Here is a 72,089-nt window from a genome sequence, read left to right as displayed (position 1 = left end):
CTTTTTTTTAAATGGTTAGTTAAACACTATGCTATCAATATCGGTGCTATAGCGGTTATCGGCCCTTCAGTAAAATAGCGGTCAAAATAGCGGTTCTGATATTTGCGGCGATATTTACCGCTATTTGACTACCGATATATCGGATTTATTTGCGAGTTTATCAGTAAAATATTTTTGACCTAAATTTGTTAAAACTTTTTGGTCCAAACTCTTACATTTTTTGGCCCATAGCCCAATTCCATTTAATTTAACCCTAAGCCTGAAATCTTACTAGGAGCAAAAGATCACGCTATAGATGATGGTGATGCTACAGTTGAAGTGGACGATCTTGAACAACAATTGGAGGATTTGGTTGATGTGGACTCGGAAGATGATTTCATGGCTTTCGATTAATTGATTAAATCATGTCTTAAATTAAAAATATTATTATTTTGTGTTTTGAACTGTTTGACTTTTATGATTTTGGTATTAAGACTTAAGTATCAATATTAGATAACTTTTGGTGTTATACACACACACACACCGCTATCCCACCGCAATAACTGTCATTGACCGATATCCGTTATTTTTTGTCATTAACTGCATAGGTTAAACATACCCATCCACCATGTAAACTATCTCAAGAAAACAATCTACAAATAAATTAACACATTTATAAAAAAAGAACATTTTTTTAAAGTAAGAAAAAAAATGCTTTTAAATAAAAACAATATATGTTTTTAATACAAAAAAGACGTGCTTGGTTATTTAAAAAAGTAAAAACATTTTATAATGAGTATAAACAGAAAATTAGTAAAACGGCTTTCTAAAATAAATAGACAAAAGATGTTGAAAATAATAATGATAATAAATGATAACATAATGGAGAAGAAAAAGAAAATAAAAATGTATGAATTGTATTAATATAAAAGTTGAAGGACGAGGCAAGTTTAGTAAATTTTAAAGGGAATGGGTACATTTAGCGACACCCTTTTTAAGAACTATAAAATCACTCATTTTAATTAGTTTTAAAAAATTATAAATGTGAATTTTTTTTAACCTAAATGAACATTGATCATCATTTAATTATTTAATAATTATTTTCTAAATTTAATCTAAGTATAAGATCAGTGAAGATACTAAATAATGACTTAGTTTTATAATTGTGTCATTGAAATCAACTTAAAAAGTAGTACTTAGCAAACTATAACCTGTAAACGAACTGATCGAACATGAACAAGGCCTTGTTCATGTTCGTTCGTTAAGGAAATAATATGTTATGAACGGTTCACGAACACTTATCGAACGAGATTTTATGTTCGTGTTCGTTCATTAAGGAAATGAATGTGTTCACGAACACAAGTGAACATAAAAAAACAATAAAGTCTAGACGAATCGAATAGGCATGTTCGATTTTATGTTGTTTTTTATCAATGTGAATGACGAAAGCCTGTAAACGAATCGAATAAACACAAACAAAGGCATGTTCGTTTCGCTCATTTAACTTTAAACGAATACGAGCACTTAGTCGAACAACATTTATGTTCATTTTCATTTATTTAAAGAATGAACATTTGTGTTTGTTTATGTTTGTTTGTTTATAATCTAAACGAACAACTAGACAAAGATAAATGAACATAGATGAACAAATGTAAATAAACAAAAACAAACATAAATGAAAACATTTAAATGAAAACAATTAAAAAATATAAAACTTTTAATTAAATGACTCATCTAGATAATAATTTTTTCTATTAATACATAAATAAACGAACATGAACGAACGTACATGAACATAAATGAACGAACGGAACGTGTGTTCATGTTCGTTTGTTTAATTAAACGAACACAATTTTTTGTTCGTGTTCGTTCGTTTATTAAATAAACGAACATAAACGAAATTCCTGCCGAGCGGTTCACGAACATTTCACCGAACGTTCGGTTCGTTTACAGGCCTAACTATAACTGACCTTTTTTTAAAGCTAGATTAATATATACAATTACCTCTTGAGGGGTTCAAACATGAGACCTCGTGATTCTCCTTAAACCATCTTTGTTACCACATCAAATGATGTGCGGTAACAATAACTGACTTATTTATTTAAAAAAATGAATATTTATAAAATACAAAACAATAAAATAATAATAAAACTTTGAGTTGTTTTATTTGCCAATCATCTTTTGGTTAAAAAGCTAACTAGACTACAAATAAAATGCATTTAACTTTATACGTTAAATTCCTAATGTAGTTACTTTTATATTAATAATATTAATTGTTATTATTAAAAAAGTCAAATCTAAACATTGTTTCATCGACATGGATCCATCTTCATCTTCTAGATATGGGTCCCGCATAAGTGGTAAGCTTGGTATTTAAAACACCGCGTGTTAAGATAAAAGATCTTAATACATATAAAGGTCTAAGTTTATATCATAATAAAAGTTAAGATATATAACAAGGAAAATGATTGGAAATTAAATCTGAACTTGCCCCAACAAAGTCGGTCATAGATAAAGACCTAATTGATCGATTACATAGAATCAATTAAAACATATATGATCACAACAGTATTAATGTTGGACTGTTAACAAACTGGTAAACTATAGAAACAATACTTCATAAGTTTAGAGACTTGATAACTGACAAAAAACAAGGGGCCTCATCCGCCGATATACATTGGAAAGACGGTATACTATATGTATAAACATGCTACAACTTCTTCAAATAACCTATGTATTCTGTTATCGTTTCAAATTGGACAATCCACTAATTCAATTGGTAGAGGATTATAAGTGGATCACATATGTGTTTGCAAACGAGATAATTGTCTTTGAACATAGCCGCATCATTTTCGAAAGACCGTTGAGTGCCCCAATTTTTTTAAGCCGACTCAAGTCCAATCCATTTAGAGCCGTATGAGATGAAAGTTTCATGCATGGTTTTGAAGGACTTGGGGTTCTTATAGATCTAACTCATTGAAACTCCATCCAATAAAACGGAAAAATCATAATCTCTAAAACAATATACAAAAATACTGTAAATAAAGTCATTGTGACGCCTGTCGTTCCTTTTGGTGCCCCCCCCCCCCCGGTTTCAATAATTGGGACCTCACAATCACTATATTATCTGATTAACTTATTCGTTCTTGGTTCGATAGTTTGGTGTCCTAGGTGTAGAGGAACGACACCAATCTATCGTTGACAAGTAATCCTATTTGGTCATAGAGATGTAGAAATGGTAATTTAAGATTCATAATGTGCTCAAATGATGGATAAGCAAGCAAGATAATTTATATGAAGTTCTATGTCTCCATAAATATGGCATGACCCATAATAACAAGGTATTTGCATCATACAATCGTGCATTGGATCGAATAGAAATGTTCATTATGTATCCCAATAGTGAAAAACGATAGGTTTCATAAAGGTGCATTTGAAATTGGTCATGACATGAATCCATTAAACTTTAAATTTTCAAATTGCATTCTTTTGTAACCTTTACCCATAGCTTTGGCTTATTCAGATAAAAAATCGACGAATGGGATTGTGGCACTCCACTCATAATATATATACTTTATATATAAGAATAACACGTTTTGCGTAGATGTTATCACCATATTCACTCTCATAATATTTTGCTTAGCTTTCATCACCGCATTTACTCTCGTGATCTTTTGTTTATATGTAATCACCACATTCACTCTTAGAAACTTTTAACTAGTTTATAATAGGATAAAGTTAAATTACAAAACGCTACAAAAATATGAAGGCGAGAACAAATTTAATTTATTGATCTTAGTTTGAATGATACCGATTAATTTAAAAGAAAAAAATGACACGAATGACATAAATTTAAACACACATTTGTTAACTTTCTATCTCCACATGCAAGATACATGTCAATTACCTCGTCTTTTAAAATGTACATAACTTTTTCATACGACATTTAAAAAAAATCACTATAATTACAAATGATTTTTTATCTTTAATATGAGTATAATATTATTATATAAAAACTAAAAAAAATTACTAGTTCTACCTAATCCGACGAATTGATATAACTGAACACGGTCTACCTAATTACCAGTTCAATAATATAAAACCTACCATATATTAGTGATTCATGGTTAATGGTTCAATAACGATAAGAACTCAATCCTAAATGTTGATGAACAAAAACTAAGTTATTTATGATAAATGTAAATCCCAAAGAAACAACTACTAAATCAAATCAAATAAAAATAAAGGTTCAATTAACCAAATGATTAATCAAAACTCAATCCAATCATAGATAGAAATCACAAAACCATCAGTTTACACAAAAACCCTACACTTAAAGTGGTCACGAGTGGTTTAGCTTTGCATTTGCATCTCGACTACCTCGATTGTTGGTTGGAATCTTGAAAACATTAACGATCCGAGAAGGTGTTGTTTTGGTATGGCATTGCATGCAAATTCATCCACGGTGGCTAGGTGGTGAACGATATTCGATATAATGTGAAAATAGGCCTCAAATACCTCTTAAAATAAGCAAAATCTGACTATGCGCGTCCAAGTGGACGTAAGTTACGATCCCACTATAAGTTATGGTATCCAGAAATGCATTACAGCGTTAAAACTCTGCCTTACGACCTTCCATTACGTCTAGTCAGGGCCGTAACGACAATCGTTGCACTACAATTTTTTTTATTCATTTTCTTGACGCACAAGATCATTTCTAAGCCTCCGCTTGCATTCTTTCATCTATAGTTTTACTCTTTATCATCTTTAATACTCCATATTAGTTCATTTAAGCTCCAAACACCTACACAAACAAAAAATCGCAAAGTAATCGTGTTTGATATATAAAAACGACTAATACACACAATATTAAATATTACAAATGTATCATTTTCACCCACTCATCAGCAACCAAAATAAAACTCAACACATTAGTTTTAATAATTCAATCTTTATAGCCACCAGTCCCCTTATACTCAGTTGACTCAGTTCTCGGCTTTGGCAACCAGATCGCAGGAAACTAACCAACCGATGACTGCAAGGAAGCAAATCGATGACCAGAACTTCTTCATTTGAGGCATTTGTTATCAATTATTTAACTTTCGAATTAGGGATTTGGATTTTGAGGTTTTTTTTGGATAGACGGTGGTCGCTGGATGATGGTGGTGGTAGAGGTGGAGATTTGGTTAACTTATTTCATATTTTTTTAAGTGTGATATAGAAAAGGTCGAGGTTTCATGTGGACAATTAGATAGTGTCAGGATCGCTATACAGCACGCGTTTGGCGAGAACAAACGGAAATATAATAGACTTGAATAACACACAATTAATGATGGCGGAATCAACAGTATTGGTATGGTTGCTAAAATAAAAAAAACTGATTACACATAAACTCAAAATATTTCCATTATTATATATCTCATTAACTGCTTAGTATACTGAAATTTAGGGTTTGAAGGAATGTTGGCTGCTAAGGTAAGTCAGACAGTAGGTCAGGTGTGTAAGAAGCCATTAGAGGTGTCCCGTTAATGTTAACAATATCAATATACAGGGACCTTGACATTCATTCTAGAAACACCAATCATTAATAAAACAATAAAATATACAAGTGTAAAAGGTGATCGAGCAAGCTTAGTGTTTGTCGAGCACGACTCCTGACCTTGTAATCTTCAAACATGTCTTGAACTTCTACGAGCAAACAAATACTTAAATTTATTTGCATTGGACAAACCTTCCTCTCAAGCAAGCTTCATCTTCACAATCAAAGCCAAACTTTACTCGACAATGCTACCATGAGTAAGAGAATCTTTTCTCGGATCACTTCAACCTTTAACTAAGATTTTATTTAGAACAACCAAGTATGCTCGGATACTATAGGGGTGCTTGAGGCTGAACGCATCTAGGATTATCATTTAGAAGAATTTCATAATCTCCCTACCAACATGCTTGTGATGTTTTATTCAAATAACAACTTGCTCAACCCACTAAGTTGCTTCGGAACTTAGTTTATGCATTTTCTCATCAACAAGTTTGCTCGGTAGCAAAAATTGTATGCTCAAGGACATCCTTTGCTCGAGGAAGTGTTAGTCTACTCTGACTAAATACTTAGAAGATTCTGAAGACATGTCTTGCTTGGTAGCAAATATTTTACTCGAGGAAGTAAGTTCCTTTCTCAGAGTTTATACTTAGCGTTTTCCGGGGAGGTTGGGAATATGTCAATCATTTATTTGACCCAATGATCTCCCCTTGATTGAATCAAACTCAGATGCACTAAAAACACATTTGTCAAGATTACATACACTTGCCAAAATACACATCAAATCCTTAAAAGCAATAAATTACATTACTTAAAAAGAAATGATTACAAATATTAAATTTTGCCATTTAGGCATTACATATCAAATACATAAAGCAAATTATATATAAAGAAACAAAATACAAAAGACAAATCTAAATTATCCATTATTGTGCTGGTCTATCGTATTGTCTCTTGATTCTTCTTTATCTTTTATATCGTTTCCGTTCAAGTAACAATGCCACCTTTTTTTAGGCATGTTGAGTTCAACATAGAAGCCATGAGTTATAGGTAATTCTAGCTCAAAAATGTCATGCAAATCATCTTCGTGCATGTACTTGATATCATTGTCATTCTCAAATATGCTAAGCGACTTTCTCTTACCAAGTAGAATGTAGCTTTCAAAACTTGGATCAAATTTGATTCCACAAATTTTTCCATGAGGTGTTACTTCAGAATTTGATCTTCTCATGTACCTCCTTAGTTTCATTGCTTCTCGAATTGTTCAATCATGAGGAGCATATCTTGATTGTTTATGTTCAAGCTCTTGAGTCTTCATTTCCTTTATTTGATCAAGAGTTAGATAAGGTTCCAATTCAAGCTTGTAGTTCACGTTCCTTTTAAACATTGGGAACCCTTCTATTGATTGGTTTCTCAAATAAGTTGCAAGCTTATTTTGTTGAGCTCTTGAAAGTTTCCATTAGCTATTATAGTCAGATAGAGGGAATTTTGAAATCTTGTTCAACTGCTCAACTCGGAATCTTCTAAATTGCTTAAATATATCTATCAAAATCTCTCTTCCGCTTCATCATTATAACAATTACTCCTCTTCTTCTATCCCATAACCAACTCTTTGAAGATTCATCTTCTATTACATTCTCTGGTTCAGGACTAGGCTCTCTTTTAATTGAGTCTCGAGTACATGTACTATTACATGTGAAGTTGATTGTCTTGATGAAGATGAAAGGTGATCATGTCTGCTTATGAATATTCTTTTAGATTGAGGACGCTTTACAACACACTTCATTGTACAGCTTCACCAGTTCATCCTTTGATAGCTTGACTATGTCTATAATTCTATGCCCTCAAACTACCAAATGATATCTCATATCTATACTTCTTTTGAGTATAGGATATTTCTTCATATCATCTTTCTTCTTCTTCTTCTTCTTCTTCTTCTTCTTCTTCTTCATTCTCATCCCCTTTTCTCTTCTTAGTTTATGATTTCTTTGGTTTGGATGTAGATGGCTCTTATGAGGATTTCTTAGGGATATCAGCCTTTACATTAATCTTTTTTTTACTTCAAGATTAAATAGATCTTTCAATTGAGCTCTTGTTAATTTTTCTACTTCAAATTCATTCCAACCTTGTCTTGCAAGAAGCCTTTTGGTCTCTTAGCCATATTGTCTGTACACTCAGGCTCATTCTCTTCTTTCTTCTTCTCTTTCTTTTTATCTTTTTTTTCTTTTTATCTTCTTTTCTTTTGATTTTCTTGTCTAGATATTCTTTTTTTTCTATCATCTTTGTGTGTTGTTTAGACATAAACGTCCTCTCACTCTTGGTTTTGATAACTACTCTTATAAAGTGTTTTTCAATTTCTTCTCTTGACATATTTTCAATATGTGTTGATTTTGTTAACCACAGCTGATTATCTACAAATTTTGGTCTATTGCCCTTTCGCGTAGAGCGAAGGAGCATTCTCAAACCCGTCGCGCAGCGCGATGGGGCTTCTTGATAGGAAGTTCTCGCATTTAACTCGTTTATGCCTTGGAATGTGTGCTGGTCACTTCTACTCATCCCGAACGTCAATCGAAGCTCATATATAGACTTGATAAGCCTATATAGCATTCAACAACCTAAAATACAAAAGCACGCTTGAAGTACCATAGTTCACACTGTAAAATCAATAAAACTAAACATTTAATACATTAACTTACAAAAATATACCCAACCATCACATCCTCACACTTATCATTTGCTTCCCTCAAGTAAACTATCATGCAACACATACACTTCGATCATTGGTTCGTCAATTATTATCATAAATACTTGTAAGATATAAGGTCATACACAATTCCCAAGACTTATATTGTTAAGATTGACAACCCAACAAACAAATTTGATGATACATTTTTAAAACAACGGAACCGCCCAAACAATTGTACTTTGTTTCCGGTTAAGGTGCCCATCATCACACCCCTCACAAATATATCGCTCCTCTCGGTTTAATACCAGGACCAACATAAAGTGTGCTAGTATCTCTCTGCCCTCAAGACCAAGTAAGAATCAAAGTAATAAGCTTGCAAGCCAGTCATATCTCCACCCATTAACCATTGGTTGCATAAAGACTAGGACTAAAGAGATTTGTTGTGGCTAGGGCTCGGGTATGGAATAAGAATTATTTAGTGACTAGGGTAGATGAACCCCAATTTATTAACACTAAACAAACAGTCAAAACTAATAAACTGACTATTACTTACAACCAAGACTTACTTTAACTATTGTCTCTTTTTGGGTTTTTCTAATTTTTCAACTTTCTTCTTTTTTCATAGTTTTTTTTATTTTTTATTTTTTAGATTATAAAGTAAGACATAACTACATTGTGTATTTTACTCAATAAACTGACTATATATAATTCTAACAAACCAAACTTCATAACACAAGGTTAAAATAAAAGACTAAGGCTGAAAAGGCTTGTAATGTTGTGTAAAATCAAAAGACAAGGGAAACAACTCAAAGTTGGCTTCTAGGGGACCATGTAGGGTAAGGTGTATTATTTATTTAAAGGTCAACATGGGTTTCTACAGTCCTAATTCTTCATACAGGTGGTGGTATTAAGATCTCGATATACATATGACAAAACAAGTTCTAGATATCGTGATACATGCTAGTTACACTCAAACACTCATATAACATGTGTGTGTGTGTGTGTATTAATATGTGTATTAAATATACGGCTAACTCAGAGACGCACATGAGGAAATGGGTTGCCATTGTAAAATATGTGTACCCGTCCCCTTGACATGTTATCCCTAACTAAAAAATCCAATTTTTATTTTCCCTTTGAAAAACATTCGTTATGAAAACTTTCTAAAAGCTCAAATACTGATCATGCCCAAGGACCTCTAACCATGACCAAAAACTAGCATTAATAACAACAATTAACAATTTACAACTTCGGTTTTTGCGCACATGCAAGCTACTCTAAGGCAATAAAAATTTTTAATTTCCCACATCCCCACACTTGAGGTTAACATTGTCCTCAATGTTAAAGATTTTAACCTTTTAAAGAACATTAAAGAAGACGGGGTTAAAATCTACAACTTAGTAATTTTAAAAACAGGGCATAATATGATGGTTATAACAAGCAATACAATTAGACTCTCAACAAATTAACTAGAATAACAAAGTAAATTATCAAAATGAAATCACCTGATATAGGTAACACGCGTGTACTCGTGATAGCTAGAAAAAAAAAATTAGGTCTTTTCCAAAGAATCAATTATGTCTACAAACTCTTAAAAAGTGTAAAAGTAAGCTACACACAACTATTAGATTAGGTCTTTTAAAAGGTTTGGAAAACTTTTATATTGAACTACCAAGCCGGATTAATAAATTTCATCATTAAATTTGTTAAACGAGTAAAAATGTTAAAAGACCTAACGCACTTTCGTAGGAATCACGGTTGAATTTATCATATGCAACAATCTCTTTAAACCACGCGGTAGCTCGGGTGGACGAGTAAGGTCTCGCGAAGATTTATAGTGAACCACACCCACAAAGTTCAGAAAAAACAAAATACACAATTTTCAAACAGTAGCCAAAAATAACAGTCGTATATATTACCTAGCCGATTAACCCATACATTTTGCCCAAATATTATATTATTTAAATGCATGCTGATAAGATGAAAAAAACAAAAATAAGGAGAAAAAGAAAAAAGTAAACCAAAAAATAATTAGCCAGCAGCTAGTGCTACCATCCTCCGACTCCTCATCATTACTACCAGCATCACCAGAACCACCAGCCTTGTCATCAGTTGTATCAAGAGATCTCAAAGTCTCGTAGAGTTGTACCTTCAAATGAGTAAAAAACGTACAAAAATACCCCCACATCTCCTACTTCGTCACCACCTATTTCTCATATAAAGTCTCCAATGAGAATGGCTATGGCGGCTGGTGCGGTGGATGCGGTTGTTGTGCCCGATCAACTTGTTAAGGAATCCGATGGAGCTGTGGTGGTAATCCCATCTGTAAAACCCATCCGCAGGTGCCCCGGCTAGTGGTTTGGCCAACGGGCCCTTACGCACCTCCTCCCAACAAGGTGGGTCCCCATAAATACACATCTCGGCCTTACAGGAATCATCTACATTGACCACCCCATTGGTTGGTCCCTCTGTCAAATACTCTGTAGGATACCGCTGGAACCCCTAAATACTCTGCAATCCTCGTTATAGTCGGATCCAATGACAACTGAGTCGCTGCCCACTTTGCACGTCGGCCTCGTTCCATCAAAGATAATAAAATTGTGGCCAAGTTGGCCTTGTGATGGCCGATCTTGACCCGACTAACTGCCAATTAGAGTGGAAGCAACGAAGCAGTGCAAATACCTGTAAACGAGGTCCCAAATTAACGACTCCTACACATTGCTAGAATGTGGTCCATCAACTATATTGCCCCAAAACTCGGCAAGTGACCCGCTTGACAACCAAAATCGACGATTTCTCGTCGTAAATCCTCTAATGCTTTCCCAAAATGCTCGTGTCTGAACCTCTGCCTTGGTTTACATACCTATGGCCACTACAAAACGAGGAACTGACATCTCATGAACCCTGAGACCGAGCGAAAGAGATAATGTATGTGACTAATTAAAGTCCCTGGTCTTGTGCCGAAATGTAGCAAAAAACTTGTGGGTCAACTCTACTACATACCGCGGTCCGTCGAATGCCAAAGAAGTGGCCCATCTGGGCCCAACAACCCCCTAACTTGATCAAACTGCCACAATGTCTCTATCATATCCCAATCAATCATCCTTTGCCTTAAGAATTGTGTATCCTCAATATGCTCAAAGCTCATCCTCTCCTCAAAACCCAACCGAAAACGTAGAAGAATGTGGGGTGTGTCATCATCCCCCATTATATCATCTCGCTCAACCCCCATTATAATCGGTATCTCCTCCACGTTATATCTAATAACTCTCGTGATGAGATAAGGTGGATCCAGAGCGCCCCGTTGCAGAGTTAGTGCGCCCGATTACCCTAACCTGGCTCACAAGCTCTCTAGCGCCCGAAGGCGCCAGAAGACTCTCTTGTATGTGACATATATGCAAAATAAACCATGGTGTTAGATATATCAACGTTAAATCATGGCGACGGCCATATAGAATTTCGGTCGCGATCGTCTCCACTTCAAAAAATAATATTAAAAAACTAAAAATAAATAATAAAATAAAAAATGAAAAATTTCGGGGCTGCATGTTCTATATTTTAATATAACCTGGTCGTCCCGCTAGAATGGAGATTCAGTACGGGTGGGTCAACCCATTTTTGTTAACACAAAAACTTATAATTAAACCCCGAAGACTCAATCTACAACACTAGATAAAATTTTGACACGACAACTCAACCAATTCACCTCAAATAACCCGTTAAATCTCAACAACAATATCCATATCATATGTTTACAACCTGAGCTCATTCGTTTAAAACTTTTATTATTTGATTAGGTTTGACAAAATCGTTTAATAACCTACTTTTCCACTTATTATAATAATAATATAATAAGAATGAACGATAAACCCGAACCCGGGTCATTAAACCGAAACTTATCAATCTGACACTAGAATCAACCCATCGCATGTTTTGTTTAACCATCACAATTCCCCAAACCCACATAATTGAACCAACCAAACCCGTTTAAACTCATAAAACATAGTTCAATCAATATTAACGAGTTAAACCTCAATCACAACTACTAACTAACAAAACCCACAAACGTGAAACTGAACACGAACATGTACCCCTAGTCAATTAGAAAACGAAAATAAGAAAAGTTCTAAACCACTTCGATCCGAGACCCGAATGATTAATGCAAATATGATAGATATTATTATGATGGCGGTGACTGTGGTAAACAGATGTGGTGATGATATGGGTTCGTTTGATAATGGTGGATGTGGAAACGGACGGTGGTGTGATGTTGGTGAACGGTGTTGATGGTGGTTGTGTGATTATGATAAGTGACGGTGGATGATTATGGTTATGGTAATGGTAATGGATGGTGGTTGTTGTGTGATTATAGAAAGAGAGAGAGAGAGAAAGAAATCAAGAGAGATAAAGCGAGAGAGAGAGAGAGAGAGAGAGAGAGAGAGAAAGAGAGATAATGAGAGGATTAAGATGGTGGTTGTAATAAAAACGGTGATGGCAGTGGATTTTAGTATTTTATTTTTTTGAGTTTTTAAATCGGTCGCGTAGCGCAAAGGCTCAAGTTGAAGATCTATGCATAGAGCAAATTAAACAACTAAAATTAGGTTTCAATTTGGCTCGCGCGTAGCTAAGTGACCATTTTTCCTTCTCATAGCGCAAACGACAGAAGGTTATGGTGTTCGCATAGCTCGAATAACGTTTTCACGGGAAGTTTTGGGGATTTTTGGGGTTGAAAAGTTTTCCAACTTGCATATTTGTAACTCCCCTACACTCCCCGAACACGCTTCAACACTTAGTATGGATAAAACATACTCGGAACTACGCTCACATGATGTTTCACTTACCGGAATCCATGACTTCCAACACACGTCGTGATATCCCACGCTTAACTTATGCTAGGGTTACACATTTGAGGCAAACAATTAGTAAAATAGACTCAAATTACAAAAATACACACTTACGAACCTTGGTTGCCTCCTAGTCAGCGCTGAATTGAATGTCTAAGCTTAACATGGCTTAGTCGTTTTAGTTAACTAAATAGGTCAGTTCGCTTGCTATGAAGCATATCTCTGACTCGTGTGCAACCTTGTTCAAATTCGCATCCTCCAAATATGGGTTTAATCGACGTTCGTGCCTCAAATGACCTTCAAAATCTTCAATCTCTACTTCACCAAACTTCCCGAACCGTATAATTTTAAACGGTCCCATCCACTTACTCTTCAACTTACCCGGGAAGAGCTTCACTCTTGAGTTGTGCAACCACACTGTTTGACTGACTTCAAACATCTTCCTTTTCAGCTTGGCATCGTGGACCCATTTTTGTTTTTCTAAGCGGACGGGCATTCATACGCTTCATCCTGAAGCACCTCAAACTCACATAGGTGCAACTTTCTTGTTTTACTAGCACATATTAATCCAAGTTAATATTTTTAACAACCCATAACACACGATCGACAGGTAAATGCAGCATTTCCCATAAACCAACTGATAGTGGGTTGTTCCAATGGATGTTTTGAAAGTAGTATGGTAAACCCATAAAGCATCGTTTAACTTTGTCGACCAATCTTTACGATCGGGTCTTAACGTCTTTCGTAAAATATTTGATTTGCCTATTTGAAACCTCCACATGTCCATTCATTTGAGGTTGATACGTTGTGGCTATTCGGTGGTTCACGCCATACCATTTAAGCAATTTTCCGAAATTAAAGTTTTTAAAATGTGAACCCAGTCACTAATTATAATACGAGGAACACCAAACCTTAAAAAAATATTAGATTTGACAAATTCTTAAACAACGACATGAGAATTTGTTTTGGTGGCGATTGCTTCTACCAATTTAGAAACGTATTCAACTGCTACCAAACTATAATAATTCTCGAAGGAATTTGGGAGCGGGCCCATGAAATCAATCCCCCGAGCATCAAAGATGTCAATAACGAGGACTGGTTGCATGGGCATCTCATCACTTTTAAAAATGTTGTCCAATTGTTGGCACCAAACACAATTATTAGCAAACTCATAAGCATCCTTACAAATGGTGGGCCAATAAAACCTGCAAGCTCGCACTTTATGATCCGTATTCTGACTGCTGAAATATCCACCACACGAATAAGAATTCGCGTGTGACAACACACTCCTAATCTACTCATCAGGTATCTCAGCATCACCTGGTCCGAGCTAACCTTAAACAGGTTCGAGTCTTCCTACATGCACTATTACACATGCACTAAGAACTATGCTTCTTCTTCTTTAGCCAAAATTCCAGAATGGCATCTACAAAAAAATATTATTAGCATAACATGATAAGGCTGAAACAAAAAAATAATTGCTCATCCATAAACAACTCGTTTATGGTGAGAGAATCTTCTTCCACTTGACTTGGCTATATGTATAAGTGACATGCGACCACATTCTCGCTTCCCTTCTTGTCACGGATCTCCATATCAAACTCTTGGAGCAACAAAATCCATCTAATCAAGCGCGGCTTCACATCCTTCTTCTCCATCAAGTATTTAACTACACTATGATATGAATACACAACAACTTTGTTCCCCCAAATGTAAGATCTAAACTAATCCAAAGCATATATTACTACAACCAACCCCTTTTCCATGGTTATATAATTTTACTTGAAGATCGAAAAGGTTTTTGCTCGATTAGTATATGGCAACAGGTTTCTTATCCACCCGTTGATCCAAAACAGCCCCAACCACGTAGTCACTCGCGTTGCACATAATTTCAAAAGGAAGTGACCAATTGAGTGACATTAAGATTAAGGCCAACACTAGTTTGCTTTTAAGCACATTAAAATCATTTAAACAACCTTCATTTAAAACAAATGGTGCATCTTTAGTAACAAATCACATAACGGTGTGTAATGACACTAAAATTCTTTATGAATCGTTTATAAAATCCGGCATATCACAAAAATGACTGGATGACCTTAACATTCGTAGGGGGGGTAAAATTAGAAATAACATTAACTTTTGCCCGGTCAACCTCAACCCCCTACTTGAGATGGCATATCCTAAGATTGGTCTCTCTTGAACTATAAAATATCTCTTTTCCCAACTTAAAACCAAAATTTGTTTCAACACATCTTTTTAAAACTTTAGTTAATTCATTTAGCACTTTTGGAATATTGAACCAAACATTGAAAAATCAACCATGAAAAATTCAAGTAAATCCCAACCATATCTGAAAAGATACTTATCATACATTTTTGAAAGGTGGTAATGGCATTACACAACCCAAATGGCATTCGTCTAAAACTGGCCTTATTTTGGTCATCGGGGTGAGTAGCAATTTGATTATACCCTGAGTAACCATCTAGAAAGCAATAAAATTCATGAGATAATGTCTTGATGATTTGATCGATGAAGGGACTGGGAATGGTCCTTGGGATTTGCATCATTTAACTTCCAAAGTTAACACAAATTCCCCACTCGGTTACCAGGCGAGTGGCGATCTCTTCACCTGACTCATACAGGTTATCTAAATACCCACCTTCTTTAGAATTAAAAGTTCCCGAATGCCATGTCGAGTGCCTCGGTTCCGCAATTTATTAAAGCATTTACAGTTACCAAAAAGGGCCTATCGAGAATCACGTTTGATTGCCATTGGCTCAACTGTCATATAATCTAGAACCAGAAAGTCGACCGAGTGATAAAAATCCTCAATCATTACAATCACATCAGTCACAATTCCTCCTAGGAAGCTTAAGGGGAAAATTGTCTAACACCATAGTGGTGTCGGCTTTTCTAAGGAAACCAAAATCTTATGTGTCACATAAGCTTCCCGAAACAGTACTCACCCATACACCAAGACCTAACAATGCCCTTGTCATTTTAAGATCACTCACTTGAATGGTTATTATTGGCATTCCCGGATCTTGGAGTTTAAGTGGGAGGATACCCATCAAAAGCGAACTTACATTAGCAGCAAAATCAACATGTTTAGGTAGTCTGTGAGTTTTTTTACTGCACAAGTCCTTCAAATATTTGGCATATGAAGAGACTTGTTTAATGGTATCAAATAGAGGTAAATTGATTTTCACTTGTTTGAAAGTTTCCCACATTTCCTCCTGTCGTGGGCCCCTTTTCTTAACCGATGAGGATGCTTTCAAGACTTACCAATGCCAGAGGAAACGGAACGGGTTTATTCACTACACCCATTCCTTGGTGGTTAGAGTTTTCTTTCAATAACCAATTTTTTTAAATTCTGAAAAGTTACTTTTTTTTTGTTTTTAAATGTTTTTATATATACTTCCACATCGGTTTCCCTATTTTCACCCAAGCCTTCCACCACTCCTTCAACGAAGGATGGTGGATAATTCACCCCGCTAATATAAACTTCACCGCTCTTAAGGGTACTTACCTGGTTGATGTTTGCATTTTCCCACTTGACGAACTGCTACTATGATGGCTTGGGTTCTTCAAAGTATCACTTGGTAGTTTTGATGGATTTCTTTTTAAACTCGCCACCTCTACAGCGAGATAGCTCACATGATTCTTCCTTGAAGCATTGGCTTTCTCCTAGAGCTCTAACCTTTGATTAACACTTTTATTTTGATCTTTCTGATTTACCATCATTTGTTTCAAGAAATTTGTGGCATCCTTGATTGACTATTATTTATTACCCCAAGAATTCCCTTGGCCTTGTTGATAACTCTTTTGGTGGCCTTTGTTGTAACCCCCCCCCCCCCCCTAAATCTCTCGGATTGTACCCATCTTGAGCATTACCTCAATTGTTTCCATACTACCTTTGATTTGACTTATATCTTTTTTTTTTTTCTAAAAACTGACGTGAAAGTTTGGGTTCTGTTGAGTATTGGCATTCCCATAGCTGAAGTTAGGGTGGTTTCGGAGGCCCGGGTGATAAGTATTTGAGTTCATGTTATTATTATATCTCCTCTCACCATGAACATAGTTTACCTCATCTTCATCTTCTTCATCAAATACGGCCTAAAACTCAACGCATCATGCCCCAGTTCCCCACACTATTCACAAACCAAATATGTTTTTCCCGATCGAGGCTTCCCTTTTCTACCCACTACCATCAATTGTTCAAGTTTCTTTTCCATTTTAGTCATTCGGTCCTCAAACACATTACTCACTACTACTTTAACAACCGACCTCTTTACTATCCGCTTCGACTGAGCTTGCCACTTGGAATTTATGGCGTGTCTTTCTAAGTGCATCCGGCCTACATTTTTCGTCTTTAGTAAGAAAGGATCCATTTGTGGTAGACTTAAGATCTCAAACATCATCACTCGACATGTTGTCATGAAACTCCTTATTCAACTCCCACCGGACAATTCCATGATGAGGGCGGGTCCTTATATTGGTACTGCTAATGATTCTGATTCTGTTGAGGCACTTGATTATTCTGCGGGTATTGATTCTGATTTTGCTGATAATACTGATCCTCTTGACCATCCTTAAAATCTTCTTCATCTTCATTATACCCATCCCAATCATCCTCTTCATTCCAATTCTCAACCCTTGCATTACCTTGATTAACCCAGTTTCCATCATCTCGCACTCTAACGCCTCTTGACGGTTCTGTGGGGCTTATCTGACTGAATAGTTATCACCCCTTTTACCTGGTTAGTTGTTCCTAGTTTGTCCTTGATAAGGTACTTGGCCTTTGTAAGTTTGAGGCTCAAAATTTTGATAGGCTAAATGATCATTGTTGAGGTTGATGGGATGCCTCTGGTTCTAGTTACCACCTCGGTTAAGTCTGTTTCGGTTTGGTTTTGGTTTTGATTCTGACCAGGTGGTGGTGATGGTGGGCCATTATGTGGGATTGGGTATTCTTGATTGGCGTATTGGTCTTGGTTTAGGGTTTGGTCAACGGGTGGGTATTGGTCATCGTGCTGACTCATATTTTCAGCTTCGGGTTTTGATGATTTCGCTTCTGACTTTTTGTTTAAACTAGTTATTTGAGCTGCTTGGTTTCTCTTTGCTTTCTTTTCAAGCTCTGGCTTAAACTGAAGCGACTCTTCACTTCTTGAGTACCTCATATGCATAAATATGTAAGATTACCTACACACACAAACACAAACACCCTGCATAAAATCAAACAAAATAAAATAAAAAACAAAATTAAACAAAACAAAACACTTAACTAGCCCTTTGCGCGTTCCCTGGAAGCGACGTCATTTTGATGTAGATTCCGTGCTCTAATATAAAACAAGTATTTATTAACTTAAATACTTATAACTAGTATGTGTAATTAAGGTCGTCTGCACAGGTGAATCAATGGAAAATTCAAGTTAAACTCATGATATATTTATTAATTAATTAAGTGGACAGACGATATCAAGCAGCTTAGAAGATCTGTTTAATGAAAACACAGATACCTTTACTAGTTGTAAACGATTCAAGAAAAGGGTGACGCACTTCAGGTTCGGGTTATTCAATCCACTAAACAACTATGAATTCTATCAATTGGATAAATACATAGACATGAATCGTCAGTTAAGATTGATAAGCAATTAATACTAGACACGTTAGTTTGGTCGTGCTGATATACAGAACCTAATCCGTATAATTGGCACAACTGAACATGATCTACCTAATTACCAGTTTGTTAATATAAGATTTTAGGTGAATCAATGATCAATGGTAACAGTTTAATGACTATAAGAACTTAATCCTAAATGTTGATGAACACAACCCATCGATTGATGATAAACTCTAGTCCCAGACAAACAACTTTTTAAGAAATCAAAACATACGTAAAGATATATTAATTTCAAAATCAATAACACTTCAATCCGACGAAAGATATAAAACATAGATGCATTCAGTTTCATAAAAAAACATACACCTAAAGTGGTCACAAATGGATTAGGCTTGCCTCTGCATGATGATCAACTCGATTAAGTGTTGAACGGATTAAAGCATGGAATGATTAACAAACCGGGAGCTCTTAGATGATGCAAAATCACCTCCTTGGTCGTCTATGCCTGTTAGAACAAAAGATATCTCAAATGGGGGCTGAAAAGTGGTTTTATATCAATTAGGTTATCTATCTCGTCTTTGATCACCTTTGCATAACATGAAACTCAAAAAGCCAGTTCTTCACGTAGCGCATAAGACAAATGAATCATATTTTAGTCTCTGGCTCTTTCACATAGTGCGAAGGAGCATTATCCAACCCGTCTCATAGCGCGAAGGCGTTTCTTGACATGGAAGTTCTCTCATTTAACTCGTTTATGTATTGGAATGCGTGTTGGTCACTTCTACTCATCTCGAACGTCAATCCAAGCTCGTATATAGCCACAACAAAGCCTCTATAACATTCAACAACCTGATATACAAAAGCACGCTTAAAGTACCTCACACTATAAAATCAATAAAACTAAACATTTAATACACTAAATTACAGGAAATATACCCAACCATCATCATACAATAAATGTAATTCCAAGCCATGCATACAACGAGCTCCTTAGCATACTTAGCAACCTGGGCAAGTTTAAATACTCATAGGTCAACACGAGCTTAGTGTTTTGACAAGTAATAAATGAAATAGTGAGTTTTAGTTACTGGTACAATTCTCTAATATTTGGGTAGCTAACCATTTACAAGTTACAAGACGTTTGAATCGAAGCTGATTGTTGAATATGTTGCTACTCCAGGTCAATCACAAACACTGGTGTAAATGATAGGTAAATAAAACACCCGTTTCAACAACCTCCAGTCATGCTAGAGCAACTAGCCCGGATGGGGTTTGTCAAACCCAGTAATACTATTCAATTACCTCACAAGAATCCCCTCTATAACGGTTCAAGAAATGTAAGGACTTTAGTGATAAAATGTATATATTACACAAGTAATATAGATATATGGAACTACTAAACTAAATAATGCACTTGCGTTTCTTCCTGAAACCAAGCATATAAAAAGAGTGGTCTTTTCCTCTCGAAGACAAGTAATGATAATCGTTTGTGTTTTCTTCTCAAAAACAAGTATAATATATCATTTGTAGTTTCTTCTTGAAACAAGTAATGAAAAGTATGAACTCACCTGATGAAGCGTGTAAAAGGTTTTCCACAAAAAGCTTAACAATGAAAGAATGTGCATGTTAAACCGTTACCTAGTACTAGTGTTAGACTATGAGAATGTGTTCAACAACACATGACCCTAAGACTCACACACGTACACAAGTTGGACCCGAAGACTCGTTGATGATAACATTAATAACAATAGTGTTAAGGTGTTCTAACATGCATCCTACATCACACAATGATCAAACAAGCAAGCATTTAAGATATAACTCAAATTCTGATCGTGCAACTCACAAGACATATTTTAGCAAATACAAAACGGATTTTATTAACTAAAATGGAAATAATTTCCATGATTTTACCACCATAGCATACATGTGTAAGGTTTACCAGAAAAAAAAAGTTATATTTTTCCCGCACTTACAATATCACAAAAATTCAATCATTATAGATACGTACATGCAGTTTATCATAATGCGCAACAAAAAATATTGACTCGATTAAGCCACAATACTAATCCAAGTCAAGCAAGGCAATCGTGTTAGATTCTTAACTCAAAGTATGTAGTTCCAGAAGTGAAGCCAACCCATTTGGTTTTGTCATTATCAAGTTGTGATGTCGATAAGTTAGACCAGAAAACGATTTCCTGAATCAGATTTGACAATCAATCTTATAAAATAATAAAAAAAACTATCAAGTATATGTCCAAAAATTACAAAACCTACTTTTTAGAAAAATAGACTCGAAGTGCTATAACCTAGAATCAATATTTCATCGTGTTACAGTCAAAACCATAAGCGAGTACAAAATGGTTACAATTTTGGTCTAAGCAAAACTCAAAACAATAATAATATTAACGCCAATCCTAACGTTCTAATCCATGAAACAACGATTATACATCATCACAATCATCATATAACACTTATATTATAGAAAAGTCTCATGTCATGACGAGTTTATCATCACAAAACAATGGATAATCATTTAAACAAGCATCATACGTTAAAGACTTAGGTGAATCAAATTCTAGATGAAAGATATGACTCCTATCAATTCTAATCACCAAGGAATCACCCAAATCGCCCAAGGAGAGGTGCGAGTTATTCTAGGGTTGGCTGAAATGTGTTTTGGTGATTAGGGTTTGATAAAAACGATTTTATAAAAAAAATATCGCGTCTTACACTCCCTCGCGCATCGCGGAGGATGTGTCCATACCTGATTCTCTTCAACGAGCGGCGGGTTTTTAAATACTTTTATTTAATGATGAACAACTAACATGATTAGCAAGTATGCATATCCATGTAATCACATATGGTCAAATATCACATAAAATTTATATCCAAATTATTTAAATGTATCTTGTTCGACATTTATCACCAACGCATACAAACAAACTCGTGTGTGTGACTCCTTACTGACTCGTGCAAATGTAATGCATTAATGTGTAAGATAGCGAAGTATGTGTTAACGGAGTTAACGTGAAAATGTGGGGTGTCACACCTAGATAATTTCTTAAGTTGAGATTAATGTCGGCCAATAGGCCAATGTTAGGATTATTAAAATCTAGTATTCCAAAATTTAAATATTTTCATTCTTTCATACGCACATGGTGATCCACAACTCGATTTGAATTGTTGAGCGTGTTATACACGAAAAAGATGAAACTTCACGCCATCCAATAAATATATCAATTCTTGTATTTCTTAGGAATGAGTTATGCACAACCTACCTATTGGATGATTAAAGGTATCCTAATTGCTTAAATGTATAGTGTGATAGTCTAATATTTAAGCAAAAAGCCGTTATTGTGTGTTATTCGTTTTTGTGTAATTCACTATAGTTTTGCCAAAACAAAGCTATATATTATAACTTCACACATAAATAATTTTGTAATAGTAGTTGGAATCATCATCAATACCCGAATGAGCTTTTCTGAAACATCATCAAAAAAGAAATCTACCATTATAGAAAGATCTTAATAAAATCAGGTTTCTAACTTGAGACTTTAAAATCTCAAACATTAACAATCGCCATCATATTATTGATCAAGAACGCTAATTGTTCTCACATGTGATGGTAAAGTGTAATTGAGGAGAATATTTAGTTTAATTAGTTTTCTATCATTTCAACTCCTTAACAAACACGTACCACCTATACTCCAAACTTGTATTTGAATCTAAAGTACTTGACCTATTATTGAATTCAACCACCTAATTACTTAGAAAAAAAGTGGCATGCAAGATTTTCTAGAGAGAGAATATATGCAAAGTATACATACATGCATTCCCATAATCTAATCAAATCTTGTCTAATCCAAATGTGAAATTAGGTTGTTGAAGTAAAGCATAATATTCAAACCCTAATGTAAATCACTTTCCGAAAGTTTCAAAAAAAAAAACACAAATGCTTTCAACCGAAGCTGCCTAGCAATTAACCCTACCTCTCAAGTACTATATTTTTGTCACCTTCTTATCAGCTAACAATAGATAATGTTAAATATTCTAAACCTTTTAAAACAAACATATTTCTGTTAGACGTCAATTTATGTCTCATTTTTCTTTATACATTTCGTATATTTATATTATAAATCTAGGCAAACATATTAACTTTGTTTAATTTTTTAATTTGTGGTTTTTTTCTAGGATAAACATCCTGTTGCCACGGTTATTAAAAAGGGAAAATTCTTAAGATATATAGCCAAACATAGATAAATAAATTACTTTATCACAAAATGACGTACAAGAACTAATTATAAACCTTTTGATCTATTACAGTTAGATGTCATGGGTCCCTATATATTCAACCACCATCCCTACCAAACTGACACAAAAAGAGGCTTCGCCGACGTAATTAGCAATAGTAGCAACTGATCACACGCTAATTACCGACAAAAAAATAACGAAAATATATAAACTTTAAAGCTCGGGAGGTTAGAGATGAGATGGTTAACGGGCATTGAGTTGATGGCAATATGTTGGTAATAATGATTTGACAGTTTTTTAGAGTAAGTCTAAATTAAATAAAAAAAATATGTAACTAACATTTTTGTAAAATAATGTAACCAGTTTTTTTTATTCAGTTTTATTTTTTGTAAGAAAAATGCATATAGCCAGTATTTTGTATTCAGTTCTCTGGTTAACCAAATAATGAAGTTATTTAGTCAACCAATTAACCTTTTGATAATTAATAATATGTTAGTGAATTGCATAAGTATTATCCTCCGTCACAATGAATATGTACGTGACAAGAAAATCATGAGTTTATGAGTTTTTTGTCACACGCGAGTGACTTATACTCCACCCTTCTTTTATTTTAAACTAACAAGATGATAATGCATTAACATGACAACTATATGTAGAGCTAACACATTAATGATAATTATAAGACAAATAATATTGTCTTAAAGAATATATATATGGTAAAAATTGTTACATAACACTTATTAATTGCTGCAAGAACAAAAACAATACGTACATCTCAACAGTTTATTTATTTATTTATTTTTATCAATGAATAGCTTTGTTTTATCAATTAATACACGAAATTTGTCAAATAATAAAAATAAATACGGTCCGTTATTTAAAAGAAAGAAACAAAATTAAAAGTAAACCTAAATAAAATAAATAAGGTCTGTTATTACAGTTGTGATTCATAAAATGCTTCTTATGATTGAAATTGTGTATAGCTCAACATGTCGTATAATAAACCTAAACGCTTATTTGATGATGATAAACCCAAGTTGCATAAACATATGGAAAAATAAGTAGTATTGATATGTAATAGGTACATTTAAATATGTGTATATATTCATACTCCTAAAGCTTTAAGCATTTCAATTCTATAAAAGTAGATAAAAACATGTAGGGTTTTTGCTTACCATCTAAGGGTTCCAATCGTATCGAGTTAGCGGGTTAACATATTGCTGGTTAGCGGGTTGGCAAGTTGAAATGTGCAACCCGAAACCGGCCCATATTATTATTTGTGTTAAAGATTTCAACCCTAAACCGCACACACACAAATTCGGGTTGACCCGCTTGACCCATAAAAACAAGTTAAAATACCTTTGAATACTATATTGAGTTCTGAGAGTATGTTCACATGATACAGTACCTTTGAATCTTTGATGAAGTATTAGCTAATCTCGTTGTGTTTCGTGCGTTAGTAAAAACACATAACTGACTTGAGGATATATATACACCATTATGTATGCCTTGATACCACTTCATATCACTACAAGCATCGAGTCCGGATGTTGCACACAAAATTACTTCATATACACCCTTGACGAATATGAATACTTTTATAGTTTTAAATCATAACAATTACTTCATATACGCCCTTGTCTCATTATTATCTTGAATGGTCGAAAGAGCATAAAGATCACCATCTTCTTTGAGCTTTTGTCCTCATAAGTATCCAACTTGTCAACTCTACATATAGAAGTGATAATCCGGTTTAATTACTGAAACTTTCAGATGCAATTGCTTTGCTTCTATCGCAACAAAGTAATTATACTTCAAGTATTTAAAAAAAAAAGTTTATGAAATGTTTTAGTATGCAAAATTTAAGGCGGATTCAAGCACCCCTTCAAATAGGAGCATGTCAACCTTCGAACATGTATCAAAACATGCAATTGCCAATTGAGTCTTATTGATTATTCGATTACGCATTCACCATACACTAATAAATGAAACATTGCAACTGTTCATGAAGAACCATTCGACACCAACTGAGTTCGTACCAACATGTACATTGCCTTTGTTTGGCTACCGAAACCATTGAGCCTTTGATAGCAATTAAGGACAAAATACGTCATCAAAACACCATATTATGGTCACAACACACATCAATTGAGTCATCAACTCTTCCTTAGCATGGAAGTAAATATCATGTTACACGAGGCGAACCAAAGGTTGCCAATTTTCTTAATTATTTTGATTCATATTTTAGGATAAATCCTATGTATCATACAACGACAGCCAACTATGCCATTCTAGTTACATGTTTGGTTAATTAGTCTCTTCTGGATTTTGACATATTCAAGATATATGGGGGACCTTCATTGGACACAAGCACATTGTATATCAACATCAAACTTAATTAGTTTTGGGAACTTAATTAAATACGCAGAGCCACGATCTTCGTTATTATTTGTTGTGACCATTCTAGATTCTTATCAACTTTGCATGTTTTTGAACTTAATTAAAATTGAGTCTTCCCAGCAAAATTCGGATAAAAACCCACATAAAACTTTGTTTTCTTGTTGACTTAAGAGAAAACGTTCATGCATGTGCTTGTCAACAACCTGATTTGTATGGTTTCTTGTTTCACAATCAATCAAAGAGATGATAAGATTAAGAACAGCCCACGTGCAACGAATGTGATGATATGAAAACTACTATATATGTAACGATGGTTAATCATTTAATTACTAGGAAATATTTAAACAGTTTTTGGTTGACATATCTAACACGTTAAACAAAGAGTCGTGTACTCAAAAGGGACATATTTAGTTAAACAGTTTGTGTTTTAGTTGGTTTGGTTATATGTTTAATTAAACAAATTGACCCGTCAATCTATTTAGTTAAATAGGTCTACCTGCTAACAAATTTTTATAACCCACCAATCCGATTAATATGTTTACACCTAGGCTATTACTTGTCAACCTGTTTTGGCGGCATTTGACACGTTAATATAAATGAGTTGAACAGATTGTGTTTGGGTTAAACGCTTTGAAGTGTGTGCAAATTAGGTTGATAATTTTGACACGGAAAGATACATGAGTACGTCATGTTCGGGATACACACTTTTAAGTGTGTACGTGTTAGCATTGATACTTTTTACAAAAATAAAAATATTATGTTTGGCTTAATACCTCAACCCGTTAATCCGACATAACTAACACCCCTAATTCCCAATAAGGGAAAGTTGATTTCTGAAAGATAAGAGGAGTAACACTTGGGAAAGTAAGTGGGATGAATAGCTTGAGTGATTTTCTTGATTGATCTGTGGGTAGCATTCTTGTCAAAGTATTAGAATGTTCTTGTAATTTGGATTCATTATGTAACTTACTAGATGTGAAAAGAGGAAAAATAGGAAAGATAAACAAAAAAAGACTCACTTTTAATTTATTAATCTTTAATTTAGAAAGGTGCTCATAGATTTAGGTTTTAATTAAAAGCTATAATGTAAACCTAAAATAAAGTCTGAACAGAGTTTATTAGAGTTATGAAAAGAGTTATAAAAACGAAGTTTAGTGACAGATATAGATAAGATAAGATAGATATAGATATAATTAGAGGTGTTCATGGTTCGGTTTCAAACCGTGAAACCGCCCAGAAAAACTGTTCATTGGTTTGGTTTCGCGGTTGGTTTTTTTCCGTTACTTTCGGCCGGACGGTTTCAAAAGTTTTAAACCGTAGCGATCGGTTTGGTTTACGGTTTACACCAAAAACCGGCCGTATGAAACCGGACCGGACTGTGAGGTTTAATTACCCTTAAAATTTTTAAATATATCATTCATATGTAAATATAACTATTTAAATTCGCTTACTTAAAATTTTAAGTAAACACTATGCTAATTTATGAAATTTTAAGTGAAACATTTTTATTTTGCAAACCGTTTAAAGTGAATTGGCCCCTTAATTATTTTGTTATTCCCGTTCAAACTTACAAGACTTCTTTTTTATTTATGTCGAAATGGATTTTAAAACATAAGAATACTAATTAATGTTTGATCGGTTAAAAAAAACACATCGTGTGATAATTTTTCAATGTTTATTGGAAGCCAATAAGTTGGCTTTCAATTTAAAAAAAAAACAAATTATAACTTTTCAAACCGTGAACCAAACCGGAACCAGACCGTTTATAATGGTTCGATTTTAAATTTCAACGGTTTGGTTTCGGTTTTCGAAAATCAAAAACCGTTGATTACGGTTTGGTTACGGTTTGACCCAAAAACCGTCAAAACCGGACCGTGAACACCCCTAGATATAATAAATGATTTTTATTAAGTAAACAGATTAAAGTAATTGAACCAATTGATCTAAAGCAATTCAACTTTCTTCTTCTTTTTGTATAACGGAATCCGGAAATATCTCAATGAGTCTGAAATGAGATGTTAATGTCTATACTGATTTTGACGTTTTAGGCCTGATTCACACATAAACACCATCAAGGAGGAAACACACCACCCCACTGTGGGAAAATCCCCTTAACTCGGGTTTCGAACAAGGCAAGTGGAGTGACAAAGAAAAGACTTAGTGTTCCATGTGACACATGTTCGATTTCTGCCCCCCCCCCCCAACATTTAGTTTCGGCGGCACCAAGTGATGATGTGAGACTAGGCGAATATGTGACGTTCACTAGTTGGATCCTTAAACTAAACGTGTTTTATCTTACGTTACTGTCATGCATTCGGATGAGTGCTTACGGACGTTGGCATTACCCTTAGGTGAGAGTTTTCCCCGGAAAAGAAAGCGAGTTAATTCCAATGTGATGAGTTTAGTCAACAATCCATTTAGATAATTTATTAGCCATTAAAAAAAGTCATGTTTCAAACATAAAACATGAAGAATCTCAAATATTAACCATCATCTTGAATTACCGGTGCCTAAATCATACCTGTAACTGATTTAACTATTTGATCAAACAAAATGATATATTTAACTAACCTCAACCAAAGAAACCGTCTCCTTTCTCTCTCTCTCTCTCTCTCTTTCTTTGTAGGCCACCCCTAAAACAAGAAAAAGTGGATTTCTCAGAATATTTTTCTTTTATTTTTATTTTCTTTTTCTGCATTTCATTTTCACTTCCTCACATATATAATCTCCCCACCCCTGCTGCTATTTCACCCATTCATTCAACACACACAAATCACTCATTTGCACTTTCAAGGTTCAATCTTTGTGACCAAAACACATCAAGAACCAATCTTTACAGCCTAAATTGCAACAAAATGCAAAAGGGTAACGTACTAATGCTCTTGTTGTTCATTTCTTGATGGCAAATTGGTTAATGTTTCTGGGTTGTGATGAACAGGAAACAAGAAGGAGATGAAGTATGTTTTAGTGACAGGTGGTGTTGTTAGTGGACTGGGTAAAGGAGTCACTGCTAGCAGTATTGGCCTTGTTCTTCAAGCCTGTGACCTACGTTTCACTTGCATTAAAATTGGTTGGTTATATTTTTTTTTTTTACAAATTTTCTTGATTTTGTTTATTTGAGCTTGAATTTTGTTAAAGATTTTAGTGGGGTTGGGCTATTTTTTCTTTCTTGATGTTGGATCTATCTGATTTTGTGTGTTTTTGTTTTTTCTAGGTTTTTTGTTTCTTGATTTTTTTTTAAAAAAAGATACCTTTTTTATAATTTATAAATCAAGATTTGGGGTTTAATTACACACCCAACTGTCTTTATGAAGTGGGTAGATGTTTCTTGTTGTTCTTGTTGATTTAACAAGATTTCTTCTTAAACTTTGGATATGGTGATGTCCTGTCTCATTCTTGTATGAATTGATGGTTTGTCTCCACCTTTTTTCCTTTTGGGTTAAAAGCTTAAAGCTCACAAATTTATAAAGATTTTTCACTTTTTGGAAAAGAAAGGTTGAAACAGACAATTTTAATATCTGATTTTGTTATGCAGACCCTTATTTGAACACAGATGCTGGAACAATGTCCCCTTTTGAGCATGGAGAAGTTTATGTATTGGATGATGGAGGAGAGGTAAATTACTAGCCGAATCGAAAAACTTACGGTCCTAAATTTAATAATTTACCAAATATTTTTTGACCTAATTAATAATGGAAGAAGAACATAATCCATATGAATTAATTATCTGTCACTACTAGTATTAGTATGCAGTATGCACTATGCAGTATTTAAGTCTCATTAAATATTGGATTTTGTAATCTAAGCTGACTTAATTTGTTGATTGTAGGTTGACTTGGATCTTGGAAACTATGAGAGGTTTCTAGATATTAAATTAACGCGCGATAATAATATCACTACGGGGAAGATATACCAGGTATATGAAATTAAAATGAGTTCAATCACAAATCTTGTTACAGCTGACTGGTTATGTTTTTTTATTAATTTTCGGTTGAAGTCGGTTATTGACAAGGAGAGGAGAGGGGATTATCTGGGATCAACGGTTCAGGTGGTGCCACATATTACTGATGCAATTCAAGATTGGATCGAACGGGTTGCAGCAATACCTGTTGATGGAAAAGAAGGTCCACCTGATGTCTGTGTCATTGAGTTGGGGGGTACTATAGGTATACCACTAAAAGTTGTGTTTGTGTTCATACATCCATGATTTTGGTTATTTTTTTTATTAAAAGATTAATTTTTTATCGTAGAAGATATTGATCTATGCCATTTATTAGTTGCATTCGTGTTCATTCATGATTATTGGTTATTCTTTTTATTGGTTAAATTTTTATTAATTTGTATTTGTGTTCATACTGATTTTTTATTATTCTTTTTATCAAAAGATTAAACTTTTATTGTAGGATAGATTGAATCTATGCCATTCATAATTTGTATTTGTGTTCATACTGATTTTTGGTTATTCTTTTTATTAAAAGATAAATTTTTTATTGTAGGGAATATAGAATCTATGCCATTTAATTTGTAATTGTGCTCATCCTGATTTTTGGTTATTCTTTTTATCTAAAGACTAAATTATTATTGTAGGAGATATTGACTCTATGTCTCTATGCTTTTATTCTTTTTATTAAAAAATAAATTTGTATAACTTTTTTGTTACGTTTACTAAAAGATTAAATTTTTTATTTTAGGGGATATCGAATCTATGCCGTTTGTTGAAGCTCTTGGACAATTCTCGTACCGTGTTGGTAATATATTTGCATATTCTTTGACTCGTAAAGTATGAACAAGATTTCAAGAACAAAAATTAAAGTTTATAGTTTGTGTTGTGTTTTTGTTAGGTGCTGGAAACTTTTGCTTGATTCATGTCAGTCTAGTGCCTGTTTTGAATGTTGTTGGTGAACCAGTAAGTTTGAATCAAAAGTTATAAATTGCGTTTTTTGGTGCCAATAAATTATTAAAAAAAATAATACCTTTTTGTTTTCATTTTTATCTTTTGTTTAGAAAACAAAACCAACCCAACATAGTGTTCGTGGATTAAGAAGTTTGGGATTGGTCCCAAACATATTAGCCTGTCGCAGCACAACGGTATCACTCATCAGTGGATATTTTGGTTGGTTTATTTTGCATGTTTTTTGGTATCTTTATTTACAAAGTTTAATGGATTTGCAGGAACTGGACATGAATGTGAAGGAAAAACTCTCAAGATTTTGCCATGTTCCGGTATGCCGATGATATATCATATACAGTCACGTACTCACGTCTAGTGAAATTACTTTTATGCCCTTTTGTTTGAATTTGAAAATGATCTCTTTTTTTTGTGTATTGGCAGGTGGAGAACATAGTGAGTCTCTATGATGTCCCCAACATTTGGCATATTCCTTCACTCTTAAGAGTACGTACCCACTACCCACACCTCGGTTTGAAAATCATTTGTGTTATATTGTTATTATTTTGATACTCTAATAGTTACATGTTAATTTTATATTTACTTTTGTCTTTAGGACCAGAAGGCTCATGAAGCAATATTTAATGCACTTAATCTAAGGTTAGTAACTTGGTATGCCAAATATAATTAAAGAAACTATATCTTTCTGGTAATAATATGTTTTGATTAAAACAGGGTGACTTTCAATTTGTTTGACTTGCTTCTTTAAATGTTATATATTTTATTGTACATGTTAAAGAAAATTGTCCCCTCTGCTGACATTTAAGATAATTTATTATCGTGTGCAGTGAGGTCCGCAAGCCAAATTTGAAAGACTGGACTACCATGGCTAAGTATTGTGACATGTTACACGAGCCCGTAAGATTCATGTTTGGAACACACAGTTTATTTATTTATTTATAAATAATTTTCTAATGTTTCTTGTGATTTAATGATTACAGGTTAGAGTTGCCCTGGTTGGAAAGTATACCGGTCTTTCGGATGCTTATCTTTCTGTACTAAAGGTGATAACTTTTACTTGTCTAACCATTAAATTTGATATTTCTTGATTTTAATTTTGTTTAAAGATTTTTATTTTTATACTGTTTCAGGCTTTGTTGCATGCTTCAATGGCTTGCAGAAGGAAGTTAGTTATCAATTGGGTTTTGGCTACTGACCTTGAGAATGCAACTGCCATTGAAGTTACTATCTCCTCCATCTCTCATTCTTTTGTCATCCACATTTATAACTAGTAAATTAATTGATATATATATTTTTTATTTACAGAAGCCAGATGTCCATAGAGATGCTTGGAATTCATTGAAGGTTTGTATGATCTACTATTTTGTATAAATTTCTGTCTTATCATAAAATATGACACGAACCTAACACAAGATTCTCGGGTTTAGATTTAGTATAAACGAGTCAGGTCATTTTTGGGTCAATACTGCAAACATAGCTGGCTAAACGGGGCGTGTTCGAGTCTGCCTAATGGGTTTGTGGCTTGACCCGTTTAAGCCGTTAATTTTTATAGTTTTTTAAAACATATTATATGCGGTAACTTAAAAATGGTTTTAAGGATTACCATGCGAAAAATAAAATGAAAAATCCGGGTTAAAAAGGCCAGGTTTGTGTCAACCATGTAAACTTGTGTCGTGTTTGGGTTCATGTGCCCGACATGATCTTTGGGTTTGGGTCAAATTTCCAGGTCCGTGTCAAGTTTGACCGCCAATCCGCAAAACCTTGTGTTGTGTCCAGGTTCATGTGCCTGACATGTTTTTTCTAGTATGGGTCAAACTTTCGGTTTTGTATCGGGTTTGACCAGTCAACCCATGAACACGACTCATTTAACACCCCTGTCATATAGATTATCTGAATCCAATAGTCTCATTGTTTGTTTAATAATGATAATAATATGTCAATCTATAGGCTGCAGATGCAGTTCTGGTCCCGGGAGGTTTTGGTGACCGCGGTGTTGAAGGGAAAATAGTTGCTGCAAAATATGCCCGCGAGAACAACATTCCCTACCTCGGGATCTGTCTAGGAATGCAAATTGCTGTGATTGAGTATGCCCGGTCTGTTCTCGGTCTTGAAAATGCAAACAGCACCGAGTTTGATCCCCACACTAAAAATCCATGTGTCATATTTATGCCTGAGGTTTGTGTTCAAACTAGTACACTTTTAACATTATTATTATTTTATATTCAGTTTAATTATATGAACGGTTCTATACAACGATTATAGGGGTCCAAAACGCATATGGGTGGAACTATGAGGCTAGGATCTAGGAGGACATATTTTCATATTACCGACAGCAAATCCGCTCAACTGTAAGAAGTTAGCATAATAACATTTCTGATTATCATATAATCAGTTTTTAAAGTTGACCAAGTGTAATTGTGTGATTCAGATATGGTAATCAGACTTTCATTGAAGAGAGGCATCGCCATAGATACGAGGTATGTGGAGCCCACTTACACTTGTGTCATAGTTACTATATATCATGCAGTCAATATTTGTTAATGTAACTTTTTTTTAAATAAAAATAAAAATAGGTGAATCCAGACGTGGTACCAAAGCTAGAAGAAGCTGGTCTCAGTTTTACTGGGAAAGACGAGAGTGGCCAACGGATGCAGGTGAGGTTATTTTGGTAATTTCACCTATGTTATTCTGGGATGCTTAAAAAAATGTTGATCTAACATCAGATCACCTGTTTATATACAGGTCATTGAACTCCAAAGTCACCCGTATTTCGTGGGAGTCCAATTCCATCCGGAATACAAATCCCGACCAGGAAAACCATCGGCACTTTTCCTAGGTATTTTTTTTTAATATTATTACCTATCCAAATATAAATATCTTTAATGACAAAATGAATGAATGAATTATTGTATTGTTGGTTGTGCAGGGTTGATAGCTGCAGCAACTGGACAGTTGGATGCATTGTTGAAATTGAAAAAGTGTGTGCGTGCGAAGATCAACGGATATGCAACTGGCAAAGGAGCGTCAGCATTACCGCCACATTATCGATATCCTAACATGAACGCAAAGGTGCCGGTTGGATCGTTTGACGGGATGTACAAAAGCACAAACAGTTTGCCCTTCTGAAGGGTCTACTTTATAATAGGAATGAATGAATAGTTTAGGAAATTAAGTCCCCCGTCCGTTTGTTGGTTAGTGTGGGATAGTTGGATTAATATGGCATCCTGGTTTTAAGCGGAGCAGCCTTGCGTTTTGTGTTTTTATTTTGTGTTTTGAATCTTAAGTACTTGAGACATTATATTTATTATCTTTGTTTTATTTGGTGAGAAAAGTTGATATCTTCGTATATTAGTTAACACTCGGTCCTTGTATAAGCATCTAAGATGAATGAATGACTGTTGTTTAAAAAACTGGACCGGTTACAGTGGACGGTTGAACTAGGCTGTCTAGTACATTAGTATTGGACAGGACACTATTGGTAGCGAGATGTTTTATACATTCAACTATTAAAAATCAATCGAAGATAACCTTAAATAATGTGAAAGAAGTAATACGTTCAGGTTCTTTGAAAATGCTGAGATCAAGTTAAATCTTTATTTTTCACATAAAGTGTAGTTCATTTATCAAGTTCTTTGTAAATGCTGAGATCAAGTTAAGGTGGTGATTCAATATCAAAAGAGATGGTGACACAAAAGTATAGTAAAATAAACTTAATCTTGTACCTTTTTGTTGAGTTGCAAGGGTTTATAGTTGATTTAGGGGCTTTATATGTCAATATTTGGTGCTATTGAACACATCTTATTAGTTAGGTCGATGCCAGACTCATGCGACTCTTAGACTCCCGCCAAGATTAGCCTTTTAACCCAACTTGACATCGATTTTAAGAGACTAGATGCAGAATGCAAGATTCGTAACCAAATGAAGCTTTATTGATTGCTAAGAAACTTACAATGATAGCTTACAAGATAAACTGTTGAACATTGGAGGGGTGAGTTTACATGATCAGCCCTACATATATAGTTGCTAGCCACACTAGCAATCTAGACTGTTCTACAAAGTATCTAGCTTATTTTCATAATGTCTCTAAAACAATTATAGCGCATATCGTGCGAGAAATCTCCAGACTAATCTAAAGATACATGTGGCCCTTTTCCATAAATATATGCACATCTTGAGCAAATGAGCAAGAAGAAAATAAGCTATACTAGTATATAACTTACATTAGAAAGGTGCCAAATATCACATTGATTTTCTATTGACTTCAAATGAAGTGTTAACTGATCCAACAACTCATACACACTACTTTACAACTCATTTCTCTTATCATCAACCATAAACTCATAAGAATTTCCATTAACTTCAACAGAGCTAACACCTCTACTCTTCTTAATCCCTTGATCCTTCATTAACCTCCTTATGTTCTTCACATCTTGCCATCTTTTAGCTTCACAAAACATGTTTGATACAAGCACATATATTCCCGAACCATACGGTTCTAACTCCAACACTTGTTTCAATATTTGCTTCCCGATTTCAGCATTCTCATGAATCCTACAAGCCCCAAGCAACGCACCCCAAATTACAACATCCGGTTTCATTGGCATTTCGTTTATTAACTTTATAGCATCTCCAAATAGCCCTAACCGCCCATACAGATCAATCATACAAGCATAGTGCTCTAGTTTACATGGTATCTTGTAAACTTCTTTCATTTTGTTAAAATAGAGTTTACCAGTTTCTGTAAGACCACTATGACAGCAAGCCGAAAGCAAGCCCATGAAGGTGATGTCATCAGGGTGCACCCCATGAGCCTGCATGTTCTCAAAGAGCTCAACCGCTTCAAAACCACACCCGTGTAATGCAAGTGCACTGATCATAACGTTCCAAGAAACATGATTCTTTTCGGGCATGTTAAAAAACAAACCTTTAGAAGTCTCTAACAACCCGCATTTGGCATAAAAGTCTATCAATGAATTGTATAATGTCACACTTGGTGTTACATTGTTTGATATTATATAATTATGGATGCTTTTTCCTGTTTCCAAGAGTTGACTGCATGCTGAAAGAACACTAGCCAGAGTTGACTCATCCGGATTTACTCCGGCTTTAAATATGTCATTATAAAGCCCGAATGCTTCATTATACCAACCTTTTTGTAAATAGCATGAAATCATTGAGTTCCAAGAAACAACGTTTTTCACAGGCATTTGGTGAAACATATTCTTTGCGACCTCCACGAGCCCGCGTTTAGCATATGCACTAACCATGGACGTCCATGAAACCACGTTTTTATGACTCATTCGGTCGAAAAACACTTGAGCTGACCGCAAATTCCCACATTTCGCATACATGTCCACAATAGCATTTTGCACATAAACATCAATATGAATTCCGGTTGTCACAATATACGAATGTATTAACCCTCCCAACACTTCTTGGCAATTATGTGAACAGACCGAAAGCAGGTTAACAAACGTAAAATCATCAGGCTTTACACCAAAACCCCTCATTTCTCGAAACAATACAAACGCTTCTATACAATAACCTAACTTAGCGTACCCACCCATCATACTATTCCACGAAACCACACTCTTATCAAACATATCATCAAACACCTTTCTTGCATCCTTAACATCCCCACAACTGCAATACAAACTAATCAACCCGTTTTGCACGTAAACATGTGACTCGTATCCCGCCTTTATAACCCGAACATGCACAAAAACCCCATCTAAAAGCCTCGTTAACACCGCACACACCTTAATAACAAACGGGTACATGTACTCATTCGGTGAGATTCCTACACAAATCATTTGGTGAAACAGGTGTATAGCCTTTACTGGGTTGTCACTGTTTACATAACCCCTTATTAAACTGTTGTACATGTGTTTATTTGGTTGAGGCAAATGGTCGAACATCTGGTGTGCGTGTTGTAAATCGGGTGTTTCGGATACCGCGCAGAAGGAGATTAGTTTGCTGACTGTGAATGTATCGTGATGGAGTCCGTTAATGATGATTTGGGCGTGAATTAGTTTAAGTTGATTCATTGATTGGCAGTTTTTGAGGTGGTGAATTAGGGTTTGGTGAGCAGGTGAAGTGAAATATGAGAGTGTTTTGGTATGGCGGGAAAGGGTTTTTAAATGTTTGATGGAAGTGAACATGTTCTGTAATCATTTGTAAAACAGAACATCAGGTGTCTGAGAGTGCTAAATAACGTTTGATTCGTCGAGCCTTTAAAAAAGAAATAAGAAAAGTTCGATTGTTGTGTGACAAATGGGAAATTTATGGAAAGTTACAATCCCCGCCGCGGAATGGTGCACCTACACGGCTTCACCGATGTTGTTTTTCAATTGGAAGGTTAAGAGCTAACTACCGAGACTTTGGACTATCCGGATGGGCATACGCATACTATTAGTAATGCTTCACTCATTTATGATAAATAATAAATAAAAAGTTCATTCCATTTCGACAAAAGACATCCTATCTTTTGAGATAAAGAAGGTCGTGAACTTTTTGTACATCGTATGCCTACCTTTTTTGAAATGCTTCCGGTCGGTTTTGGTAGACGGATGCGGGATTGTTACAACCGATATCGTGTATCGATCATAGGATTCACTCTAGCCCAAATTGGGTCGGTTTAGAAACCGATTTCAAAAGAAAAAACCATATCGGATGAGACCAATTACAAACCGAATTTGAAACATGTTTCGTCCCAAACAAGTTTCAAAACCGGATTTCAATTGGATACACTCATGCCAATTTTAAACCAACGGATCATATCGGCCCAAACCGGTTTCAAAACAGGATTTCAACTATATATATTCAACCTAGAGATTTTGGGATCGGTGGTTTTGAATATGGATCCGGCTTACGAATGACGAAAAAGCCCGAGCCCGACGGGTATATGTGAAACCCGAAACAAATGGGGCGGGTATACCCGAAACCTGATGGGTATGGGCCGGGTATGGGATTAGAATTTAAAAATTTTCGCGGGTACGGGCCGGGTATGAGATTAAATGATACCCGGCCCGATTACCCGAAAACACATACCCGTTTACCCGAACCATATACCCGAAAATTCTTTGTATTTTATAGTTTGTGAAGCATATATATATACATATATATACTATAATGATATTATTTTTTTTGTATTTCCACGCTTCTATATATCTAGTGCATTATATTTAAATTTGTAATAATCGTTTTATGAATAAATAAAAGGTATAAAATAATTATAATGATTAGAAAAATGTACTTGAAAGTCCCAACGGGTATACCTGATATCTGATGGGTAATTACTCGGCGGGTAATGGGCCAGGTACGGGACACGGTTTTACAAATGGGTATGTACATGGGATTTCCAATACTCGGCCCGTTGTCATCCCTAAATTCCGGCTTGGTTGTGGACGTGGTGAGTAAAGTTTAAGCTATGGGCCGATTTGTGCATGTAGTCATGTAGACATGTAATGTAATTCGGCCTGGAAGAGTACATTGTATCTATCTGTAGCTAGAAACCCAACATTTGCAAGAGTCCAAAAGTACTATGTTAATTAGGCTTTATTAATGGGCTGAGTGGTTTGAGACTTTTTTTAGATAAGGCCCGCATTTAATAATCAAATCACTAATGAAAGCATTGACACCAACAATAATCGATGTAATAACATAATAAAAAAAAAGAGTAAATGCATCTTCTTGGAGATCACGATGAAAGGCTCTAACTTGGCCCAATCTTCACAATCGAGGATTCGAGGTGTAGACATAAACGCCATTAGATGCTCAATTGGGGAGGATGATTACAAGAAAACTCGATCAGATTACTAATTATTTATGAAAAAATTATATTAAGTGCTAGTCTTTGAAGAGGGTTAATTAACTTTCTCAATGTAAATTATTTGAAAAGATAATCGCTTGCCATTTGACGTGGTTATTCAAATGACTGCTTAGTTATTATTATGTTATAGAGTCTGCTTAGAGCATTCTCATCTCATTCCACATCCTTATCTCTATAATTACACTAAAAAAAACTACATTTCTCTCTCATGTTCAATTAAATAATATGTTTTATATCTTTATCATTAAAGTTTTCTCTCTCATCTACTCACAACCAATCCAACAAATATTAAAAAATAAATAGAGGCAAACAATGTTCCCCAAATGTTTCCCCAAATTTACAAAAAATCACTACATTTTTCTCTTTATCATATAATTTACACTCACAACCACTCAAAACTTCACCCTATAATTTACATACTCTCCTCACATAAATTTAGGGGATGGAATGTGAATGCTCTTAGTACTTTAACTTGATCATGGTCTTCTGATCTTCTTCCTCCTCGATTAGATTAACCTCCTTCTCGCTATCAGCTCTCATCCTTTAAACTTATTACATGCGTAAGCGTAATGTATATATTGATATTTTAATTTCATTATTGATCACTAACATAATTGTCAAGGGTTTTCCAGGGCTTTAGCCTCAGTCACCTTCTAACTTGTTCATTTATATGTTGTAGGTCGGATCTAAGCTCTGGAAGTATAGTTCATGAATGCTAGGCATGATTCACCCTGACTCGGATTTCATTGCACCAACAACCAAATCGAAAAGTTGTGCAAGTGATGTAAATGTTTAACTAGTAATTACAATAATCATAATTTCGCACAATATTGGTCTTCTCGTCACCAAAGCAATCAATAGAAGTGAAAATCACTAAATGGACAAGTTGACCACTTACTTACAAAATAATTTTTGACTTGGAAAGCGTCGACTATAAGTATAACAAGGTCTACGGAAACAACCAATTAAAATAATGCACATGTAAAACCGGGCTAAGCCTTAGTAGGCGTTTAGAAGCGATGACTAGGCTGTTAGAGCATTTTATTCAGTGTCTTGTCATGTATAGGTGTCTAGGGCCCGTAGTTTCAATGTATAGGGCTATTTGTGTCAAATTTGTAATGTATAAGCTCCATGCGTCTAGAATGTAGGCACATGGGAGTCATACGCATCAAACCATGCGCATGGCACAACCTATTTGTAAGGTTGTCTCATGCGTGTGTGACAGGTTTAACCCATTTCATCAATTGAGTTATGTTATGTTGCCAAAATCTCTCCAGAATACACACACACACAATTCACATAAACCTTAATAAATCATAATTGAGAATCAATTGAACGTTTAACACATCAAACACAATTGGTAATGGATTCCGCACATAATTGATACAAGATATCTTAAGTTAGATATGTGTTAGGTTTTCTCATAAGCCTTAGTTGACTGTTTAAATTCAGGGCTTCGCCTTGGCTAAAGTTTAATCTGGCCTTCTCACATGTATCGATGGCATGATTTTTCGCATTGCCCGAGTAGTTGGTTTTGGATATATAGTCTGGTGAAGACTGACTTTTCATGTCAAGTTTGGTAAGTTTTCAACTTGTCCATTTTGATAATTCCCCCGAAATTAAATCTACTTCATAAATATGCAAATAAAAACCAATACTAAGAGAGAAAAGAGTTAAAATTAGAAATCAAGGTTTCTTAAGAAGTACAGGAAGACTTAAAATAAAGTCTTCTATATAAATAGGACACTATACTCTTAAATAGAACGTCAATATATGATTTTTAACACGATATAGATCTAAATCATTAACTACTTTGATTCAAATGCTCAGATTTATTCCTAGACTACAAAGAGATATCATAATCATAAGTTGCAAGGAATATAAAATACTCAACGCATGTTAGAAGGTAACAAAAATATCAATAATGCATAATCTGTAAAAAAGAAGTATAAATTAAATTCCACCGAAGATAAATTTCCTATTCCCATTACTGTATCCGACCTGGAACGGAAATTGATATCAAGTAATAGACATTCTAGTATCGAAAATTTCAAGACACCTATGCAAAAACTATGCATCCTGTCACCACTTAAAATTAAAACTCCACTTGTTATCATTCCTGATTGATTGGATCCTTAAAACTAATCCAACCCAAAACTATCAACTTGTTTTTTGAGCTGTTTTCAGCTGGTACGTTTTTGGACTTATAATACTCTGTATGAATTCACACGCATAATATATTTTTCTTATGTTTTAATGAAATTATATAAAATGTATTAGTTTCTTTCAGTTGGAACAGAAGGAAGACCACTTGTAGTTGTAGGTCCTAAATTGGACACAGTATGCCGCCAAAATTGGCTAGTTGCCGACAATATTTATGTTATGTAGTCTTAATTTTCTATCATGGGTTGCTGGACACACGTCGACTAACACATGATCTTACATAAATACGCGTCACCAGCTTTTGTTTTTCAATTTCCTTTTTCGTTTTTCTTCTGGAGTGAGCCCCCACTGGCCTTAACTTATTGAATCCCCCCACCAAACATTGTTCATTTGACTACATATTATTATTATTATTATTAACGCACGTGGATAATATTGCTGTTTTTAATGATATTTTTAATGATTGTTGAAATATTTACCTACTGTCTCAAATAGTCAAATATACAATATTAAATTGTTACAGTCTATTTTTATAAAAACGATAATAAGGTGATGCTATAAAAGTGAAATTACTATACTGTTCTATACTTTTATATGATTAGATAATCGATAAAAGATAAAGTTTGAAGCTTTTGGTTTATATATCGGCGCATCTTTGAAAGCAAGTGTGTAACAACTGGTATTGGGTGTGCATTTGTATAGTTTAATATATTTTTTTATTGATTTTTACAACGTAAAGGGAATAAAACAAATTTGCTGATAAAATCTTGTATTTTCTTTACGATAACACTAGATAAGCATGTCTATGTGATCTGAGCTTTAATGATTAATATGAATCTGAATAATAAATATATGCAAGTTATTGAGTTAGTTGTTTTAAATAAATATATATACAAGTTAGTGTGTTAGCTGATTTGAATCAAATCAATAAAAAGAAGTTTCTAAATCATGAATATAACATTATTGTAGTATATGTGCCCATCTGTTGCATCGGCATATATGATCAAGTTTGCAGTGATGTTCGTCATCATGAGTTAAGTTCATGGTTTGACGTCAAGAAAACCAATTAAAGTGGACCAGGGCTGAAGTTGTAGTCTTATGGTGTTGGTAATTTCGGACTTCAAGGCACAAGTTAGTGAACTTGATAGACCAACAATGACAAGTAGGTCATATATAGTTAGCTATGTTTCCTAATTACCTTTTAATTAACATCGGTAATTTCTTAGTTACCAACTTATAGTTAGTTTAAATAAATCGAGTTATGCTTAGACATTATAAAGCATATGAGATATAACTGATTTAGAGTTTCAAGAGTGAGATAAGAAAGAAACCTAAAGTTAGTGTGTTAATTTTTTGTTTTGATGAGTTATATCACTTCATTCTTGATATTGTTCAAGAATATATGTTGTGTCATATATGTATTTAGAAAGAAAGAAATTATAACTAAAAGACACGAAGAAAAACGATAATTACAATATTTTTACATCCGTCATCGATCTAGCTTGAATAATTTTATGAGCCCATGTCTATGAGAACCATAAAATATTCCATTATCGTTCTTGATTCACGATCTTTGTAAAACATGTTAAGTATCATGTGCTCATTATACCCAAGATTCTAGCATTGTTGTCATTAGATGGATAATCGACTATTCAATTTATCTTCAGTATTTTCCTTCTAGAACATTTTCTTGCGTCCAAGTTTTCTTTTAATAGCGATGGTCACCCAAAATGTTTATCTAAGCTCTAAGGAAGGTTTAAACAATTAAACATGAGATCCTTTGAATACCATTCAGTTGCGTTAATACTAGGTTATCTTGTGATGGTTGATAGTGTCTTTTTAGTCTTAAATGTTAATCCTTAAAGAATAATGTATAACTTTTCTCAAACGAATGCGCAATCTTTCATTAATATACGATTTAGAGCACTCCACATATACTAATATTAACGTATTACTAGTCAAATAGAGTCGGTTAATAAAATGAGAAATAAAAGCAACAGTATCACTAAATAAAAAAGACAAACCAAATTGTATTTATCATGCACCCACGTTACTTATTTGTTTCTAGTATGGGTTACTGAAAAAACATAAGTAACTGTAAAAATAAAATTTACAAATTACAATTTAATTGGTAAGACAAGTAATTAAAATCAAACTTTGATGCACTGAACCAAATCTTTTAGTGATTTGATATGTCAAATGACTACTGCGGATAGAAAAGAAAAGATAAAGCAAGAAAAGGCACATATCCTTAATGGATAAGTTTCTTTATTAATCAATAACCATTAATTATACAATGCAGTGTGCTTATTTTGTGTGTAAATTATATTTTATATATTTTTCTTTCAGTGACATGTAAACGCATAATAAATTCCTAATTTCATAACTCGTACGTGTTAGATAAATTTATTTCATCGTTTTATTTGAAATTGTCACTCTTAGCACATCTTCAATACATTAATTTACTTTCAAACCACTTAGGGGACACGGTTCCCTGAATCCAACTTATATTTCCCGATTTGGGGGGTCGGGGTGTTTTCTCCCGGATCCAAACTTCCCACTTTCTTTCTTTGATCTATCATTTTTACTTGCACTTTGGTGACTTCCGGTTTCTCCATTTACATCCTCCACCTCATAACCTTTCACCTCCACCTCATCTCTCAATTTTCCCCATTCTCATTTCCTCGAATCAACTCGTTGTGCTCTTAGTTTAAACTGTCAATTCTTTTGATCCTTGATTGGTAATAATTGGTATACTTCAAACCCAATTGTATGTTTGAAATGTCATTCCTTTCGAAATCTCGAAGGATATTAGATATTTAAACATGAGTCTAATCATGTTTTAAGATGGCCTTAACTCCTACTTGCCGGTCATTGGCAACGCTGAGCCATCCGGCTTCAACGATAATTTATGGGATCTCCCTGATCTGACCAGGGGCAAGGGATATTTTCACTTCATAAAGATATAAAATGCAACCATGTTAATCATCTATATTTCAAGGGAATTCCGAGCTAAATTGATATTCAATTTGGATTGATTCTCTCCAATTTTTATTTTAGTTTCTTTATTTCAAATTATGTCTTGTCTTTTTTACTTTTTAAAAACCCTTGGACGTTTAATTTAACTAGACAGTAGCAAGAATTTGGTATTAAGAGTTATCACGTCTTTGGATCAATACATGGTTCTTATCATACCATACTATGTCAACAATAGGTACACTTGCTTGTTGGATAATAGAGTTAAAGTAAATGTCATTTTATTTATAAAAATATATCCCAAAAACATATATTACCCTACAAGCACCAATATTGTGTGCATACACTACATTGCTTATTGTTTTTGTGTGATGAACTCGTATAATTGTCCATCGAGCTTGGAGTACACCAAAAGCTCTCTCGACAATTCTTTCTTTACATACTCACGATACTTTTTAAAAGCCTTAAATTTCTCTCTTAGTGGAAATGTGAAACTAGACTATCATGGTCATTTAGGATATATTCCATCTGCAAGATAATATCTTTTCGTATATTTTGGATTGTTCATTGTAAAAAGTTACAATGACGTGCATTATGGTTGAACATTTTGTTAAACAGTACTTGTATTAATTGATCATGTTTATGTCATTATTAGAATCCGCTACTCCAAAATAAGCATACAAGATCCATAGGTCATATGATGAAACTACCCGAAGCATAATAGTGGGATGTCCGTCGCCACCTCATGTATGTATATTGACATTTCTATGCAACCAGACAGTTTTTCTAAGCCCAACACATACTAAGGTGAGGTCGTATGAGGCAACTTGATAACTACCCTACTCAAGTACTCAACAATCACAACAAGATGCTGAAAATTAAAACCTAAATCAAATGCGTGAAGAGACAGAGAGATATGAAGTTGTATGAACTGATTTTGAGCAATCAACTGTCAATAAATCACTTACATTATATGCTCCTTTGAAATAGAGTGAGCAATTCCAACACTTGTAATTTTGAAGCTCCCATCTAGCTAGACGTACACTTGTGACCATAACCTCTACATTCTAAGGTAGCGTTTGGTATACAAGAATGATAATAGGAATGGAATGATTTATTGCGTGAGATTGAAAAAAGTGATGTTTGGTTACCTAATAGAATGAAATAATTACACATGGAATCTCATTCCATTTAAACCATTCATTCATATCCTCTTCTTTTTTTTTTCAATCTATTCCTCTTTCACCATACTTTCTCAACAACAACAACACCACCTAACAACAACAACAATCACCACCACCTGACCGCCACCGTCGCCACCACAACCTCAGCCTCCAACATTGCCGCCGCCACCACCACCAGCGCTACCAATCGTTGCCGCCAACATTGTCGTCATAACCACCGCAACTATTGTCACCGTCGCCGCCTAACCATCACCACCACCACCAGTGTCGCTGCCTGACCACCGCCACCACTCGCTGCCACCCTACCATCACCATCACTACCATTGCTATCATACCCTGACCACCGCCACCACCACAACCACCGCCCTGCCGCCTGACCGCCACCACCACTAGTACCGTCGCCATCGCTACCACCATTTTCTTAGTCGGAGCTACCACCACCGTCCCCATTGCAGTATTTTTTTATTTTGGTGAAAAAGATATTTTAAGCTAAAAATGTTTTTATTATGTTTATTTTATTCTTACAATTTTTTTTAAATATGAAACAACATAAAGTAATAATTCATTTCATTCTCATAGGTTAATCAAACAAGACAAAGGAATGATAATAATCCTTATCATTTCCTTATTCATTCCATTCTTTTTCTCATTTCATTCCCCCTTTATTCCATTGCATCCTATCAAACATACCCTAACCCTCTAAGTAACAACTATAACGCACATACACATCCAAACTAACAGTATCCAATGACATTTTTAGTAAGAACTGAATTGCGTATATATTAATAACGATATATTTTGTAAATTGTTACAATAATACAAACTTGTAATATAGACGTAATATAAATTCTAGTAGATAATCAAAGAGATGTATGTATAATTAATATGATCAAATTATTCATATAGAGATGCATGTACAATTTGATCAAATTCATAGGTAAGCGCAAATGTTAAAACAATTGTATAATGTAGTAGTTTAATATAATATGGTGCTTATGTTTATTTAAAAGATTTGTGGTTAGCTACTTGCTACCCTCTGTGTTTTTAATGAAAGTTGGTTGCTAAAACAAAAGAAAGAAAAAGTATTTAATAGCATACCAAAGCTACTCTATTCAGAATTTGGCATTGATTGTATTGGGGTGCATGATTTTTTGGAACACCGTATATGCCATTATAAAATTTGTGTAAATTTGTATACGAGGCCTTGCATACACATCAATATAAAACAGACAACATAACGGTGTGCATTCATAGTGATGAATATTGGATAAGAGGTAAAGATATATAGAGTGAGTATTCCTAAAGCATTAATAATTAGTTTAGAGTTTAGACGATACATGGAGACAGAAATTGGTGAAGACTGATCGGTTCGAGACAAAGGCAAAAGTCCATCTTTGAATTATGCCTAGAATTTTGGCTTCGTAGTTGTTTTGTAATATTTAGAGTGGAGTGCAAGTATCTCCTTCGGGTGACAAAATGTTGTTTAGGTGGTAGCTTCTATTTTAGTGTCTGTAACACGGTGGTCCTAGCTATCCTCTTGCTAGGCCCTCTTGGTTGAATCTGACCTGAACCATGACGATGTTTTCACGGATTTCGAGATGAACGAACCACGTCTTGATCTTCTTCTCCGGCTGGTTGGGATCTGCAATGACTTTTTGGGGGTGTGGAGGTGACCGCTAAGAAATCTCCAGGATCTCTTGTTCACAGACACAAAAATATGGTGCTGGCTCTTATTGAGAATGACCCACCCCTAATAAGGAGGTGGAGACCTCCTTATATAGGGAGCCTCATGGCCACCATCATGGTACCCTAATGGGCCTAGCCCAGTTAGGGTTACCTCCACAAAACCCCCTCAGCCCAATAACATTGTATTAGTCCATATAATAAAATAAGCCAAACATAATAAATTTAGGGTCGTAAAACCGGGTTTAGTACCATACCCCTACAAGCCCCCCCAAGTCCAGCGTTGCTCTTGGGCGCGCAAGCGTTTAGGTGGAGCGCTGGACTTTATGAGGTGTGTTAGGGCGTGAGGCGGTTTTTTCCCTTTTCTTCGGCCTTATCTTTATTGTCTTTGAGTTTTGGGAGGTTTTCTTCATGATGGTGACGTGTTGTGGTTTTTATGATAATGATGGTGCACTAGCATGAAGAAGATATAGCACGCCGAATAATAAAAGCCTGCGCGCGAGGCGACTTACGAGCTATGAGAATAATAAAGCTTGCGCGCGAGGCGACTTATGAGCTATGAGAATAATAAAAGCTTGCGCGCGAGGCGACTTACGAGCTATAAGAATAATAAAGCTTGCGCGCGTGAGGCGACTTACGAGCTGTAAAAATAATGAAGCCTGCGCGCGAGGCGACTTATGGATCTATGAGAATAATGAAGCCTGCGCGCGTGGCGTCTTACGAGCTATAAGAATAATAAAAGCTTGCGCGCGAGGCGTCTTACGAGCTATATGAATAATAAAGCTTGCGCGCGTGAGGCGACTTACGAGCTTTAAAAATAATGAAGCCTGCGCGCGAGGCGACTTACGGATCTATGAGAATAATAAATCCTGCGCGCGTGGCGTCTTACGAGCTATAAGAATAATAAAAGCTTGCGCGCGAGGCGTCTTACGAGCTATATGAATAATGAATCTTGCGCGCGTGAGGCGACTTACGAGCTGTAAAAATAATGAAGCCTGCGCGCGAGGCGACTTACGGATCTATGAGAATAATGAAGCCTGCGCGCGTGGCGTCTTACGAGCTATAAGAATAATAAAAGCTTGCGCGCGAGGCGTCTTACGAGCTATAAGAATAATAAAAGCTTGCGCGCGAGGCGTCTTACGAGCTATATGAATAATAAAGCTTGCGCGCGCGAGGCGACTTACGAGCTGTAAAAATAATGAAGCCTGCGTGCGAGGCGACTTATGGATCTATGAGAATTATGAAGCCTGTGCGCGTGGCGTCTTACGAGCTATAAGAATAATAAAAGCTTGCGCGCGAGGCGTCTTACGAGCTATATGAATAATAAAGCTTGCGCGCGTAAGGCGACTTACGAGCTGTAAAAATAATGAAGCCTGCGCGCGAGGCGACTTACGGATCTATGAGAATAATGAAGCCTGCGCGCGTGGCGTCTTACGAGCTATAAGAATAATAAAAGCTTGCGCGCGAGGCGACTTACGAGCTATAAAATGATGATAATGACTGGCCCACAAGGGCCTCCTCCGCGCAGGATGAATATCCCGGCCTGTTTTCAAAATAATAATGGAGGCACAAATGGCCAGATAATAATAGTGATGTCATAGGTGTTTGTGCGGCTCGTAGCCGAACCTGCAAAAACATGTCAACTAAAAGTGGATGTATTGCATGGTTCCCATCCTCGGGCAAATTATGAGGTGTGCCCAACCTTTAAGCTTGGCGCGTGGCCTATGGGTTTATGAGGATTCCCAACCTTTAAGTTTGGCGCGTAGCCATATGGGATATTATGAGGATTCCCAACCTTTAAGTATGGCGCGTAGCCATATGGGATATTATGAGGATTCCTAACCTTTAAGTATGGCGCGTAGCCATATGGGATATTATGAGGATTCCCAACCTTTAAGTATGGCGCGTAGCCATATGGGATATTATGAGGATTCCCAACCTTTAAGTATGGCGCGTAGCCATATGAGTACAATCATGGTTGTTCTTATCCTGATTTGGATTAGACTGTTCATTTGTTATGTCGCTTACGCGCGGCCTGCGCAATGTCTCCTCTATTCTCACGCGCAGATGTGGTGCGTGAGCGTGCATGATGCGTGAGCATCTAATATGCATGAGCGTACGCGAAGCCCAATAACATATGTGATGCGTGAGCATATGAGATGCGTGAGCATGTGATATGCGTGAGCATACGTGATGCGTGAGCATATGTGGTATGCGTGAGCATACGTGCTACGCGTGAGCATGCGTGATGCGTGAGCATGTGATATGCGCCACGAGCATAGGTTTTGGCTGTCTTCATGAGCATGTGATATGCGTGAGCTGTGGCGTAGAGTAATCGCCGGGAGCGCGCATGCGATCCGCTGTGGCGTAGAGTGATCGCCGGGAGCGCGCATTCGACCCGCTGTGACGTAGAGTGATCGCCGGGAGCGCGCATGCAAGTCGCTGTGGCGTAGAGTGATCGCCGGGAGCGCGCATGCGACCCGCTGTGGCATAGAGTGATCGCCGGGGGTGCGGATGCGACCCGCTGTGGCGTAGAGTGATCGCCGGGAGCGCGTATGCGACCCGCTGTGGCGTAGAGTGATCGCCGGGGGCGCGCATGCGACCCGCTGTGGCGTAGAGTGATCGCCGGGGGCGCGCATGCGACCCGCTGTGGCGTAGAGTGATCGCCGGGGGCGCGCATGCGACCCGCTGTGGCGTAGAGTGATCGCCGGGGGCGCGCATGCGACCCGCTGTGGCGTAGAGTGATCGCCGGGGGCGCGCATGCGACCCGCTGTGGCGTAGAGTGATCGCCGGGAGCGCGCATGCGGCCCGCTGTGGCGTAGAGTGATCGCCGGGGGCGCGCATGCGACCCGCTGTGGCGTAGAGTGATCGCCGGGAGCGCGCATGCGGCCCGCTGTGGCGTAGAGTGATCGCCGGGAGCGCGCATGCGGAATCCGAAGTTGATCCACAGGGAGCGATTTTGATCCGCGGTGGCGCACACGATCTAGAGATTTTGAATATCCACATCAGGTAGGTTTTATGTAAAACCAACAGATCTAATAGGATTTATAGATCTATGAATATGAAGTGTGACTGTTGCTCAAACGAACCCAGATCTGAAAAAATCATAACTAGATTTGGTATATTTCACTTAGAAAAAACACAGATCTAAGGGTTTTCCCCAAAAGTTCGGTGGTATTTCTTCCTGTGTATTTCCAGATCTGGAAGTATTTTTTAGATCTACGGATTTTTGGATTTTCATAGAACATATCTGAAAGAAGAAACCGTAGACCCGAGATATTGATGAACAGATCGGAGGGCCGAGACGAGAAGCGAAGCGTGGTTCATTGCCGTCCCACGGATGGCGCCAATGTCGAAGCACGAGATGAATTTGACCTGATCCATGACGATGTTTCCACGGATTTCGAGATGAACGAACCACGTCTTGATCTTCTTCTCCGGCTGGTTGGGATCTGCAATGACTTTTTGGGGGTGTGGAGGTGACCGCTAAGAAATCTCCAGGATCTCTTGTTCACAGACACAAAAATATGGTGGTGGCTCTTATTGAGAATGACCAACCCCTAATAAGGAGGTGGAGACCTCCTTATATAGGGAGCCTCATGGCCACCATCATGGTACCCTAATGGGCCTAGCCCAGTTAGGGTTACCTCCACAAAACCCCCTCAGCCCAATAACATTGTATTAGTCCATATAATAAAATAAGCCAAACATAATAAATTTAGGGTCGTAAAACCGGGTTTAGTACCATACCCCTACAAATAATAATAATAATAATAATAATAATAATATATCCCACTTGGTTTGGCGGCAGGATTTCAACTGCAGGTCAAAGTCATGAGTCAAAACCTTCCATAGGGATGGATATGTTTAAAAATATTTAACACGGTCAAAAACATGGTCTCTTGAACATATACATAGCCTAAAGAAGAAATGACGCAGCAAACACGTGATATCCACTTACTTGCTGGCCCCAGAGACACTTCGAGGTATGATCACAAACTTATATAAATAACACTCCCTCGTATTCCATTTCAACACAAACTTAATAATTGCTCACACAAATCCCATAACACTAGTTTCTAAAACCCACCACCACAAGTAGAGGAGCTAGCTGGTAACTGGTAATCTCACTGTCAATGGCTGCTATGGTTCATACACTTCTTTTGCTCTTCACTTTCACCGGTATGTCATCTTCTTCATCTCTGATTTTAATTCACTACCTTTTGCTAAATATTTAAACATCAACAAATCGTCATATTTCAATTCATGCCTTAAAATGCCCGATTTACTGGTTTTGGCTACTAAGACGTTTAGTGATGTTCAAAGATTTCAAGCAGGATTCTTTTCAATCTCGATTTTTCGATGTTTGAAATTTCAGTTTGAATCAAGTTGGGTTCCATAAATAGGTCTTATTTTGTTGTTGGCACCAATAAAACTAATAAGGTTTTTGAGATTACTATTATCAAAAAGATTTTATTAACTACATATTCTTTCTTAAAATACAAAAACTAAAATATTTTCATATTTAAAAATCAAATTTAACCCATATGAGCCAATCAACTATAGTAATACTCGATCTAACAATCACCCATAAAGAAAAGTTACTATCTTTATTTCCTCCACATTTTGTTTGGACTTGTGTTACTTTCTTGTTTGTCATTCATTTGTTTTTTTAAATGCAATACATTTAATGATTGGTTAATAATATTTTAAAATGAAGGTCGGTGTTAAAAAATATCGTGTGTTCTAGACAAACCATAATATATATATATAATATAAAAACGTGATATCTTTGCTGCAGGATTATTTGTTGGCACATATACCCTTGGAGTTGGGATAAATTACGGACAAATAGCCGACAATCTCCCGCCACCATCACACGTACAAACCATGCTAAAATCTTTGAACATCACTAGAGTTAAGCTCTACGATGCCGATCCAAAAGTCCTAGGTTCTTTCTCAAACTCCGACGTCGAGTTCATCATCGGATTAGGAAACGAATACCTTCCAAGAATGCAAGATCCTCAAGAAGCCCAAATATGGATCCAACAAAAGGTACAACCTTATCTTTCTCAAACCAAGATCACATGTATCACTGTCGGGAATGAAATACTAGGAGGACAAGATACTCAATTACCACAATATCTATATCCCGCCATGAAAACAATGTATGAAGCTTTGGTTAACCTTGGATTACACAAACAAGTGTACATCACCACAGCCCATTCCCTTCAAATACTAGCAACATCTTTCCCGCCATCGCAAGGCGCATTTCGGGAAGATTTGGTTCAATATTTACAACCCATTCTTGCATTTCATGCCCAAACTAATTCACCCTTTTTAATTAATGTGTACCCTTACTTTGCCTATAAAAACGACCCGAATAATGTGAAGTTGGAATACGTTCTTTTTGAACCAAATGCGGGGGCTATTGATCCGAACACCAATTTGAATTATGATAACATGTTATATGCTCAAATTGATGCGGTTTACTCGGCTATAAGGGCGTTGAACTATGGTAACATTCAAGTGCAAATATCTGAGACTGGATGGCCTTCAAAGGGTGATGAGAATGAATTTGGGGCTACTGTTGAAAACGCAGGGATTTATCATAAGAATTTGATTCAAAGAATGCAGAAACGAGAGGGGACGCCAGCGAACCCGTCGCAACCAATTGACATCTATGTTTTTGCCCTTTTTAATGAGAACTTGAAGCCTGGCCCGACTTCTGAGAGAAACTATGGATTGTATTATCCTAGTGGTACTCCGGTTTATAATCTCGGTGTGCAAAATGATCTTCCTCGTATGCATTTTTCGGCCTCTTGGAAAAATGTAAGAAAATGGTCTTCTTGTCCTCGTGTTACTTCGGTTTAGATATAAATTATCGAGTTTTAATTGTTTTGTTTTTCTTAAACTTGTGTAGGGCTTCTCAAGATTCAATCTGCTCATTTTGCTTGTTGGATTCTTGATCATTGCTTAAAGATAGCAAATTCACTATTATTTAGCTTATAAGAATGCACATGGTAGTCTTAATTAGAGGTAACACCTTGAACTCCACTTATTTCAACTATTTGTTTCAAGGCTATATGATAGGATCATAATATTATTCATGCCCAATTTCTTGATTATGATACAAAAAACTTTTCTTGGTCTCTAGCAGTATATTTGTCATTTCCATGTTTAATGATCACTATAGTATATATATTTTTACATATTTCGGAAGGCAAACCCGCAACAAGTTGCGTCGCTGACCTCTTTTAGATTGCAAAACAAGTCTTTTATAAACTACATTGAATTTTGTAATTAAACAAACCTAATGACACTGTGCATGGACAGAACTAGAAGTGTTTAGGGTTTGTGGATATATGCATAAAGTTGCTACCAATTTTAAAAGTAGAAAGGTCAATTTAATGAAATATTTAAAGATGCACATGCACCCTTTGGTGGTCTTTTATCGACATACACGTTTTGTATCAGCCTTTTAACTCAGCATGGGGTGTAACGATGTTGATGCCTTAATGTCACTTTCTCCTTTTCTTGTAAATATTACGTACTATTGAATGTTCATCTCTTTGGTCCAACTTGGTTGTCTTTCAATTTTTAAATTTTTAAAATTTTAAGACTGTTTCCTTTTCTCAAACCTTTGAACATAAAAAGCCTTTGACGTCACTAGTAGGATAAGTGTTCCTATCCGGGTTCACCTTTTGGCTCCCATCGAAAGGGATGTGTTATTCATACACCTTTTTATAGTCTGTACTTGTGGGATGTGTTATTCATACACCCTTTATAGGGTGTATATATAGATAGGGTGTGTGTTAAGAGGGTGTGTGAATAACTAAAAAGGATATATGAATAACCATTGCCCATAAAAAAACCAAACATTCAGACAAGGATATTTTAGTACCTAATTGACTGTTCGGTTATAGTCTGTACTTGTTGGTTGTTACAAGTTACAACTATATATTAAAGGATACATTATTACCATAAATAGGAATAATATAACAATGGTTACACATGTCATTACATAGAAGTGGCCATTGGTGTTTGCCAGTATTGTGTTCAACTGATTTTTTTTTTAATTTGGAGGTTAAGAACTTAAGATCGATGAATCTAACAATTGTTTTCACGTATAATTTTGCAGGTAGATGAACATTAGGGTAAGCCTTCATTCATGATTACGACATTGGTTTCTGGCCGACGGTCCTGTGTATTGTAGCAGTTGCGATTAAATTTTTTAAACAAGTTATATTTCTTCATAAAGATAGAAAATTCTTCAATCGAGGGTAGTTAACTTTGGTTGTTTTATGATTTTAGATTCTAGTTTTCTAAAGTTATAGAATATTATTAGCTGATTGTATCTGTACATATTGATTATTGATACTTATTTGTATTCCTTTTTTTACCATGGTAATAAAATTATTATAGTAAGCAAGTTAAGTTGTAATTTATTCAAATGATGGTAGTCTAATAGTTTATAACTAACTAGGTTTCTACGTGACGTGTTGCGACGGTCCATTAACGTACATTTAGTTGGTATGAGCTGTGTTTGTTACGATACCAACTCTCTTTGACAATTAATACGTCAACATAAAAACCTGTAGTGATAAAGTAAAAAAACGGCATACGGAAAATAGCAAACACAATGTATAGCATGACACTAAACACCAAAGTTAAATTAGTAAACGATCAAAATACTCGTATAGCATGATATAAAAAATGACAATGTCTTTAGGTAGTAAAACTTGGGCGTTGTGACGAGGAGTCGACGCTCATTGGGTCGGTTACGTTCGTTACGGTGTTCAGACTAAAAAAACTTACATATCTAAAGAAAAAAACACTGGACAAGTGACACAAGATGGTACCACCATGTGGATCAATCAAATTGTTGCGGCCTATGAAGCACGCACGGGGACACCCGGAAGCATGGAGTACCCATCCCGAGGATGTTTTGGGGACGGAAATGCCATGGGGACTCCATGGAGATGTTCCCTAAACGTTTCCGATATTGGGGGACGGATGCAAAACAACTTTGGAAAACGGGGACGACAACTAAAGGTTTCGGGGACGGCTTTCGCCGGATGTTTATTGATTTGGACGGCTTTTAGCGGCCACATTGCGAATTCCAACGGTAAATTCCGGCGCCGGAGCTATAAGAAAAAGAACGGTGGCGGTTGGTAACATTGTTTTGTTTTAGGTTTAAATAAGTTTAGGTCTTTTAACATTAACCCCTGTATCTTTCAATTGTTTTTTATCTAGTCCCTAAAACTTAAAAATTTAATATAAAAAATTTAAAATTAGTTTGTGTATTTAAATATTTAACCCCTTATTTAAATATTTAACCCCTTCTATTATTCTTAGTTTACATTTTGTCTTTAAACTTAAAAATTATATTTAACATTTAATAAAACAAAAAAAAAATCTATCACCTGGCCTTTTGTTTGTTTACTGTTTTTATTTTTTTTCTATTTTTTTACTTTTAAAACATTTTGTAATTTGATGTAGAAAGATATATTTTATTTAATATATATTTTTTATGGTAGTATTTGTCGTATCCATATCTTGATTTTTTGAATTTTGACGTTCCTCGTACCCGTATCCCAGTCCCGTGCTCATTCCCATGCTACATAGGCTGCGGCACCAACCCATTGGTTAGAAAATGAATTATTTTACATTTTATTTTGTTGTAAACGTATAAATGGGTACAATACAAAAGTTTCTAATCAAGATTTAAAGATGTACCCTTTCATGATCTTTTTACGATATCTACATTGCCTAGACGGATTCAATAGTTGCCTTTCTGGCTCAGCATGTGGTGTAACGATGTTGATGCCTCAATGTCCCTCTTTCCTTTCTTCTCTAGCTTATACATCATTAACTTTTTAAACCAAATTAAATCATCTACTTGATCCTCGGTTTTATGTTCGGGTATAACGAGTTGAAACCGGTTGAGATTCTAAATAAAAAAAACTTTACAAAAACATGTTCTTTTAAACTGTTTTATTTGAAAAAAAAATTATATTTCACATGCGTGAATTTAACAATTAATTACATATAAGTAATTTTTTTTATTGTAGCATGTATATGTAATTAATCTTACCAATTTCATATACATCCTTAATTATAATTATAAATCGGTTGGTGTATGGGGATTGGGGACCACTAATATTGCCTAATGCTATGTAATGTTGAAAGTGTTGTTTAGTTGTTTATACTTGTATAACATAATAGATTTACTAACTTTTTAAATATGGCGTTATAATAACAACTAGCGTTATTCAATGTGTCTAACCATAATTAATATTTAAATTTAACCGGATAAGCGTTTATCTTTCACCATCATCCACCTTTTAAGACCAACATCATATGTTAATTTTGAGACTAGATTAATGATGTGAACGAGTCAAGTTTAAAACGAAGTAAGCTCAAACTTTGATTATTCAACTTAAGCTTAAAGGAAGTCGATATATATAAAAGTTTCGTAGGGTTTTATGCTTGACGTCTCATCTTAATCATAAATACCTAAAGGGTAATTAAGGAAAAGATAACCAATAAGTAAAGAGATCAAACATAAAATAATTATTTATTTCGATACTTCGCCATAGTTGAAGCATGAAGATCACAAATACCTAATTTGTCAAGTAGAAACCGTAACCATATAGTAACAAAAGCTTTTTTGAACAAGTTAGTAATATGTTTCTTAGTATCAATTTGTAGCAGCTCACTATCTTTCGACTCAATGAGTTCTCTGACGAAGTAGCAATCCATTTAGACATGTTTCGTGTGTTCATGAAAAACAATATTATTTGCTATGTGTTTGACAACTAGATTATCACGAAATAATCACGTCGGGCCATTCTGGAAGACATCTAAATGTAAAGAGTCATTGAACTCATAAAACTCCACTGACTGTCAATGTATTCACCCCATATTCTGCTTCAGCAGAAGACTTAGATACAACGGATTGCCTTTTCGATTACCAAGAAATATGAGCCCCTCCTATAAGTAAAACATAATCGATTCGTGATCGCCTTCTATCTATCTTAACACCTAAGCCAATCCGAATTAGTAGGGCCGATGAGATTCATCCCACCACTATTACTATTTGGAAGCAAAATACTGGGACCAAGAGTGGACCCTAAAGTATCTGAAAACTCTTATAGCTGCTTCCATATGATTTTGTCGATGATCAGCAACAAATTGACTGAGAACGTTGACGAAATAATTAATGTTGGGTCTAGTGGCTTGTAAATAGAGAAGACATCCCACTAATCATTTATACTTGCCAGCATCAACATGTACTCCATCATCCCTACCAAGTTTGGTGTTTTTCTCCGTAGGAAAAGCATTTGATTTACAACCCATTATACCGCTATCTAGCAAAATATCCATCACATACTTTCTTTGACTAAGAACAAGGCTATCTTTTGTCTCTGCTACTTCGATTCTTAGAAAATGTTCCAGAAGGTCTTTGATGCTAAATTTTCAATCAAGAAAACTCTTTGTATCCTCAAATTTTCTTTGACTTGTTACCCACAATGATAGCATCTTTTACATAAATAAAAGTTGCCACAAATATGTAGTTTTTTTTAATATAAAAAACGAGTGATCGAGTTTAGATTGTTCAAAGCCAAACTCTTGCAAAGCATATCCTAGATGCATGTTTCATCCCATAGAGATATTTCTTTAGCTTACAAACGTTTTCTTCTTTCCCCTTGTCAGAACCTTGTGAGATATGCATGTAAATATGTTCATCCAAGTCACCATACAAAAGCGTATTATTGACATCCAGTTGATGAATTATCAAGTTCTTCTTTACTGTAATTGTCAAAAGTGTACAAACGGTGACAAGTTTTGCCAGCATGGCAAAGGTGTCATGGAAGTCAATTCCTTCCATTTGAGTAACTAACCTTACCTTGGATCTTTATATCTCCTTGTTTGGTTTGTATCTTAATTTGTACACCCACTTTGAATCCAAGGCTCGTTTTATCTCTAGTAGATACTCAATGGTCCACATGCCACTAGTCTCAAGTGCCTGCATTTCTTTATCCATCGGATCTCTCCAACTTCCATTACGAATTGCATGCTTAAAAGTCGTGGCTCATTATTTAAACTGATGGCCAAAAAGTCTTTATGTGAATCAGAAATTTATCATAAGAAATAAAATTTGCAATAGAGTATATCCAGTGGCGGAACTTGAACTTTTAAATAGGACGGCCGAAAATAATGGAAATTAATATTAAGTTCTTACGCATAAAAATCATTTTTTCACCAAATAATGATCATAAATCCTAAAAATAAAAAACAACCGGTTCTTTTAGTTAACTTGATTTGGCTATCAAAAATCATATATTACCACTTCAAAGCTCAAAAAAATTATTGGAAATATATGGGCTATATTTATCGAAACTATATAAGCTATATTTAGCAGTTTTGAGCAAAAAACAGGAGGGTCGGAACCCCTCATCGCCCCTTTAAAGTTCCGCCCATGAGTGTACTGTCAAGTATTGTTGATTGAAATCAAGTGAAATATGATCGATGGATGGTGGGAGATTCACGACAAATAAATAAGTGGAACAGGACAAGTTCAACTCCGTTTTTCTCTGATGTGCTCTTCATATTCTGTTTTTGTTTGGGTTGTAGGTTAGGTCACAATAGCTTGCCCAACGTTTTCAGTTTGGGCCATGGGTTCTACCACTTGGGCCGACCCTTCATTTTATAGCTAATTGCCATGGTTTGCATCATTTTGCATAACAATATCACCTTCATACATATGCTCGTTCTTGTCATTGTTTGGGTTATCGGGTTTCAGCCATAATTTTTTTCTCAACTAGATTATAATTTTTTTTTGACCTTTTTTTCTTTCTTAAGTCCACCATTTAGCACATCTACCTTCAATTTTGTGTAGTTTGCAACAGTGTTGGCCAAACTACTGCTTGATGACTTGCTCGATTTCTTTTCTTTATGTGTCGGTCTTGTTGATGTTTGGTCTTAGCTAAGGTTGGGGATTGAGCCAGTGAAAGCGTCATTTGAACTTGTGTAGTTGCCGAAATCCGATGATTATTTCTTTTATGTGATGGACTGGAAAACTCCTCACTCGTCAATGGAACACGTTACCATTGATAGAATTATGATTGGAATCGTTGCCCATTCTCATTAATTCAGCCCTTTAAATAGGGAATTACAAATACAAGAGATCACCCTAAATTAAGATAAGATCATCTTAATTTATACAAATATTATTAGTTACGACTGTTATCTATTACACCCCCGCAGTCGAAGTGGGAGGTTCTATGATGCTGAGTCTGGACCTGAAATCTTCAAACAAAATCTTCGGTAGGCCTTTGGTGAAGATGTTAGCAATCTGGTATCTTGTAGGTACGTGAAGAATTCGAACCTTCCCCCGTTGCACTTGTTCACGCACAAAGTGTATATCAAGTTCAATATGTTTCGTTCTTTGATGTTGAACCGGGTTTCCTGACAAGTAAATTGCACTTATGTTATCGCAGTATACCAGTGTGGCTGACGATAATGGCCTATGGAGCTCAAGAAGTAAATTCCGGAGCCAACATATTTCAGCTACGACATTTGCGACACCCCTGTATTCAGCCTCAGCGCTCGATCGAGAGACCGTTGATTGGCGTTTTGACGACCATGAGAGAAGGTTGTCACCAAAATACACACAATATCCGGAGGTCGATCTGCGTGTGTCCGGACAGCCTGCCCAGTCAGCATCCGTGTATGCCCGTAACTGTTGAGTACCCGTAGTACCAAGCGTGAGACCGAGATTTTGAGTACCCTTTAAATATCGAAGGATGCGAATTAAGGCATTCCAGTGTGTGACGTGCGGAGCATGCATATGCATACATACCTGTTGAACCGCGTATGATATGTCAGGACGAGTGAATGTCAGATATTGTAGCGCACCAGCTAGACTACGAAACAGCGTTGGATCATTGAATGGGGGGCCGTCTTCGGCACGCATCTTTGATTTTGTTTCGACTGGAGTTGGGACTGACTTGCATGAAGACATTCCAGCTCTCGTTAATATATCTGTAACATAATTACTTTGAGACAAGAACATCCGGTTACCTGTTCTTTCGACCGAAATTCCCAAGAAAAAACTGAGAGGACCGAGGTCCTTCATGGCAAATTCTGATGCAAGTCTAGCCATAAGATTCTTACGGGGCTCGTCGGAGGAAGTCGTCAAAATGATGTCATCAACATATATTAATAAATACGCCATGTGATTGCCGTGATTAAAAACGAACAAAGAGTTGTCACAACGGCTTTGACGAAATCCCAAAGTGGTCACGAAATCCGTAAATCGTTGGTACCATGCACGAGGAGCTTGCTTTAGGCCATATAATGATTTCTTTAGACGACAAATATGATCAGGGTAATCCCGATGTTGAAACCCCATCGGTTGATACATGTATACTGTTTCATTTAAATTTTCGTGTAGAAATGCGTTCGTAACATCTAGCTGGTGAATCGGCTAAGACTGTGTTAAAGCTAAAGATAACACAGTGCGTATAGTTGCGGGTTTAACCACGGGACTAAATGTCTCCCCACAATCAATACCCATTTGTTGATTTCGTCCATCACATACCAACCTTGCTTTATAACGTTCCAACGACCCGTCTGATCTGAATTTGTGGTGGAAAAGCCACATGCTCCATATAACATTCATATCCGGTTGAAGGGGAATTAATTCCCACGTCCCATTTTTAATAAGGGCATCAAATTCAATTTTCATCGCTTGGCGCCTTTCTGGTGTGGACAAGGCATCCGTTGGGTTACGGAGAATAGGTGCTACCGATGTGGTGTTTAGGTTAAAGGTTTGTTTCGGTTTGGTTATTCCATCCATTGAACGGGTACGGATGGTGCAGGTGGCTGTGTTTTGTGGTTGGGGTGGGTTTGGTGGGTTAGTCGTGGGTAAGGGAGGGGTAACCGAGGGCTGTTGTGTTTCTGGTGAAGTGGCCGAAGGCTGTGGTGGGAATACGGGCTGTGGTGGAGGCTGGTTTCTAGGCCGCCTGGAATAGACGAACGGCAGAGTGCTGGTATTTGGGCTATTAGGGGGCAGGTTGGTGTTTGGTGATATAGGGGCGGTGGGTTTTGGATTGCCAACTTGAGACCAAATATTTGGATTAAGGTCATCAGTGAGGAAGTTGTAGTGTTGAAGAGACGGTTTGTTAATAGTTTTGAATGGGAAATTGTTTTCATCAAATCGTACATGTCGACATACGATTATTTTATGTGAGGTGAGGTCGAGACATTTATATCCTTGGTGTTGGGTCGGGTATTAAAGGGCACGGTTTGGATCGGAGTTCCAGTTTGTGAATTGTGGTGTGTGGTATTAAAGGGCAGCACAAGAAACCGAACACTCGTATATGATCGTAGGTCGGCGCGCGATTGTATAGGATGTGTGTCGGTGTACGGTTTTTAAGGGTTTTGGTGGGTAAGATATTAAGAAGGTAAGTAGCGACTTCCAAGGCATGGTGTCAGAAGTTGTTTGGGAGGTTGGCTTGGGCAAGAAGGGTGCGAACAATATTATTAATTGAGCGGATGGTTCGTTCCGCTTTTCCATTTTGAGAAGAGGTGTGGGGGCACGAGAAGCAAAACTACAATCCGTTTTGAGTGCCGAACGCCATAAAAGAGTTGTTTGAATATTCTTTTCCATTGTCGCACTGAAACTGTTTGATTTTGCGTTCAAATTGAGTTTCGATGAGAGTGTAAAATTGTTTAAACTTTGAAAAGGCATGGGATTTATTAGAAATCGGGTAGGTCCATAGGAAATTCGTGTAGTCATCGATAAATAAAATGTAGTATCGATGACCACCCGTGCTAATGATGGGCGAAGTCCATATATCACTATGAATTAAATCTAAAGGCATGCAAGTAAAAGAACTAGAATTGACTAAAGGTAGTCTAATGCTTTTCCCAAAAATACATGGTTCACAAACTTGAGAATGAAATTTATTACAATGAATAAAGTTTGACTTATTTAAAGACTTAAGTAAATATGGAGGCGGGTGGCCCAGGCGTTGATGCCACACGTCTTGGGATAAAGCAGCAAAAGTAGAAGGTGAGCGAATCTTGGATAGAACCACGGGCGTGAGAGGATAGAGGTCCCCAGTGCTATCACTGCGTAGGATACGCGCCTTGGTCTTGAGATCCTTCACAAGAAAACCAAACAGGTCAAATTTAATTGATATTTGATCATCGATAGTTAGGCGGCGAACAGAAAGTAAGTTTTTAATAATGTTCGGGGCAAGTAGAACATTATTTAGTTCAAAGGGTGGGTAAGGTGGTTTAAGGATTTGGTTGCCTTGTCCGGTCACGGAAATGATATTACCGTCGCCAACAATTATATTGCGTGAGATACCAGTATTAAAAAAGGAGTGAAAATACCTGGATGGTTGGTCATGTGGTTGGTTGCACCGATGTCCATGTACCAAGGCTGCTCGGGCGGATAAAGTGACATTGTCTGGAAAGCTTGGTCAATATCTGTCGGTACGTAAACTGTTGGTACGTAACCCATCTGATATGCTTGCGTTGGCCGTGGTCCAAGTATGCCCTGAGAGGTTTGTGACGGTGGCCTAGCGACTGTCGGGTACGGGCACGGTGGCATAGTTTGCCAATGTTGCCAGGAGTGTGGAGTTGCTCCAGGTTGATAGGCGAGTAACGGTCCCCATGGAGTCTGCGGATGATGTGGAGTTCCCCCTCTGCCCCGTACAAACATAGTTCTGCCCCGACCACGGCCACGGTCGCGGCTTCGACCTCTTCCCCGATCAGTTGTGCTTTCTGTTTTGTTGTTATGCGAGGCTTCATGTGATGTTTCTGTCTTTGATGCAGCAAGGAGGGCAGCCCCTGCGCTTTGAGCAGCGTGGAGTGCATGAGCAGCCAAGTCGGTTTCCTCTTGGCAGAGTCTTGAGCGACAAACATTGAATTCGGGTAATGGGTCGGTGGAACGGAATACGGTAGCCACGGTTCGATATTGCTCCGTGAGGCCCCCAAGAACCTGTAAGACCAGTTGGGTTGGAGATAGAGGGACGTCCACGTTAGGCAGTTGATCGGCTAAAATCTTCACTTCTTGGCAGTACGAGGCCAAATCTTTAAAAGATTCGAGACGGGTATTATTCAGTTTCGATTGGAGATGCAAGGCCCGAGCACTCTTGTTATCTTGAAATAAATTCTCCAAAGCGATCCAGACTTCATGTGCAGTAGTATTTTTGTTCATCACCGTTTGAGTAAGATCAATGGATATCGTGCCATATATCCATTGTAGAACGATAGCGTCAATACGTCTCCATTCTTCCTCGGTCTGAGGAGGGACAGCAGGACCGTTGTCTTTGTCTGTTGAGGCCGATGCAGCAGGTTTGATACGGGGCAGGAGGTGGTCGGCCACCTGATGAGCAGTACAGTGGATCTTGAAAAGTTCGGACCACGTTACGTATTGGGCGCTTTCCTTGTCGAGGGTTATCGTAATGAAATTCCGGATATTGGTAACGGTGATGGCAGGGTGAATGGGAGAGGTCATTGAATGTTGCCTGTTAGGGAGAAGAGAGAACCAACAGAGAAGAAAAAAAGTAGCGGAAGGAGGGAGGCGATGGGAGAGTATTAGGGTTTAGGATCTATAGGTATGATACCATGATAGAATTATGATTGGAATCGTTTCCCATTATCATTAATTCATCCCTTTAAATAGGGAATTACAAATACAAGAGATCACCCTAAATTAAGGTAAGATCATCTTAATTTATACAAATATCATTAGTTACGATTGTTATCTATTAACCATTTAGTATGGTTTCTTACAATCTCCCATGAATCTATGTGGGTAGAACCTTTCGCGCCAAACTTCTTTTGGTAATCGACGCTTTCTTTACTACATCAATATCGACGCATCCACTAGCTCGTAGATGGTCCTGTACAGTTTAAAAAACAATAACAAAATTAGGATCTTAAAATAAAAGACGCTGGTCCTAGAACAACCATTCCATCTAGAGGCTTTTTAGCTTGAACCAACATTTGTTTTTTGGAATCCAAGTGATTAACAGAGACTAAAAATCTAGTAGAAACGTATAGCAGAAGAGACAGTATAAAATTTCCAAATCAAAGGAAGCCAAAAAGATCAAAACAGAAGAACCTGCAACGGAGAATGATGGAGCACATGAAATTTGTTGAAATGTATGGATATTTCAATTCAATAGCAAATAATATTGGAAAAACTATGAGGTTATTTGTTCTATTTTATTTTATTGTTTAGTTAATAACAATATTAGTTTGTTTTGTATGTTGGATTGGACCGAGGTCAATCTAGGGTAAACATAAGTCGGTGATGGGATGGAAGTTGGTGCTGCATTTGTTGGCTCTTGTGAACTGGACTCAAATTTTTCGTCAGTGTATTAATGGGAAGAGTGGAAGAGTTGTATGTTTAGAAGTCTGAATTATCAAACATCGTAATGTTGTTCATCTCATATCAGAATCTCTTTCTGTATCTCATCTTATCCCTTAATTGGTGAATCATCTCAGAGCGAGTTCAAGTAAATAATATTAAAACTGGTTTTATAACATATTAGTACCAATGCCTTGTCTAGACTCTAGACAGCAAAATGTAACACAAGCCCTAATGATAAAAGACTGTGAATATAAAATCGCTACATTGTAACAAAAACTGAAAGGCATTTCACATCACAATACCTGGTGCATCGATACTTTCTTTTATGGCCTTGTCATATTTAAATTCACAGTCTTTGTACTTTGAATGAGTGATAATCAGTTGAAGAAATTTTATGTCTTGGTTTAGTTTTCATTTGTACGTGTTTGTTCTTTGAAGAAACACGGATCTACTCCCCACTAATGAGTCCTAGATCCAATGAGTCCACAGGGTAGGATACGGTTAACTGCCAAAACGATATGAACACAATTCCCAAAGTCCAATGACGTGAATCCTGCAAAACAGAACACCGTTAGCTCGTTACGGGAAGGATGAGGTGGGTGGTCTTCCCGTAACCACCCTCCGGCGTGAGAATAAGTACCGTTCTGACTTGAGAGATAAAGTACTTAAGTAAATTCAGAGAGTACAGTGGGAGTCAATGAATACCTCATGGTGATTGAGAGGGTATTTATAGCCGAAGGATATGGGGAGGTAATTGGGCCAGCTGTCCTTTGGAAGATGCTCTTATAACCGTCTTGACACGTGTCCTCATATTACTGGTTAAGTTCATACGTTGCATGTGCATGTATAACAACCTGGACATGTGTCCTCTTATGATAGGACGAAGAATAACCCTGGCCATGTGCACGGTTATAACAACCTGGACGGGTGTCCTTCAATAATTGGCTGATATATCACGTATTACTTAAGAGAGCATCTTGGTAAATCTTCTAGAGTGTTGTTATACTCCGACAGCTGTCCCGGGGCATTACCTCGTAGCTGTTTACGCGGACGGTCTTTCTGTCCTGCGGACGACTTTTGAGGGTGCCAGGGTGCTTCCGCATGCCTTATGGAAGTGTTTCTTCCGCCCACGGTTATGCGGATGGTTTGAATGTCCCGCGGGTTCCTTATGAGGGACTTCTGATTAACCCGCGGGTACTACTTAAGGGTATTTGGGTCTTTTTGGTACCCTACCTCTATAAGTCCCCCCAGTCCAGTGTTTCTTCCATGTGAAGTGTTTTATGCGGGTGAAATTCTGGACTTAGTGCGTGTTGGGGGTTTTTGGATTTTGAAGTTAGGTGGGAAAATATCTTCTGCTGGTATAGATAATCATGAAAAAGGACAAGTTGACCACTCGTAGGCGTGTGAACAGATGATGGAACGTTTTTTTTACGGCTGTCACTGTACCTGTCTGTGCAACTTTTTCTCTTTTACGAATTTTCCGCATGACGTAGCGACTTGTGATTGGGCGATGTTTTTCTCTTTCCACTGTTCATATCCCATCGCATTAATTGCGATGGGTATAAAAGGGAGAGAAAGCTTTTTTATCCCCTTCATTTTCTAATTACCTTCTTTGCTTTCTCTTCTGATTAGAACTTCGAACTTTCTCTGTAATCCGTTAAACAAATTCGTCTGCAATGTCGAATGTTCAGACTGAAGTTGATGAGATAGAGGTCTCCTGGGACCACTCAGAATACGAGAGGTTGCTGGAGACGTATGGCATTCCACCAGAATGGGAACCAGAGTTTCCTTAACCGGGTTCGATAGCCAGTCTATCTCCACCTGGAAAAATGGTTGTCTATGTCGATTACTTTACCTGTGGGAATTTCCGTCTTCCTTTAACGAAATTCCTTATGAATTTGTTAACCGCATATGGGATTCATTTATCCCAACTGCATCCACGTGCTATGATGTGAATTCGACATTATGAAATTGTCTGTATAGCACGGGACCTGGTGCCGCATGTTGATCGATTTCCGGTTTTCTACCATCTTGCCATCCGCGATGGTTGGTATTCCTGCCAGGGATTTTCTGACCAAAGTATTGGATATGAGGTCGAGAAGGTGTCTTCCGACTGGCGTTGCAAGTTTTTTTGGATTTCTGAGGACGTGGTACCCGTTGCCATGGTCCGTCGTCCGGTCAACTCTCGTCTTCCGGACGTTGTTACGGCTGCTTATGAAGGTCGTGACTGGTTCCGTACCCTAACGATGGAACCAACACCGATGCGGGCACTACCGGAAGAAGCCTTGGTGTGGGCAGGCATGAGTCGCTTATGGGCCTCAGAATTTATGGAGCCTATTTTTGTTGACTTGTATGAACGTAAGTTATCCTTACTATTTTCCTTCTTTTGTGATGTATTCTATAACTAAATTTTTTATTTCCTCAGGTCGAGGTTCTATGTTCAATGCCCTGTTTGAGGACAGAGGTTGTGTCCGACATGGCATCCGGGATGCCGGTGATGTGCCTATTCTTGAGAAGACTAAAGTCTCGTTTCCTTTTTCCAAAGAAGATGCGGGCTGAACCTATTGTCTCTAATGCCACCTTTGAGACAGGTGCGTACGTTCTAAACCCTCATCCGCTTATTGCTATTACTTCTGATGGAACGGTCATCACTTTAGTATCGAGTGATGATGATGGCGATGGTTCCGATTTTTCTTCCACTCGAGAGGAGAAAGAGTCCGATGACGATATACCTGAGTCTTCTTCCGTCTCCCAATTATTGGCAGAATTAGAGAAGAAAAGGGCTTTTATGGCTTTTCAAGCAGGTCAAGCAGGCACCAAAACTGCGGATGCTGAGGCGGGACCTTCGAAGAAGAAACGAAAAACCCATCGTCTTAAGAAGCCACAGTACAGTATTGCCGATCGCATTGACACGGTGGAAGGTATGTGTTGTTTTCTGAAATACTTTACCATTTTGGATCGTTTAGCTAATTGTAACTGTTGGGTAGATCCGCTGATCTTACCAGAGGACGTGTCTGAAAGGTTGCCTACTCCAACTCCTCAAACGGAAAGGCCACCTTCTCCTCCTCCGGAAAAGGAAGTAGAGGACCAGCCTTCTGCTCCGCCAAGTACTACTAATGTAGAAGATCAACCTACCTCTCTTCCGTTTGAGGCTGCTATAGAGGAGAGGGTGCCAACTCCTCCAACTGATACTTCGGCGGAGGACCCCAACAACCAATCTGGGACTGATAATCGTTTTGACTATCTTTTCCAGGCTGGGGGTGGTACAGATTTTCAAGGAAGTAACCTTCCTGAGGATGTGGGAGGCTTTAGGCGTAATGAAACTCCTCCTCATCCTCCTCCTCAACAATCATTGCCTTTCCCAGTTCGCCGAGAACCGTCAGGTTCCCGCTATTACGGGGACGCGAACTTGGGTGATAAGCATGATTTGTTTGTCCCTCCTTGGGATATTACTAACAGATCCCGGTTCACTAACCCCAGGGTCTGTATGAGTTTTATGAAACATTATGCGCTTCCCGCTGAAATGTCATATCAACGCGACCTCTCCCGCCAAGACCTCCACACGAACGTAGCCTATCATTTGGCTAATGCTTTAGCTGGAAGCCAAGAGGTTCTATGTGAGTGGCGCACTCTAGGCGGGAAGGTGGCAGAGGCTCGTCGAGATGCTGAGGCTGCCCAGAGGGAAGCCGAGGGGCACCGCGTTGCAGCCCAAACTGCTAAATGGAAGCAGGTTAACGCGGAGAATGCCCTCAAGGGTGAACAGGAACGCAACGCTGCAGCTGCTCGCCGATGGAAGGAAGCTTGTGAAAAGCAAAACTCCCTTCTTGAGGCCGCTCGGGCAAAGACACAAAAAGAGAGAGATTATTTGGCCCGGGTGCAAGAAGCAAACTTGGCATTAGAAAATCAAGTGTCTCTTCAAGGTACCCGAATTCAGGAACTTGAGGCCGAGTTAAAGTTGCAGAGAGAGAAAATGATCTTAAAGATAAAAGTGCCCTCGAGGTTCAGACTGCTTATGACTCTCTCCTGCAAGTTCATGAGAAGACATCCGCCGAGTCTCGGGCGCTTCAAGAGCGAACCGAATGTGCGGAACGAGATCGTCAATGGTTTCTCACCCGAGGGATTGATGCTGTAAGTTGTCCCCTTTTTTGAATGTTGCTTGCTTAATTCTTATTTTGTTACTGAAAATCTTGTATTTTCATCCTGACGGGTCGTTCGTTATATCAAGGGAAGCAACGAGCTTACTGACAGCTTTGCTAATGTAATGACTGCTTCCTCTTCTCTTGGACGTGTGATAGGCTTCCATGAAGGAATGAACTATGCTCAAAGCAGCCGCTCATTCAAAGATCATCCTCTCCATGGCCTTGATGTCAAACCGGAGCGAAGAATACGGGTTGAGGAACATGATGGCCTACGCTTCCCGCTCCATGACATGCTTCCGGAGTTTGCTTCCGCTCCTGATGGTGTGCAACAGTTAAAGGTTTATTTAGACGAGGAATCTGAGGATGACTCTTCGGAAGACACGTCATTGAAGGGTCCGGAAGGCGAGAGTGTCCTGAACCCTTAGAATAGATCTAGATGTTGTGAACTGTAATTTCTTTTTCTTTATTTGTAATATTTCCTTCTGAATATTTAATGGAAAAGAGACTTTTGTTTTCTTAAACTGTCCAACTTCTTCGCCTCTTTTTTTTAGAGAATATCTTTAAAAGATATTTTTGAATTTCGAAAGTTGGATAACTTGCATGACGTGGCGGAGAGAGAAATTTCTGGGAACGACTGACAAGACGTATATGACGTCCTTGACAATATGTCTACGGTTTTTTGAATCTCCCGCCTGACGTGTCAACCATCTGGTGATCCGCAGTTTCTCTCTCTTCTGGCATGCCATCAATCGCATTAATTGCGATGAGTATCAATATACCACTTGAGGCTCCATACAACTCTTATTGTTTTCTGACTCTTCTTCTCTCAAACTCACAAAGCGTAAGAACCTTTCTGAGATTTCTTTCTTTTTCTTATTCAATGGCTGGAGAAAAGAAAGGTACTCCCACTATTCATGATGTCGTTGTACATCTTAAGGACACAGATTTCAAGGACGTCGTGAACATGTATGGTCTGGCTCCGTAATGGGAACCAGAACATCTGGCAGAAGGTTCCGCCGCTACCAGTCCACCACCAAAGAAGATAGCTTTATATGTGGATCACTTTATGACTGGAAATTTCTGAATTCCGGTGACGAAATTCTTCTAGTCGGTTTTGACAACCTACGGGATCCATATTTCCCAGGTCACCCTTTTGGGATGTTGCGAATTCGCCATTTCGAATTTTGCTACCAAGTTCGAAATTTCGAACCAACTGTTGGCATGTTTGCCGTGTTATATAAAATGACCTTCCGCGACGGATGGTATAGCTTTGCTTCCACTGGGAAGAATGCTATAGGCACCGAGTGGCTCCGCAGCCTTCATGGATGGAAGCCTAAATTTTTCTGGATCCGGGAAGAAGTTATTCTGTTCCGGATGAACGGTCGGAAGGCGGAAGAGGCTATGCTGGTGGTTCCGGCTTCTGCCCATGAGGGGCTCGCCGGGTTCAAAGCCCTAACTGCTACTCCGACTCCCTGTGCCCAATCCACGAAGGGGCGATGGTTAATGCGAAGATGAGTCGTTTGTGTCATTTTCCCTTGTTGGAACCGTATTACGAGCAACTGATAAGAGTAAGTTTAGGGAGTATTCCTTCTCTTGTTTGATATTTAACAAATTTCTGACTGTTATCATTGTTCATGCAGGTGAGGGTTCCGCCTTCAGTGCTCTGTTGGATCACGAGGGGGGAATGATGGTGCGCCGCCCGATCGATAAAAAGAATGCTCCCTTTCTTGAGCGTACCCGCCCAAATTTTGTCTTTCCCACCGCTTTCCGCCCGGAACCCATAGTTTCCGAGGTGATGTATGCCAAAGGTGAGGCATACGTTGAAGATTGCATCCAAAAAGGTGAGGGCATTCTAAAACCCTGACCTGTAACTGTTGTTACTTCCAGCGGGATGATTGTACTCTTTTCCTCCAGCGAAGAGTCATCATTCTGTGAAGGAAGTTTTCCGACCGATGTTAACGAAGTTGTGGACTCCATTGCAGGTCTTACCCGGCAGAAGGCTACTACTAGCCAAGCAGCGGGTCAAGATGATGTTGACGCTGCTGCGGGGGATGACCATCCTCAGCCTGATGATGTCACCGCGGAAGGTGAACATCCAACTGTTGATGTGGGCGCTTCGAAGGTGGCTGGCAAACGCAAGATCAATCCTGCCAAAGCCGCCCCTAAGAAGAAGTCCAAGAAGGCGAAACCTGCTTCCTTGGAAGCTCGTTTGGACGAGCTTGATGCAAACGATCCTTCGTTGGGTAAGTGAATTCTCTTTACATGTCAAATATTTTTTATTAGAATATTTCTAACTCTTTATTGATGTTTTTCAGTGAACCTGGATAACCTTTCTGAAGGTCTTACAGGTTTGAAAGGTTCAACCTCTATTCCGCCACCACCGCCTCCTAATACTGCTAAAGATCCGGTCATCGTGGCGGATGACTCTCCTCTGAAGAATAAGGAGGCTAACAATACCGAATATGTCAGTATGTCGCCTTCTTATAACGTCCATCATTTCAGGGACCAAGGAGGTGTGAGCATGTTTCCTCATGCTGCTCAGACCTCTCCAGCTCCTCAGGAGGAAGATCCAACTCCACATCAACCACGCTGGTCATTACGTCGGGATTCCACATTCCGTGACGTGGACCTGTGTTTTGAATACTTGCGGGAGAGTCTTCCGCCTGGTGAGAGGGAGAGGCGTCGCCGTAGTATTCGCCAAGAACTACTGAACTCCAATTTTTATTACTTGGCGAATACTATTTCCACTAATCAGGAAATACCCAGGGATTGGTTGGCGATGAACGAGCAGTGGGACGAGTTGGCGGCCTCTGCAACTGAGGCCAAAGAAGAAGGTTTGAAGGCTATACATGAGGCCCAAGAGGCCCGTCAGGCTCTAGATGAGGAAAAGGCTGTTCGGTCCGCTGCTAAGGATGCCAGGCTGCTCTCCAGAAACAACTAGATGATCAAACCAAATTGATGGAGGAGCAATCCAAACTGGTGGAAGCTCTTCAAGCTGAATCACGGGCTAAGGATAAGCGTTTGGCTGACCTTAATGCCAAGAACCGAGAGCAGGCCTTGGAGTGCCGCGGCCACAAGATGGATCTCGTCCGGGCCAAGGCGGACCAAAAGTGGCTATTATCGGAGGCTATCCCAAGGTACATACCTTGTTTTTATTATAAATAATCTAAGTGTTCAGAATATTTATAATGTTTTGTTTCAACAGGTCATCGCCGATGTTCGGGCGAGCGATGAGCTTGGGAACTGCGTTGCTCTTCTCTTAAAGGCATCCAAGCAGGCCGGTCGCAAATTAGGATTTGAGGATGGCTGCCAATTTGGTTCTGCTTCCAGACTCCCTGAGGAGTATATTTTGGCTGGTCAGGATACTACTAGCCGTCCTCAAACAGAAGTCAAAGGATTTTGATTCTTTGAAATTTTCTTTGACGAGCAGATATCCGAGCTTGCGAATAAAGAGGATGCCATAGATCAACTAAAAGAGCTATTAGATCTTGATGGTGATGAAGAAGAAGAGGAAGCTGACAACACTCGCGGGCAATTAAAACGTTGCTCCGTAGATGTATATTTATTTGTACTTGTAATTTTTCTTCTTTTTTTTTGTAACCTCTTTTGATCTTTAATAAGAAGTCATGTTTCCTTCCGGTACACTTTGTTTTATGTGTTATAATATAAGTGGTCTGTCCGGAACTTCGTTTTTGTCAATAAAAGGTTACAACTTACCAAGATAATCTGGAACTAATCTTGACATTTTCATAAATTGGGCATAAGCCTCCTTACAGTAAAGGAATTGTATAACTTGCTAATATGATGGCACGCAGGCCGAAGTAAAAGAGTAAATAGAACTGCTACATATAGCATTTCTTTAACTGTGCTGCGTTCCAAGTTGCAGGAATTTCAGTCCCATCCAACTTCTCTAACTTGTAGGCACCTTTGGATAATACTTGTTTGATTCTATAAGGTCCCTCCCAAGTTGGGACAAACTTGCCCGAGGGCTCCTATCCGGAAGCCTCGTTATTGCGGAAGACAAAGTCTCCGCATCAAATTGGCATGCTTGGACCCGCGAGTTGTAATATTCTGAAGTTGTCGCTTGTAATTGTGCTCGCGGATCAATGCTAATTCTCTTATTTCTTCCAGTAAATCGAGATTCATCCTAAGTTCGCGATCATTATCATGAATCATTAAAACCCTTGCGATGGAATTCCGATTTCTGCGGGAATCATGGCTTCAGTGCCATAGGTTAGGCTAAAGGGTGTCTCCAATTACTCGGAGTTCTTTTGGGTGCGGAAGGCCCATAGTACATGAGGCAACTCATCCACCCACCCGTTCGTTTCGTCCCTAGTAGTGCCTTGATCCCTTCCTTGATAGTTTGGTTGGTCCTTTCAACCTGACCGTTTGCTTGCGGATGAGCTACGTATGTGAAAGTTTGAATGACTTGAAGTTCTTTCAACCATTCCTGTAGTCCGCTATCAGCAAATTGGGTCCCGTTCACT

The 72,089-nt window shown here is 37.2% G+C and overlaps 2 protein-coding genes and 2 pseudogenes across 4 annotated transcripts; 2 read left to right on the top strand and 2 right to left on the bottom strand.

Moving 5' to 3' along the window:
• The first annotated feature begins 28,088 nt into the window (after positions 1–28,088).
• Positions 28,089–33,609, top strand: LOC143614330 (uncharacterized). 3 transcript variants are annotated; one of them, XM_077087802.1, is made up of 21 exons: positions 28,089–28,181; positions 28,255–28,386; positions 28,852–28,931; positions 29,146–29,232; positions 29,314–29,482; positions 30,008–30,064; positions 30,158–30,222; positions 30,321–30,404; positions 30,489–30,539; positions 30,649–30,711; positions 30,821–30,864; positions 31,053–31,122; positions 31,206–31,268; positions 31,356–31,445; positions 31,531–31,569; positions 32,173–32,400; positions 32,488–32,573; positions 32,654–32,702; positions 32,799–32,879; positions 32,968–33,061; positions 33,152–33,609. In XM_077087802.1, exons 1-21 carry the CDS (start codon positions 28,172–28,174, stop codon positions 33,349–33,351), a joined length of 1,842 nt encoding a protein of 613 aa, XP_076943917.1. In that variant the 5' UTR covers positions 28,089–28,171; the 3' UTR covers positions 33,352–33,609. The 3 variants fall into 3 exon arrangements, with proteins under 3 accessions (XP_076943917.1, XP_076943915.1, XP_076943916.1); XM_077087800.1 differs by having other exon boundaries at positions 29,146–29,482; XM_077087801.1 differs by having other exon boundaries at positions 28,089–28,186; positions 28,263–28,386; positions 29,146–29,482.
• An 847-nt stretch (positions 33,610–34,456) lies between these two features.
• Positions 34,457–36,445, bottom strand: LOC143614329 (pentatricopeptide repeat-containing protein At2g22410, mitochondrial pseudogene; annotated as a pseudogene).
• A 13,649-nt stretch (positions 36,446–50,094) lies between these two features.
• On the top strand, positions 50,095–52,776 carry LOC143614326 (glucan endo-1,3-beta-glucosidase 14-like). Its single transcript, XM_077087799.1, has 3 exons — positions 50,095–50,244; positions 50,864–51,894; positions 51,986–52,776. The coding sequence occupies exons 1-3, from the start codon at positions 50,199–50,201 to the stop codon at positions 52,040–52,042; spliced, it is 1,134 nt and encodes a 377-aa protein (XP_076943914.1). The 5' UTR covers positions 50,095–50,198; the 3' UTR covers positions 52,043–52,776.
• Positions 52,777–59,557: 6,781 nt separating this feature from the next.
• Positions 59,558–59,929, bottom strand: LOC143614328 (putative mitochondrial protein AtMg00820 pseudogene; annotated as a pseudogene).
• Positions 59,930–72,089: the final 12,160 nt, after the last annotated feature.

The sequence above is a fragment of the Bidens hawaiensis genome, unplaced genomic scaffold (genome assembly GCF_021521415.1).
Source record: "Bidens hawaiensis isolate Kalapana, Puna unplaced genomic scaffold, B.hawaiensis_p1.1 tig00039655_1, whole genome shotgun sequence".
NCBI classification, from domain to species: domain Eukaryota; kingdom Viridiplantae; phylum Streptophyta; class Magnoliopsida; order Asterales; family Asteraceae; genus Bidens; species Bidens hawaiensis.
This window is presented reverse-complemented; position numbering and strand designations above follow the sequence as displayed.

Excerpts from the sequence above, each read along its gene's own strand:
- LOC143614330 (XM_077087800.1), top strand. Across the intron at positions 30,065-30,157 it reads ACAATTCTCGTACCGTGTTG|GTGCTGGAAACTTTTGCTTG; the intron begins GTAATATATTTG and ends TGTTTTTGTTAG. Across the intron at positions 30,865-31,052 it reads TTTAATGCACTTAATCTAAG|TGAGGTCCGCAAGCCAAATT; the intron begins GTTAGTAACTTG and ends TATCGTGTGCAG.
- LOC143614326 (XM_077087799.1), top strand. The coding sequence starts at position 50,199 with ATGGCTGCTATGGTTCATACACTTCTTTTGCTCTTCACTTTCACCG. Across the intron at positions 50,245-50,863 it reads TTTGCTCTTCACTTTCACCG|GATTATTTGTTGGCACATAT; the intron begins GTATGTCATCTT and ends TCTTTGCTGCAG. Across the intron at positions 51,895-51,985 it reads TTTCGGCCTCTTGGAAAAAT|GGCTTCTCAAGATTCAATCT; the intron begins GTAAGAAAATGG and ends AAACTTGTGTAG.